The sequence below is a fragment of the Ascaphus truei genome, chromosome 12, assembly GCF_040206685.1.
Source record: "Ascaphus truei isolate aAscTru1 chromosome 12, aAscTru1.hap1, whole genome shotgun sequence".
Lineage (NCBI taxonomy): Eukaryota > Metazoa > Chordata > Amphibia > Anura > Ascaphidae > Ascaphus > Ascaphus truei.
In genome coordinates, this window is record NC_134494.1 from 25,350,623 (window position 1) to 25,422,711 (window position 72,089).

Consider the following 72,089-nt stretch of genomic DNA (forward strand, 5'->3'; position numbering starts at 1 on the left):
GACTGCTCTAGAGAGAGGGACCCTGTCACTCAGGAGTTGCAGTTGGAGCAGGGGAGCTGTGAGGGAAGGAAGGGTGCGGGGAGCGAGTGCAGCTCCTGCGGCCCTATAGGTACCCACACCCCAGGTAGGCCCCAACCCGCCACTAGGGTAGTGGGTAATTGCTGAGGGAGGCCCAAGATAGGGACGCTGCCTTAATGTTAGAGTGCTGCCTTGTCAGAGTCACGGCTGTCAGTGCTGTGAGGTCTGACAGGCAGGCACCTTGTTGCGCAGCACGTTGGCTGCCAGCATCCAGTGAGCTACAGCTTGCTGCTGTAGGCGCTGGGACTCGTAGGTATTAGTGAGGCTGAGGGGACTGGGAGAGTTAGGGGAGTGGGACAGGTCATTAACCCCTGTAGGCCCCTAGGAGTTTCCCCAAAGCCACTACAGGTTGCTGTGCTATAGGGATGGTCTATAGTATAGTGCGTGCCACTTAGATAGATAGGGACACAGCGGCTGCTGCTGTTCCTGTGAAGCGGTTCGGACCCACGTTGGGGTCCACAGAGACTATTCCAGAGTGGGACCGCCCTGGCGGTCCGCGTGCTAGGAGTTCGGTTGGAGGATCAGAAGGAGTCATCGCCCGACTGATCCTTTGTGAAGTGTTGCTGACCCGAGCACCGGAGTGCTCGGCAGGTACCAACAGTCATAAGTGCACCACCGGGCCCTTAGCGTAAATAGTGACTGCGCAGTCACCCATTGACTCTCTGCAAGAGTGCGGGACATTGGGTGGGGTTCTTTGGACACTGGGTGGGATCACCTGGTGTTGGGGAAGCGTCCTGCGAGACGTCGCGGTTAGTGTCTCCTCGTGAGAGGGACACAGGTCATTAAGAATGTGATGAGTTGTGATGCATGTTAGTAAAGTCATTAGTTAACATACATGCTGTCTACGTGGTTATTGTGTATTGTCCTGCGAGGAACCACTCCCCCTCTGGTGGGAGCCATCGCAGGTGGAGGCGCTGCATCGTTGTAAGTGAACACCCCTAGTATAATTGCCCCAGGTTCCCCGTGGCGGAAGCTCAGTCCTCCTGTGAGCCAACAGGTAACGCACCACACCCCGAGTAACACTGAATGTTCCTTGCACCCTCACACGATATCTGCGATTGGGGGGGGGGAACCCGTTACACATACTTGGGTTGCAGGGGCACCAGAAACTAGTGTCCTTCCCAAATTGTCAATCCCACCCAAGTATGAGGCAGAGCGCTAGCCTGTGAATTGTTGGTGCACTTTAGTTGGGGTACCTTCCGGGCACTCCAGTACCCGGTGTGGCCGACTAGCAATGAGAATCCGCTGATCCAGCGTCGTCGTCCGCCTCTGCGTTGGGTGAACTCCGGTGAATCTCCAGTAGGAGGGTCTCAATTTTAAGAGTCTCTTGATAGCACCGTGGTGGTCAGGTCCCAGACCACAGGCCTCAATCGCCACGCATCATATCCACTGTGTCCCTGACACTAGACAGTAAGTGGGGAAGCGTCCTTATCTAGGGGCCTTCCCTGAAGCAACCACAAGCTTACAGGCATACCCCGCATTAACGTACACAATGGGTCCAGAACATGTATGTAAAGCGAAAATGTACTTAAAGTGAAGCACTACCTTTTTTCCACTTATCGATGCATGTACCCTACTGCAATCGTCATATACGTGCATAACTGATGTAAATAACACATTTGTAACAGGCTCTATACTCTCCCCGCTTGCGCACAGCTTCGGTACAGGTAGGGAGCCGGTATTGCTGTTCAGGACGTGCTGACAGGCGTATGCGTGAGCTGCCGTTTGCCTATTGGGCGATATGTACTTACTCGCGAGTGTACTTAAAGTGAGTGTCCTTAAACCGGGGTATGCCTGTACTTTGATTGGGGCCTATCTGCCACTGACACACAGACCCTACCTTCCCATTCCTGGTCCTGGCTCCAACTGCCTCCTTCACCCTCCTAGTGCTCCAAATGTATCAACTCTCTTCAGGAACTTGCTGCAGCCCTATTGGCTAACCTTGTCTATGTGATTGGGCGCCCCAGGGGATCCTGGAAAACGTAGTTCCCCTGTGGAGTAATATCTAAGATGGCCACCGCTCTATTGCTGGGACTGCACATGCGCAAGGTTCCACTTCATTTTCAAGATGGTGGCACCCTGTACCGGCACCCGAGCTCCCGGCGACCCTGTCGCCCCATCTAGCAACCGCAAACCCCACAAAGCTCCCCACACTGGCGCACATCTCCCGTTTCCCTGCGGGCCCCTACGACGGCACCCACACGCTCCGCTGAACCGCTGCAGCTCTCCAGACCGCATGTAAGGGGAACGGGGGTGGGGGGAATATCTGGCTACATCCTCCCCCTGGTGAAAACCCCAACGTCCCAGCTTGGCAACAACATATATCAGGACTTACACAATAAAAATGCATAATAATATATACAACTTAACACATTTTTAACTTTAAACAATATTATACATCTCCACAAACATGTTTATAACGGAGGCTATTTTACTCTTAGCTGGCTGCTGATAATCATAATGGGGTGCCCCTAGCGAATCGTATGCCACTCTAGTGGGGGGGCGTCTTACTCTCTGGCTCCTGCGAGTCTCATCTTCAGGGTTTCCCGCTTGGGAGAGTCTATCATAGTCCTTGGGCCTGGTCCCATCTCTATGGAGCAATTCCGTCTCGGAAAAGTCTCTTTGAAGTTCAGGCTTAGTGGATCAAGTGGACAGCTTGTTGATTCACTGGTGATGGTGTTTGAGGCACAGGCCCATCACCCGGTGCTCCTTCGGGAGGTGCCCACAAGTCTCCATTGGAGTTGGCGTAGGTGTCCTCCAACGGATCTTGTGTAGATTTGGTTGCTGAAGCGGGAGACTCTGCGGTGTCTTCTGACTCAGGGGCAGTTACTGTTGTCTCTGTTTCACAGTCATTGTCTCCCACTTGTGGGATGGGCAGCAAGTAGTTTCTGTGCCAAATCTTTACCCAGCCATCCTGGTCTCGTATACAATAGACCGGGAGCCCTAGCAATTGAGATTCTACCTCAAAGACCACGTCGCGCCAGCGATCGGCCAGCTTGTGTTTACCGGGGATCCCTAAATTGTGTAGGAGAACAGCATCTCCAGGACGAAGTTCCCAATATCGGACCTTGTGGTCATACCATCACTTGTTGCTGGCGTTTAGATAGGCTGAAGCCTTCTCCGCTAGCTGATAGGCACGGTGCAGGCTATCCTGTAGTCGTTTTACATATTGATAGTGAGCCGTATTGGGTATCCCATCATTAGATACCCTGAGACGGATGTCTACAGGCAGATGTGCCTCTCGACCGAACATCATGAAGTACGGTGTGTACCCTGTAGATTCATGCCTGGTGCAGTTGTATGCATACACCAGAGCTTTGACATGCTTTCTCCATTCGCCCTTTTCATAGCTCTTTAGGGTGCCTAGCATGTCCAGCCATGTCCGGTTGAACCTCTCTGGGAGCGCGTCTCCCTCTGGATGATACGGAGTAGTTCGAGACTTCTGAATATTTAATAGCTTGAACAGCCCGTTGATGACCTTGCTCTCGAAGTCCCTTCCCTGGTCGGAATGCATCCGAATCGGTAGACTGTAATGTATGAAGTACTTCTCCCACAGTACTTTGGCAACTGTGAGAGCCTTCTGGTCCTTTGCCAGGAACGCTTGCGAGTATTGCGATCTTGAACAAAAAGAGACAGAGCCCCAAGGAGAGCACTCATACACTAGTAGGTCACAGGTACAAATGAAAATAAGTGTATGCTGGGTGAAATAATGAAATAATTAAAACACTTTAATAGGAGTGATTACTCAAATGAAAGGAGAACGCTGTAAGGTCAGAATGGTGACTCAGTGGGAGCCAATGTGACAGCGAATATTAAAACTGATCGGATGCACTATGTGATAGCCAAATACCTGTCCTTAGTAAGAAGGAAGGTACAGGTAAGTATATCGGCTAAAATATTATTAGCAAGTGTCTAATTTCCTACTGCAAAAACCTGCGATCCGTCAAGCCACTGGGGAGTACTAGTATAGTTATAGTGGCCCCCTCCCAGGTGGAGTGGTTGATCTGTGGTGGTGGACTTAATGTGCCATAGGTGTGTACTTAAATGGTCTGGAGTGTGGTTCAGTCTAGGTGCGACTAGACCACAGTCCCAATGTGACCAATGGTCAAATACTAATACACAAAGTATCAGCTCATACAGACTTAAGTGACACAAACAGCTAGTCTTGATAGGATAGACTTAATAGTCAGACTGTTAGTGTGATCTGTAATGTCTGCTGAGCGCACCTAGAGTATGGTGCTGGCCCAACCACACACAGCCCTGGATGAAAGGACTCTTAGTGGGAGCAGGTAGGTAGGATCATAAGCTGGTATCACAGTGCACAAGTAGTGCCTGTGTAAACATGGCGTCCAGAACAGTGGACGCTACAAAATGTAGCCGATCGTGCAATAAGCCCCTGGTACTCACACTTAATAGCGGTGCACCATCAGGCTGTTGCCGGGTCCCTGCCTAGTCAGACAGTAGGACCAGTAAATATTAATATAGTTAAAATCAGTATCCTGCATAGTGCATATAACTAGCATATAAATAGCATATAACTAGCTCCACATAGAGAGCTGTTGGCTGTTGACAAAAAGTCCATGCAGACAAGGTCCATGGGACCAGAACTTTTCAAATGGCACATTGGGGCTGCATTAGCGGGCAGAGTTTTCCTCTGAATAGACCTCAAACACTTCCGGCAATGCCGTTCTATAGACTCCCACATCTTAGGCCAGAAGAATCGATCCCTCACCAACCCAAAGGTCTTATCCACACCCCGATGTCCGTGATCGTCGTGCAGGGATGGTAGTACATGATACTGCATGCTTGTCACGGTAGGACCAGCTTATTACAACTTTTAATTACCGGGATCATTGATTGAGCAAGCAGAGAGATAAAAATAAATTGCGTTTATTCACATAATGAACGCACACAACTATGTTACACAAAAATACAGTAAAAAGACACACTTACTTTAGAAAACTGGGATAACAAAACTAATCTTTCCTAATTGCAAACACACAGCAAAATATTCCAGGCCACTTTTCATTCCTCTGGCCTCTGGCTGTTGAATTCTGGTCACTTATCCTCTGAGAAATGTAGACGATTTACTCAGAGCTGGAACTTCTCCAATGGGACTGAATCTCAGGTGAATCACACAAGGTGGAACTGATGGAACTCTTAGATGGAACTCTTAGATGGAACTCTTAGAACCGAAAAATCAGACCTGTGTCAGGGCTTTTCAAATCTCTGGTGTCCAGGTCCCAGAAAACCTGCAGCCCAATCAAAAAACCTTAGCAACCGCATAACGACCAATCTAAAACACTCATACAGGGTTTCCCACCCCTGAGCCTTTTCCCCGGGCAGGTGAAATAGCCCCCTCTGCCCCTCATATTCCATGTTATAATTATGTTATAATTGTTTAATTTTAATAAATGCTCTCAATTTGTAAACCATAGCATATCCCTGGGTAACACACTATTGCAGTGTTTTTTGCCTTTCTTTGTCTTTCTTTTCTGAGGTTTTTCCAGCACAAAGAAAAGAACTGTTGCACAAGAATCAGCGTCCATTCTTTCCTCAGCGCCATAGGAGGTTGTCATCCACACAGACTGCATATCTGGTTGGGAGATACCAGATCAACCTTTCAGGCTGCTTAAAGACTACCTTATCCACTAAGTATCACAGGTCCAATTTATTATTGTTTGCACTAGCGCTATTTACACTTATTTTTTCACCATCATATACAGGTCAGCAATATCTATACATATTAAACTATTCCCGTTTAATAAAAGATGTGGTGTCCTGTCTGCTGCATGCAAAAAGTTATGAGTTCCTATTCTGGTGTCATGCATGGAGTGAGTGTAAATATTCCTCTACAAATCACTAGCCTCATTCCTGGCACACATTAGAAACATACTTTTAAACACTGCAAATCTGCTCAGCTTCATAACCTTAGCGTGAGCACCTTCCTGAACCCCTACTCTAGGCTCAGGATACCTGGGCATGTCCAGTATGGGGGTACCTCTGCTATACTGGGGAGCCCCATGCTATACTAAGGACTCTGTGTATACCTACAGATATCTTTTAACCCCTTCATACCCATTTACCTTGTCTGGAAGATGCTGCAGCAGGGACTCTGGCAGTGAGTCGTAAGAGCGTTTTCAGGGTACAAGGTTGGCAGACTAATGCGCTTAGCAGTATCAGAGGATTTCACTCAATCTCCGTATACAACTTTTGGAGTATCCCATAACCCGGAACCCCGCTACATAGACGCATTCTGCAAAGACTTTCTCCGCCAAACCCACCCTGAAACTTACAGCCTAGAAATCTCCCGATCCCAGCATCCCCGGAGAGGAAATAAAATCACATCATTCTTTAATGTCGCAAAATCAGTATACAGTTGCAGTGATACATTTTTGACATCTGGGTCCCAGAGCTGACACTCTAAGACCCTAACACACGGGTCAGGGTTAACTAAGTGGGCCTGAACTTTATTATAAGCCCAGTTAACCCCTTCCCTGCCACAATGCTTCAGGACAGAATCAGCTCTCGACGGTCAGGATGATTATAGTAGAGGACGATCCGGTAGACAAGACCATACTCTATTTGGAATTTATCCCATTCTCTCATGAGGATTGCAACAGTATCTTAGGGGGCACTTTTCACCAAGGAGGGGTTATTCTGGTGTAGGGCCTCGCATATAGCGTTACCCATGGATCATGTATCTGAGCCATTACTATCTCCTTCCACTTCATGATAGTGTTCAGAAGGATTTCTAAGTTGTCTGGGTGGCAGTAAGCTGCGGGGAGCGCCTGGGGTCGGCATCCCAACGAATCTGCTAGTCTCAATTCGGAAAACGCAACTTTGTCTTCCACAATTGCAGCAGTAGAGCACATTACCCGCATCCCAGATCCAGGGATTTCTTCCCAGGGGCCATAATCATGCGTCATACTCAGTCCAGGTCTCCTGGATAGAGCATCGGCTCCTATGTTTAGAGGCCCTGGCTTGTATATCAAGGTAAATTGATAATTAGAGAGAGCCACTAACCACCTGCGGCCGGTGGTGTCCAGTTTGGCTGATGTTAGGATATATGTCAACGGGTTGTTGTCCGTTCTCACCTCAAAGGAAACTCTGTATAGGTAGTCGTGGAGTTTCTCGACTACTGCCCACTTGAGAGCGAGGAACTCTAATTTGTGAACCGGGTAGTTCTGCTCGCTGGGAGTCAAGCTTCGACTCACGTACGCCACTGGGCAAAGGCCAGCCAGATACTTCTGTGTAATACAGATCCCAATCCGTTGAAACTGGCATCTACATGCAGGATATATGGCTTCTCCGGATCTGCGTAAGCCAGGACCGGGGCTTCCGTCAGGCTTTTCTTGAGTCTTGTGAAGGCTTTTTCGCAGGCAGATGTCCACTTGTCGCCAAAGGGTGTTCGTGGAGAAGCGGCCTTCACCCGAGGTTCCTCTGGGTAGATCTTTAGTAGGTTGTTGGGGACCTTGGCCTTACTAGAATACCCTTCTACGAAGCGCCAGTAGTACCCACAGAACCCCTGGAAGCATCTTAGCTCCATTACGTTGTCTGGTCTCGGCCAGTTCACCACGGCTTCGACCTTGGCGGGGTCAGTAGCCACTCCGTCAGCGGACACTATGTGTCCCACGTAGGAGCATGATGGCCGACAGAACCGGCACTTGTCTAGAGACAACTTCAGGCCTTCTTGGCCCAGATTACCCAACACCTTCAGGAGACGTTCCTCATGTTATTCAAGGGTTCTCCCAAACACGATGATGTCAAGGTATACTAGACACTCACGAGGATTCATATCCCCAATGTCTTCTCCATTAGCCGCTGGAAGGTCGCTGGGGCACCACAGATGCCTTGGGGCATCCGGGTAAACTGATAGCAGCCGAGGGGGCAGACAAACGCCGTCTTCTCCTGGTCTTCGGAGCTCATGGGTACCTGGTAGTACCCAGATCTCAGGTCCAGCACGCTGAACCACTGGCTTCCTGTCAGTGCGTTGAGTATCTCCTCTATCCTCGGCAGAGTATACTGGTCAAGTACGGTACGCCTGTTCAGGGTCCGGTAGTCTACACACAGGCGAACGGATCAATTTTTCTTGCATACCACCGCAATCGGAGAAGCGTGGGGGCTAAGAGATTCGGTCACTATGCCCGCTGTCTCCATCTCCTTCAGGATGTTTCTCACGTCCTCCACATCTCTGGGAGCGATGCATCTGGAATGCTCCCGGAATGGCATGGTGTCATTCAGCCGGATCATAGGTTGGGCGATTTGGCTGCAACCCACGTCCATCTCGCTAGTGGAGAACACCTCCCGGCGTTCCTCCAGCTTGGAGCTTAGCCGTCTCTTCCAGTCTTCTGACAGGGTCGATTCTCTGAAATCAAACAGCAATTAGGTAGGCTCTCCTTGAACAGTAGCGGTGTTCACACTAGCCAGAGTTTCTACAGGGGTCACCGGGTATATCTGACCCAGCTTTTGATCGACGTAAATGGGTATGGGGTAAGGAGAGATGTTATGGATGTTCACCGTAACTCTTTGGAATTGCAATTTTCTCTCAATTTTCTTATCTCTAGGACTATCTTGTATCCCAGCTGAACTTCTTCGGGAGTAGACTCCAGGGAGAAGTGCCAGTCGGCTTCATCACGGCCCCAATAGCAGGTTGTGGCTCTCATGTGCCTCACTCCCCCTGGTGGAGTCTCGATCAACCCCTTCTCTTGACTGAAGAGTTCCCCATGCTCTTCCTGCGCAGCAACACGATAGCACTCATCTTTGAATACCAGATGGATCGGTAGCGAGGATAGGGGTAATTCACCCGCCTCCTGAAGATAAGCCCGGATCATGGCACGCACCACATCGGCGTTGGTCCCCAATATGATTGGCGGAGCTTGGGTGTTCCCGTGGCTCAGGACAGACCATGGCCTCCACCTCCATGGGATGAGTCTTATTGGTATTTAGAGAGAAAAAAGAACAATGTTCTATAAATCGGTGCTACCAATATATCATAAAAAGTTCCAATATGTATATGTTGAAACAATGTGGATCTTGCTTGAGGAAAGGATACTCATAATATCAAATGTATCTGGTACATGTTAGCAAGAAATGCTCAAAGTATGGGAGGATAAAGGAATAAATGTCCTGGTTGATAATGCAGGTAGTGACTGTTGAATGCAGCCCTTAACTGGTTCTCTTCCGAGTAGGACACCCTCCCTAGAGCTACAATTGCCCAGCACAACAAATAATACTGAATGTCCAGCACTGTAGAACAAACTGTAATCACAGCTGTATGAATAATTGAGTTATAGTACTCACGGTGAGTGGTAATCCTTTCTCATAGGCGTGCTTCACGTAATGAACAAACTGCAGGAGATCCAATGCGGAGGAAAAAACAAAGCACAGCCGCAAGCAGGAACAGGTAACAAGGAGGGCTACAATACTGGGGCTTAGTTTAAAAACAATTTAATGAAAAAGACAGCATGGCATACAGAAGTTAGAGCACTCTAACGCGTTTCACGCCTGTTTGGCGCTTCGTTAGAGTGCTCTACCTTCTGTATGCCATGCTGTCTTTTTCATTAAATTGTTTTTAAACTAAGCTCCAGTATTGTAGCCCTCCTTTTTACCTGTTCCTGCTTGCTTCTTATTGGTATTTAGTTGCGGTATATTTAACCGAACTTGTACCACACCGTCGGTAGGGTAGTCCTCGTTACTAAGACCCCACAGCTTCATCTTCTCCGCCGACTGCAGGGGCAGATGCTTCAGTTGTTGGTCATAGAAAGGCCGATAAATAATGGTCACCTGTGACCCAGTATCCAACAACGCAGAGGAGTATATGCCTTCCACTAGGACCCATATAATTGCGGCAGACCCCACGCGACTGTAGACGTCCAGTTGAGAGGCTTCATTGGGGCTAGGCACAGGACCGCTTTCAGTGGTTGTAGATGGCGTCTCGGTCGGTTGTGCCGTGAGGGTCATAACCCTTGGGTTGGATCTTTTTGGCTGTGGACAATTTTTTTGGTGAAATGACCCGGCTGGCCACAATAAAAGCAGCGGTTATCGTGGTTGGTGTCAAGGCCGGAATGAGGAGCCGAACTCCTAGGCGCCCGGGTGGTGGGGACAGACGTCATTAGAGGAGAGGTGTCTTGAACACTTTCTCTTTAAGCTACTGAACTAATGTCCCTTTGTACTCGGCTGATCTTCAATTCCGGAACACAGACTTGTCTGCCGGTTTGGATCTTGTGAGGTGTAATCAGCATAAGACACACTGTATCCCTAACCTCCCACCCAATACCCACAGGAGGGACTATACCAGTCCTGCATCTTGCTGAGATGCTGCGACTAGTCACCTTCATCTGCTGGAACCGGCTGGTGACGGTTATCCATCTAACTGCTTTTAAACTTCCTACCCTTGTGAGTGCCACTTGTACGCTATTTTCAAATGAATTATTATTGCGCCAAGGAGCGCGCACTCTTTTCTCTCTTTAGTTTCATTTCTGGATGTGGTTTCGTCCTCTTGAAAGCTGCCAGTCTCCTGTAACGTAAGGTCTATTAGGACAGGGTTATTTAAACTCATCTTCAATCTGGATTTAATCCTTTGAACTCTGGGACACTATCTTGGATTCATAATTTTTCAAGATTATTTTCTGTGTTTTTGTTCACTGATATTGAATATATATATTCTGTGTTGCTATAATATTATTATTATCATCTGCACTATAGCACTAGTTTTTGGGCACAGATTTTCTAACTATTTCACATTCACGTTGGTTTAATATACTTTGGCGCTGTCAGAATTTCTGTTATATATTTATTTGTACTTCTCACTTTAATAACAATCCTCTTACCATGCACGAGAAAAAAATAATAGTATAATGTCCAAAGATGGGCACACCAGCTGATACTTAATATTGTAGTGTCCTCTGTGTACAAGTATATGCAATGAGACTGCACAATAATAAACAGTCCATACAATAAGACACCCACCAATACTTGCTATTTTTTTTATTTTTAAACCATTGATCGGAATAAACCTAACTATTTCATATATCACTTCTCTCCCACGGGGACTCAAAGCGCGTCACAATTACAGTATAGTGTGCAGTACGCAGCACACAGGAATTATTACCGATACAGCCCCTGCCCAGGTGAGCTTACAATCAGGTCGGGCGTGATGGCGGTGTGGTCGGTGCCACCACGCTCTCTCCCACAACCAATAAACTGCCTGGGGAGAACGCGGTGCCTCTTTAACTCTCTTACCATCATTATGGCTCCACGACGTCAAATGGGGGGATGCCACGGCACCACGTGATGTGCCGTTGTGCCATTTGACGTTACAGAGCCATATTGACATGACCACAAAGGGGGCGATGTTGGGAGGAGATGCTGCCAGCTGCCGCCGGAGAAGGTAAGAGCCGAGGCCTCGCACATGTCACTGCACGAGCCCCCCAAATATCCCAGCCGGCCTTCCATACAATCTATGTTTTTGGTGCATGAGAGACAGGGAGATAAAGCCCCCATTTCCCGTTTCAGAAATATGTGAGACTTTGTAGCCGTGCGGGATGTAATACACGTACACTGGCGACACAGTTTATTACACTGCGGCCAGATCCGCAAGCCGGGAGATTTTCCGGCTTGCTAGTGGCCGCCCCTCGGCGTGCCGCGCGTCATAGACGCGCGGTCACGCGTCTTCGGGAGCGTGCGCCCCCTGCACGCGCGTCCAGGGGCTCCCCGAGGGAGCCCTGGTGTCCCGCGATCGCGGGACAGCGGCAGGGGGTTCCGGGGGACCCGGCGGACCCAGCAGCGGTAGGGAGAGCGCCCCGATCGGAGGGCGCTCTTCCGCTGCTTCGGCGCGCGCCCGTCACTCTCGGGCGCGCGCCAGGCTACTGCTGCGGCACAGAACGGGCAAATGCTCGAATAAACTGTGCCGCAGCAGTACATAAGCAAAGGATGTGAGTGCGGACATATGTCGTTTATAGAATAGCGATTAAAGCAGCATTTCCTTTTAAATCCTGTTGATTTTTTTTTAACGCAGTTGTGTTTTTCATGCTTTATCCCTTTTTTTAATAAGTGTATGTGTTACGCTTCCTTTGGTTGCTATAGCAACAATTTAGGAAGCCAGAGCACTTCATCTTTTGAAGTAGGCCGGCTATATTGTGTGCAGAATCTTTGCCGATCGCTACCTGGAGAACAAATCGATCAGCAGCTTAGAAGATAAATGCCACTTTGTTTATGGTTTTTAAACACAAACAGAGCTCAGTGCATCATCCAATGGCAAAAATACACAGTGAAATACCTATATATCTCTTGAATAAAAGGGTCATTTAGTTTAACACTTTGGCCAAAGCATTGTAAGCCTGTGAGCCCCTCCAAGGCATGACCATAATTCACAGGTCCTAACACAGATTACAATTCTTAATAACCTGTACAATACTAGGAGGAATGATCATAATTGATCTGTCATAATCAGCTGCATTGAAACCCTTTGGGTTCCCCGATAGTGATGTCTGGTCTCTATATTAGACTGGCCTTTAACTTTTGCAAGAGATATAACAAGCAACTCCGTCCTCTCCTATTGGTTGTTATATTTATTTTTTTCCTCTGCATCTCTATTAAGTTTCACTCTTGGAATAAATACAGGACGTTCACTCCACTAGATGGAGTTATGTTTTAATGAATCTAATTTTATGTTCTCAGCACAGTATATTGTGTATGATCATATTGTTTATATATTGTATTTTGAATAAATGTTTTCTTTGTTTTTAACTTCATTCAATAGCTTATTAACAACTGCTGTGCTATTCACTGCTCCTCTGTGGTTGGCTGAACTGGATCGTTGTTTAGCCTATCACAGGTGACTAGTGGGTATTTAATTTCAATGCCTGCTTAGTTCCAACAATCCCTGAGGAAGTAGCATGTCGGCTACGAAACGCGTAGGATTTTAGCAGTATATTTTATTATATTTGTTGACCTCTGAAGCCCCACCATTGCCTTTGTGCTGCCTGCTTGGTAAGGAACTATTCCCTAGCACCGATCACTACTTGCAGTGGCGCACACATGGTGACGTCATCACCCAGCTCCATCACTACCGGCGTAAGTCCTGATGTGTGGGACCTTCTGATCTATGCTCCAGCACCCGTGTGTATGCCGCTCTACAAGGACCCCCCTCCGTTTTGATGCAAAGAAGCTGAGGAAGTGTGGGAACCCATTCGGTACTACCAAGGGGGTGTTCCAGAGTGACTCTTTATCATACTGTGCTACGCTACTCAAGACACAGTAAACGGGACTAGTACCACTACTTACAAGACCTCCTGTGGAACCATACGAGGTGCTATCTATCTGAAGGAGGTGATTTCTTCCTGTCTGTACCTTGAAGGTGTTCGAGACATCCACGCTTCCATCTACACTTGGGCCTGCTGTGTGGTAACTCATGTCTTGTAACATGATATGCTTTTACCATTTGATCTGATGTACGCAGATTTATGACCCTTTTTTACACAATATATAATTAATTTTACTACACTATGAGCGTTGTGCGATGTTTTGTCTTTTTTTCCAACCCCTGCCCCTGGAAACCCGGTAGGAACCCTGGGTTACCGAACAGGGGCGTAAGTCTAGATGGAGTTGACATAACCTTATACTTCTTTTTTTGCCAGCTGCCAGATTTTCATGGTAAACCTGATTATCGCCGGCTCACACTGTCTCCCAAGCCTAACCCCAGAGCTCGACCATAGCAAAGAAGGCAGACTCACTGAGCTTTTAAGTGAGCTCTCCAAATCCACCCAGGCATAAGCCCCTCTCACGGAGTGCCAGTATACCATGTCTCAAATGAGAGGCTATATAATATTTTAGAATATTTGGTACTGCCAACCGCCTCCTTCCTTAGACTCCAACATAATTGACCTGGCTATTCTCGGTTGTTTATGTTTCCAAATAAATTGCATAATTCGATTTTGAATTTCTTTTATATTTCTGTGTGGGACAGATACTAGAAGTGTCTGGAAATAATACAGAATTCTGGGCAGGATATTCATCTTAGCCGCGGTTATACGCCCTAACCATGAGATACAATGAGAGTTCCAAGCTTGTAGGTATTTTCTCATCTTTGAGAAAAGCTCAGGATATTTATATAGCGAGTTGTAGTCTCTAGTAAGGTGTATCCCCAGGTATTTTAGATGGGTCTTTTTCCACTTGCAGTCAAAGTGCCATTTAAGGACCTCAACCCCCATTTACGTTAACGTTAAATTTAGTGCTTCTGACTTTCCTACATTGACTTTATACCATGACAGATCCCCAAACCCACGGAGAGCGGATTCGGGAGAAATGTCAAAGGGTTAGATATAGTAGGAATAATTTCCGCAAAGAGTGATATTTTGTAATATCTTTTATTTTAATTCCTTGTATATTTGGGGAACTTTTGATTGTAGCCACAAGGAGTTCAATTGTCAAGGCAAAAAGAAGAGGGGAGAGGGGGCACCCCTGTCTTGTCCCATTCTTAATTGTTATTAGATTCCTCTCCCCCTATGGAATCTTCAAAGTGGCTGTTGGTGTCTGATAGAGGGCACGGACCCCTTGTAAAAAAAAAAAGCCCCGAAAATCCAAATGCCTCCAACGTTTTATCTAGGAAATCCCATCTTATCCTATCAAACACCTTCTCCGCATCCAGGCTCAACACTGCTTTCACTTTGGATTTATATATCTGTACAATCACGTTAATAATTTTCCTTGTGTTATCCGACGCCTGATGTTCACTCACAAACCCCACTTGGTCATAATGGATTAATCTAGGAAGTATTGGGTTCAACCTGTTAGCCAGAATTTTATTATAAATTTTCAGATCTGTATTAAGCAATGAAATTGGCCTGTAGCTACCACAACATAGAGGGTCCTTACCCTCTTTAGGGATTGCCACTATATTGGCTTTCGTCATCTGTGGGGGGTTGGGGGAGGATTAGTTTTCCGCTAAGAAAATCGTTAAATAAATCCAATAAGCATGGTCCTAGAATTCCTATAAAAATTTTATAGTACAGATTTGAGCAACCATCTGGGCCAGGCACCTTTGACGGCTTCAATGAGATAACCGCCCTTACTTGCTCTATCTGGGTTATTTTTGCATTTAAAATTTTATGGTCTTCCTCTGTCAGTTTTGGGAGGTTGCAATCTCTAAGGTAATCCTTAATCTGAGTCGGTCCGGGATTTTAGCATCTGGGGCCCGAGTTATCTAGGTCATAAAGGTCCGTATAGAATTTCGCAAATTTCTCTGCTATCTTAGAGGGGTTGCAAGTCACTTCTCATTTCAGTCTAATATCGGGAACCAAAGTTCTCCACCTGATCCCTCTCAGTTTATTTTCCGGTAAACGGTCTGCCTTGTCTCCCTTGTCATAATACGTCTGTATTCCACTAGTCCATTTAAGGGCTCTCTCTACATCTTCTAATTGCAACCTCTTAAGTTCTCCTCTTGCCCGACTCAGAATTGTATATATTTTTCGACGGGTTTTTTTTATATGAATATTCTAACTTTACAATTTTTTCTGTACATTTTTTTTGTTTCTCTATTTTTGTTCTCTTTCTGTGTGATGCTATTGAGAGGAGTTGTCCTCTGATCTTGGCCTTATGCGCCTCCCATAGTATTGCTCTTGATTCTACAGACCCATTATTAATATGGAGATAATTTTTAAGCGAATTTCCAGTTTGAGTACTAATCTCTGGGTAATTCAGTAGGAAGTCGTTCATCCTCCAATGTAATGATCAAGTCCTAGCAAATGGGGCATCAAACAAGATCGCCACCGGTGCGTGGTCTGACCACGTGGTAGGCCCTTTATCGGAATAGATCAATACCTCCAAGATGTTTTGGGGATACAAATATATTATCGATTCTGGAGTACGAATCGTGTGTGGGCGAATAAAAAGAATAATCCCTCTGTCCTTTATGTGAGCTATGCCAGGTATCCCACAATCCAAATTCTGTAAGTAGAAGTCTAAATTTCTTTGCTAAACTGTATGTCACTGCAGAGTGTGATTGCTCCGAATTAGTGGACTTGTCCATATCTGGATCTGGTACCATATTAAAGTCGCCTCCCAGGATCAGCAGCTGATCTTGGCTATCTCCTATAGATTCCAGTGTTTCCCTTAAAAAGTCAACATGTCTCTCGTTGGGCACGTAAATATTCACCAACGTAATCTGTTGGCCTGAGATGAGTCCATGAACCATGAGGGACCTCCTTCCTTGATCTCTACTAACCTCCAATTCCTGGAACGGGATATCTTGTTTTATCAACATCACAACCCTTTTTGCTAGTAAAAGACGAGTAACATTCTATTGATTATGTCCAACTGAAAGTATTTGGGGGCTCCTGGGTGGCAAAGTGTGTTTCTTGCAGAAAAACAATATCTGCTTTCAAATTCCTAAATTGTTTTAGGGCCAATCTGCACTTACCATTACTGTTAAGGCCTTTAACATTCAGGGATACTAACTTCAATGGCGTTTGACTAGTAATTTCCAATGTCGTATCTCACTCATGTGAAAGTTGTGAACGAAAAACTTTAATGGTTGTGGTGAACAGGTGGGGAGGGATATACATAAATATATACACACAAAAAAAAAAAAGGAAGACGAAGACGACCTTTCCCCCTCAGGAAACTTGGGTAACAACAAAAAACAAAAATTAAACTGTAAAGAAAGATGTGCAACAGCCACTCATCCCATTTTTGCGGCCAGACCCTACACGGCCTTGGCGCTACTGGGGGCGGCCTGACATCGGGCATACAGAGCTTCCACCCATCCTGTCTTCTATTCTCACTCCCCTGATCGCACCCTCACCAGAGCTTGCTTAGAGTATATATCAAGAAAAAGGCCAAGGCCCCCTCACCCATCGCCAGGGCCCTCAATCCGCTCGTTCACCGGTTTCATTTACCAGTCAGCAGACTGGCATCCAGGAAGTGGGCGGTAGACTCCAAATGGCAGATTAAACAGTCCCTACAATATATTATAAGGAATAAAAGGGGGAACGGGGAAACAAACATAGCTATAGATCCGGTACAGACTTCTCAGGGTCGCCGTGGATAGCCAGATTGTCGGTTAGGGAAATGGCCGTGGACTAGAGTCTTCCAAGGTTCTGGTGAATAGCAGGGGGACTCAGCGGGACTCCCGCAAGAGCGTAGTCGATCTTAGCTCTTCTCTGGGCTACCGACCCCTTGGCCGATCGATCGTCCTCTATGTTATCGTCCAGAGATCTTCGCTGCTGACCCGGTCCATCCCTGGGGGTCAGATTTAACGCCGATAGGAAGGATGCAGATTCCACAGGGTAACGGAGCGAGATGTCTGCCTTCATGGATGACTAAGGCGAAACGGGAAGGCCCATCGGTAGCGAATACCCTTTGCCAGGAGTACCGCAGTCACCGGTCGCAGCTCTCTCTGCCTATTTTCAACCTGGACAGGTCCTGCAAGATCTGGATAGGGTCCTTTTCTAATTAAATTGAGCCTCTATTTCTGCAGCCTTTTATTATCCCTTCCTTGGTTGCAGATTGATGAAGCCACAGAACCACTTCTTTTGGGGTCATCAAATCTCGGGCCCAAGGCTCTGTGAGCTCTATTCATCAAGAGGTCACCATCTTGGAGCTGGGGATGAATTGACAAAAACAAACCAACAGTCTCAAGATATGGCTGGAGGGCTTCCGCGGACACCGTCTCAGGGATATGACGAATTCCTAGATTCTGCCTTCGCTCCATGTTCTCCAGGTCACCCATACAGTCTCTCATAGCTCTTATCTCTTCGTTGAGACGCAGGACCTCATCGTCAGTATTTACCTGGTTTTCGAAGGAAACGTCCATCTTATTTTCCAGCTCCGTAGTAATTTAGCCAATAAAGAAACTTCTGCTTTAAATTCTTTTACAGCTCTAGCCAGAGATGACTGAAAACCCGCTTGCATTTCTTTGAACATGTTCTGGAGGTCCTGCTTTGTGATCACGGTCTCCCTCTGCCATACTATTCTCTCTCTGTGGCAGCTCTCACCTTTATTGCCTTTCCCGCTGTGCCTCTCTGCTGAATTTCTCAGAGTTGCCCTTCTCTCTGAGATGGCCCCCTCCCATGGTCCCGCAGCTTGCCTCTCTCCTTTGTCCGAGGTCGCCGACGCGCGCTCCCATGCACTCAGCTTAGCGCCATCTGTTTTTTTTCCTTTCAGCTGCTGCTGAGTGCCCGCGGCTGAAACAAGAGAGATCAGGTGTTCCCGGCTAGCCCCCCCCCGACTGCCATTTTGCCCCGCGGGACAAAATTATGTGCCGATCAGGGGGTTCATCGAAATATAGTGGCAGAGTGCACGGAGCTTCCCTAGCCTGCGTGCATCAGAGTTGACTACACGCGTGCGCCTCCGAAAAACAAATTTCTAAGGAGACCTCATCTCCTTCCAGAAATATGTTAAGCCTTTCAGTGGCCGTGCGGGATGTAATACACGTGAACAGCAAAGGCTGTGAATACGGATATATGTAGTTTATAGAATAGCAATTAAATTAAATCCTGGTTTTTTATTTTTTAAAGAAAACAGTTGTGTTTTTCATAATTTATGCTTTTTTTTTTTTTTAATAAGTGCATGGATTAAGCTTCCTTTGGTTGCCATCACAACTACAGTAATTAGGAAGCCACAGCACTTCCTGTTTTGATATAGGCCGGCCATATCGTGTGCAAAATCTTCACCAATCGCTCACTGGAGAACAGATCGATCAGCAGCTTAGATAAACGCATTACCGTAAAAAGCAAGGAACTGCTGCATTTATCAAAACAAAAACAGGCAAGCGGAAATGCCACTTTATGTACCCATTTTAAATTGTTGGTTTTTAATTAATCTATATCAGGGGTGCGCAAAGTTTTGATCCTGCACCCCGTGCCTGCCCACCTCCTGGCTCGCGTCCCACCTCCTGCTCGGGTCCAGCGTCAAATGACGTTGCGGGGTCATGTAAAGTCACGTTGCCATGGCAACGCGACGTCACGTGACCCAGCGGTGTTATTTGCCATCGGGTTACCATGGCGACGCGTCGCCGAAGACCAGGTAGGAGAAGCTGCAGAGGCTTCGCATGGTTCCCCGGCCTTTCATTTAAATGCCTTGGGGTAGTGTGCGGGACCTCTGTAGCTGCCACACCCCCCTTGGAAATTCTCCCACCCCTGCACTTTGCGCACCTCTGATCTATAGTACGTCTGTCCGGAAAGTGGGCCAAACACACAGCCCGGTGATGGGAGAATGGTAACTAAAATATCAAGGTAAAAATTACAACATTCCTGGAAAATACACAACAAGAGCTGTCCATCAGTGTTAACACCAGGGGTGGGCAAATCCAGTCCTCAAGATCCACCAACAAGTCAGGTTTTCAGGATATCCCTGCTTCAGCACAGATGGCTCCTAAAAACCTGATAGTGGCCATTGAGGACTGGAGTTGCCCACCCCTGGTGTAAATCTAAGAGGGAGCAAAAATGTAGGATAGACCATAACGATAACAAATTTATACATGATTACAGAGAAAATGTACCCTCTCCGCACTCAAGAGGGTCATGAATCGGGGACCTCTACCAAAATACTTATTAATGTTATTCATTTATATTTTGTTTCAAATTTTACGGCTTGTCGTTAATATTTTTTTCGTTTTAAGGGATTTGACCTTTCTTGTGGAAAAGAAGAACGAGCAACAGACTATGCTATAGAATCTCAGCTGCTGTTGAAATTACAATCAAACTACAATATTCATTTTACTTATGGGACTTACTGTTGTTCGAGGTTAGTCTTGGAGCTAGTAATGGCTTACTTGCTACACATATATGCTATAGAATAATTCAGGTAGAGCAGAATTTAGAGGTACAATTGTATTGGGGTTACAAGCCTAAATACTTAGGGATAGAACGCACGTTTTGAGAGGCACTTGCTCCCTTCAAATGCAGGTTGCGCCCAAAACCTTGTGTGACTGAATTCAATGCCAGCTAAAGTGTTGCTGGGATCCCGAAAGACGGTGGAGGAAGGAGGTGGGGGGGGGGAGGGTTGTGGTTGAACCTTCAAGAGACAGTTCTTGCGGGCGAACATGTGAGGAGAAATAGTGCGCTCTCCAATTATGTGACATGCAACAGAATATCCAAAGAAGTGTATCACGCAGTTCTGTCTACTAGAAAGAAAGAAAACACAAGAGCGGAGTCACATTTCTTTAATAAATAAGACATTGCAAGCTTGCACCTACAAAATTATTAGCGTCATACATTTAAAAAAAAAAAGTTCTTTCTGTACCGAGTTAAGTAATGAAATCACTATAATCTTTTTATCACAGGTAACGAGTGTACAGCATAGAAAAACACATTAGTTATGCGACAAAGTTAACAAGGAGTGAGTGTGTCTTAATTGACAGCCAATGGTTTATAAATCCATGTACCTCATGAACCTGGCGTATTTAGTTCATACTTTGGGAGAAATGTAGCATCATGTTATGTTGTAGGGAGGCAAAAAAAAATGTGTGTGATGTTTATTTATTATTTTCCCCATGTCGGAGGTGCAGGCTCCTCTGGCACCAAAATAATTACCACCACCGCAATGTCCTTTCGATAGAAAGGGGACCCTTGCAAGCTGCAATGCAGAATGGTACAATTGTAGGTTTTTATGAATTTAACTTATTATCGGAGGCTACAAAACACCTGTGTTGTATTGCTGTCTAAGCAAGCAGTGGCTCAAATGCAGATATAAATGCTGGGTTATCCTCAATCATCTCCAAACCACTCCACAAATGTCACTGTAAATGATTCCCTTTGCCACGGGTAATCGGATTTCCATGGATTCTGCAGTCTTCAATGCTTATTTCATCTTTATATCCTTTCTAAATGTAGGCCCCAAATCCTAAAATACCAGGGAACACTGCTGGATGCATGCAGAAGTATGGAAAAAATGCTGAAGGGATTCCAATCTTGCTACCGTGAGAGCAAAGTTAGAAAGCCCCTTTCAGGAAAGTAAGTGGTGGCTATTTCAAATCAAAAACAAATATTTTGTTTCCCGTAGCTAAAAAGCTACACAAGGATGTCACAATCATGTGTGTACAGGATATACTGTACATCTCTCACATAAATACCAATAAACGCGTGTGTGTGGGATATATACTGTACACACAAGATTGTGAAATCTTTCTGTAGTTACCTACCTTTGGGAAACAGGGATTTAAAATATTATTTATTGAACCGAGTAAACCAGAACGAGGCTTTAAAACACGTTAGAAGTAAAAAACAAAAATGATAATCGCATTTACTTCTAAACAAATATTTCCAAATAGCCTCTACAGGGAATAGAAATTAAACAGTACATTCAAGAGGGTGAAAAGTTTAATCAAATAAATAATTTTACAGTAGTATGTTCAACTCCTGGAGTGTTAGAGGGATCACTGCGGCATTCCAGTTTAACAGAGGAAAGGATCAATCAACACAATATTTTTCATTCATGATATAGTCTGTGAACTGCAACAAAATTCACTGACCTACGGTATTAACAGATTCAACTAACAATCTTAAAATGGTATCATTGTTCTATTTTTAGTAGCAGATTCAGTCCTGAAAAAATGTGGAACATTGAGATACCAGAATTACAACATATTGTTTAGATGTTATACTGTACATTTTCATGAGATTTTCAAGAGGTTTTAGAATAATGCTTATATTTGTCAAAACAATGTAGCTCTACCAAAAAGTCACATTTTAATCAGTATTTGTTTACTTGTACATCTAGTTTAAATGGTGTACATTTGTTTATCATTTTGGTACTCATTAGTTGTAATAATTGCAACGTATTTACATTAAATACAAGGAAACGAACATGTCTAATGTTACATGTCCATGCCCACAACATAATGATGTTCCATACAGAAGGATTCTGACAGTCACTAGGATTCATAACCCTCATGCCCAGCAAGTAGATTTCCTAGTGACTAATTGGAGTGGAGGCCACTATCACTCTATGGCTCCCAGCCAATATACTAGGAAACCATCTTCTAATGGGGGAGATTAGTCCCCTTCAGTTGAATAGAGCGGACCATCTTCACACTACTGAATAGGGCAGGGGTGCGCAAACTTTTGGCTACGCCCCAGTCTGCTCTCCCCCCCTGCTTGTGCCCCCCCTCCCCCTTACGTTGTCTCCGGTGTTTGACATCACATCATTTGGTGCTGCGTTGCCATTGCGACGTGTCGCCAGAAGACGCCGGAGACAAGGTAACATACAGAGGCCTTGCGCGCTCCCACAGCATTTCGTTTAAATGCCTTGGGGGAGAGCGCGGGGCCTCTAAGTGCCGCATCCCCGCAGAAAATATTATGCCCCCCCCCATTTTGCGCACCCCAGGAATAGGGGGCTAATTTTCTCTCCTCACACTTCATCCATTGAAGTCCCCACTCAGAAACATACAAAAGGAGTTTTAGTGAACTGTAGAGAAGCTGTAACCTGGCTGGTTATTCTCAATTTAACACCACAACAAACACTAAAGGACCAAACTCCATGCCAACACTGCCTAACATCCACACCCCGAAACCTTAATGGATCCAGCAGCACGGCTGGACCATACTGCACCCCCACAATGAGTAGCCACTTTACCTTTTGTTCCAACATTGCCCCTTATCCCCTCTAGATTGTAAGCTCTCAGGAGCAGGGCCCTCATTACCTTCTGTCCCTGTTTGCGCTGGTGTGTCCTTACTTGTATGTCATTCTGTTTACATAATCGAGGTCCCTCTGTACCCCGCTGTGTAATATGTTGGCACTTTACAAATAGAGGATAATATAAATGATATACTGCCTTCATCAGATGTTCATACCAAAGTGAGGAAAGATTGCATCATTGCAAAGTTACATTATCATGGCTATAAAAGAAAATGTAAAAAGAAAATGTACAATGCTGTCAATTTTAACTCCAGTTTAGATTAAGTAAAAATGAGAGAGAAAGTGAATCTACCAATTCTTGTAATTACCAAGAATCTTCTTGCACTGGCACTGCAATGAACATGAGAAACCGTCTTGGTAGACTTCAAATATAAATCTCCTAATGCACTTTGGGTCCCATTTAATATGGTGATAAGTTATTAACAACGTTTTGACATCTATGCAAGTTCATGGAAATGAGCATGTCTATTCACAACTCATTGAGTAAGGAGTTAAAGAAAGGAGGAAACGTACCTTCAGACATTTCGGTTTCTTCAAGTCTTCTATGGCAAACACAAATGGGCAACTACTCATCCCAGCTGGTAGGACAAGTACTTCTGGAGACCGCTATATAAAGGGGGTGTTACAAACCGTAGATTCATTATCTGCCGTCAAAGCTTTCTTAAATGGAAGCACAAAACATATTTATATGCAAATATAACACTCAAGGGAGGTAAGTGCGCTGCCATAGAAGACTTTAAGAAACCGAAATATCAGAAGGTAAATTTCTGCTTTTCTTTTACATCCTCTATGGCAGCCAAATACTAACAGGATATACAAGAGAAATTGGGAGGGAGTACTTTTTTTCCCAGTTGGAACAACTGCTTGAAGCACCCTCCGTCCAAATTACGCATTGGCAGAGGATTGAACACCTAAATTGGTAATGCTTTGCAAATGTGTGTAAAGATGATCAGGTTGCTGCCTTACAAACTTCCTGGGCAGACGCCCTAGTGGGAAGATGTTAAAGATGCAAAAGCGATAGAGAAAGCATCCCTGGCTATGGCTTTCGGATTGTGCCACATTGACACACATCTGTACTTTCTTGTTGACAGCTGATGCCATGAGAGCAACCTGCGATTGACCCCATTTCCATACTAACTGACCAGAAGACAGAACTAAATCAGAATTTTTGAGGGTTGAATGGAATGCATGCTGAGAGTTTGCTTTGTAATTTCTGTCTCCTGAAATGTAGGTGGTGATGCAGCATGGAACGTTTTTCTTCCGCCCAGTGTAGGATTCTGGAGGCTTCCAAGACAACCCTCGGACTCTTTGTGCCCCCTTGCCGGCTTATATATGCTACCACTGTAATGTTCGACAGAATTCTTAAAGTGGAACGTTTCATTGTGGTCTGAAGACCTTGTATGGCATAGAATAACACTCGAACTCCAATACATTGATCAGGCAGACTTCTTTCTTGACCTTGGACCTCCTTATTCTGACAAATAGCAAGAACTGCATGACTGCCCTCAAGAACTCCATTTTTATGGATGTTGAGACATACATTTCTTTTAGATTCAGAATTGCTCCGAATCCTCCCGATGTTGTCGGCACCAGAAACGGAACCGAATAAAAACATTCACCCCTCTGAGAAGGCGGAACTGGCTTAATTGCAGCATTGGCCAGCATATTTTTAACAGCCTGTTTTAAGGCTAGATTATTTTCTGGACTGTTTGAGAGATTTGATTCCATTAAAGCAAAACCCTGGAATCTTCAGGAACTCCAAGGAATACACGCGGGCAATAATATGCCGAACCCAGGAGTCTGCTGTTTGGATCTAGAAATCCGGCCAGTCGGCCACCGACCAGCATCATGTTCTGAACAGGGTCACCACCGTCTTTCGGGGACCTGGTTTCCGAATTGTTACCCTCTTAAACTGGTTGACCCGAACGACCCCAGCCCTGTTGTTGGTGCCAATCTCAATTCTGATGATAAAATCTGACCTGGTTTATAGGATCTTGTGTTCTAAAAATTTCTTCTTGGAGGTCTGACAAATTAGACGTAATCTTCTCTGCTGGGGTAAAAACAAATGACCCTTTCTTCCATTAATCTTTGAGATATTATCCAGCGGTTCTCCGAAGAGATAAGCTCCTTTATAAAAAGGTTAAGACACTAGCCTATTTTTGGATAAGGCCATGATTTAGTGCTCTTCTCACAGTTCATGTATATGCCAAAGATCTTGCAGCCAGCTGATCACCTATGGAAGCCTAACACAAAAAGTCGATTGAATCCTTAAGATACGAGAAGAATTTCTGCCTTGATATATATATATGTAAAATTAGATTTGAAGTGGGTATATCAAAATTCTGCCTGTTCCCAAAATACTTACTATTGTTTCAGAGTAATTCCGATAGAGTATTGTTTGCTTAAGACCCCCTCCCTTCTTCGCTCCATAGGATCTTTAAAAGCAGACATCCTGTAAGGGAATCGTCTTATTCCTCACCATCTTGGAGATGATTGTGTCCATCTTTGGCGGCATTACCCAGGTACTGTAGTCCTCTTTGCTGTAGGGGAACATTCTCAAATTTCCTAGTTATCGCTTATCTTTTATCAAACGATGCCCATTCCGTCTTTACTATGTCTTTAAAAGAACAGGGAACATGACATTCTAGACAATTTTTTAGGCCTGGTCTAGAACTCCAAGTTCCTCCCTGGTATCCTCCATGTTTAACATCATTCTCATTCTTAATACGCTGGTCTATGGTGTCCATTCTGAAAGACCCTACATCCCGCTTGAGCCTCCTCCAATAAGTAACCATCTTCGAGCTCTAAAACACTTACCTTTACTGAATAAAAAACACGATCAAACGGTCAGGCTGCAGATCAAATAAAGACGGATCTGGGCCTTTTTGAAGACCCCTGAGAGTGCACTTTATCGAAGGAATGCATGAGCAAAGTCTTCGTCCAATCAATAAAATTCGTTAACAGAGCAGAATTTTCCTCCTCAAACATCCTCTTAATGCAATCTGTGCAAAATCGTTTGGGGTATGTAGCTGAAAGCGTAACGTCGCAATCTGCACAATATGGGCTTCACAACCTGAGCCCCCTGCTGAGGCTGCTGTTTTCTAGTCCCCTGAAAATGCCATGACTGACATGCTGCCAACTATCTGCAAGAGAACAAATAAGCATGGGGGAAAACATGCTTTTTAAATACCTGGCGTCCAGAACCAGTTTCCTTCCCAGTGGGAGAGCCCCAGAAGTATACCGGAGATCAAACAGACCTTTTGGTGTCAAAAACGCACGCGCAGTCATGACGTTACCTCAGCAGCATGCTGCGTCATGACGTCACTGCTCCCCCGACTCCACAGAGATGATGCCTCCACACCGTCCAGAGTACCCCAGGAGGAAGATGCCTTGCAGCGCTGGAACCATGGCTGTATGCGGGTGATACATGCATTGCCACAGGGGCTAAAAAGTGGCCGGTCTTACGGTAAGCCAAGGGGGGGGAAGGCAGGGAATCCACTCCCTACTCCGATCAGGGCAGCATGAGAGTGGACCAGTAGAAATAACTGGAAGGGAACCAGCCGACGTCCTTCAGCTAAAGTAGGACAAGAATAACTTAGTTAGGGTGGGTAATGTCCCCTTAAATAATGGTCTCAAACAGTACTTGACCTACCAGCTAGGAGTTAACCATTTGTGTCTGCATAGACGACGTAGAAGAAACCAAAATATTGAATACAGCGAGAATCAGGGAGTCTTAAAAAGTAACCCATTAAGTCCCAGATGGATATAAAACACACAGCTGGTTCGTGTGGCAATAAAATAAGGAATCCTCATTGGTTAAAGAATTATAAGGAGTGTAGCTGAAGATCTGATGCTGGTTTCAAAGGAAGCCTAACCTGCTAGCACCAATTTACAGCTTTGTACAGGTACCACATGCATTCAGAATAAATAGACTATTTCTTCCATACCTGTACATTAAAGGAGCAATTCATGACGGAGAATGGGGGGGGGGGAGGGGTGGTGTTTGCGCGCGTATATACGCGCAAAACACCCACACACACACATATATATACACATACATACAAATATATTCAGTGCGTGTATATATGTATAATATTGAAGCAAGGGGTCTAAGGAGCTAAACCCCATTCATTTCAGCTCCAGGGATCCCTGCTTCCGGAGATACTTTTCTCCGAAGTAGGTGCTCTGGCTCAGGGCTTTAAAAGTTTAAAGCTCCCACGTCACAGGAGATTTCAAACTAGGATGGAGAGGGGGAGGGGAATGAAACAGATAACGAGCTAAATAGATGAGGAAACAAAGGGCTATGGAGGTACAATAGGGGCAAGTGCAAGTTTGACAAGCAGCGAGGCACCCATAGTAAATACAGATAATACTAGAAAACGTCTAAAGACTTAACCAAGTTGGCGCAGAACGGAAGGAGCAGATAAGATAATAGTACAGGCTGAAAAAAAACGTAAATACATGCTTGCTAATGCAAGAAGCCCGACAGATAAAATTGGGGAGCTTGAATTAATAGCTGCAAGGGAGCAGTATGATATCATAGGCATTACTGAAACATGGTGGGATGAAACTCATGACTGGGCAGTTAATTTAGAGGGTTATTCCCTTTTTCGGAAGGATCGAGCAAAGAGAAGAAGAGGCGGTGGAGTATGTTTATATGTTAAACCAGATCTAAAACCTATTATAAGGGAAGATGTTTATGAAGGGAATGATGAAAATGTAGAGACTTTGTGGATAGAAATTAGCAGTTGAGGTAAAAGTATAAAGAAAATGTTTGTCGGGATATGCTATAAACCACAAAATATCTGTGAGATTGAGGAAGCGAAAATAATTTTGCAAATGGAGAAGTCATCAAAACTAGGTCATATTTGCATAATGGGTGATTTTAATTATCCAAGCATAGACTGGGGCAATGTGATTAGCATTACAACAAAAGGAAACAGGTTTTTGGGGTGTTTAAAGACAATTATATGACCCAAATTATTGAGGAACCAACCAGGAGAGGGGCAATACTGGATTTGGTAATAACAAACAATGTTGAAGAAAATAGCTAATATTCAAGTCCTGGAACATTTGGGTAACAGTGATCATAACATGGTCTCATTTGAAATAAATTAAAAAACAGATTACTTGGGTTCAACAAAGACCTTAAACTTTAGAAAGGCAGCTTTTAATAAACTGAGGACTAATCTACAAGTAATACATTGGGATGATGATTTTGCAGGGAAAAATGTAGAAGATAAATGGGCAGTCTTTAAAACATTGTTAGAAAAGCACACTTAACAGTGTATAAACTTGGGTAATAAGTATAAAAGAAATAAGTAAAAACCAATGTGGCTAAATAAACAGGTAGGGGAGGAAATGGACAAGAAGAGGAAGGCGTTTAGATTCTTTAAGTCAGAAGGGACGGAGCCATCGTATCAGAATTATAAGGAATGTAATAAAAATTGCAAAAAAGCAATCAAATTAGCAAAAATGGATAATGAAAAAAGGATTGCAATAGAAAGATCAACCCTAAAAAGTTCTTTAAGTACCTTAATAACAAAAAAAATTAGAAAATAAAATATAGGACCCTTTTAGTGTGAGATGGGCAGGCAGATTATTGGAGATAAGGAAAAAGCAGAGGTATTAAACAAATGATTTGCCTCTGTGTTTATCAGGGAACAATCTATTTCAATTGTAGTGCTGCAGAAGGAAGTCACAACCTCCATATTAATGAACAATTGGTTAACTGAGGAAGAAGTTCATAGGCGGCTTGGAAAAATTAAAATAAATAAGGCACCTGCCCCGATGGCATACATCCAAGAGTTCTCAATGAGTTAAGCTCAGTAATAGCAAAACCATTACATTTAATATTCAAGGACTCCATTTCCACAGGCTCAGTACCACAAGATTGGCGTAAAGCAGATGTGGTGCCTATATTTAAAAAAGGGAGCTAGATCACAACCGGGGAATTATAGACCTGTAAGCCTGACTTCAATAGTGGGGAAACTACTTGAAGGTTTAATACGGGATAACATTCAAAAATACCTAATGGAAAACAAAATTATTAGTAATAGTCAGCATGGATTTATGAAGGATAGATCATGTCAAACTAACCTTATTTGTTTCTTTGAGGAGGTAAGTAGGAATTTAGACCAGGGTAGCGCAGTTGATGTGGTCTACTTTTTTTGCAAAGGCTTTTGATACGGTTCCACACAAGAGGTTGGTATACAAAATAAAGCAAATTGGACTCAGTAAAAATATATGCACCTGGATTTAAAACTGGTTGAAGGACAAATGAGGGTTGTCATAAATAGAACTTTTTCAGGTTGGGCTAAGGTCGTGAGTGGAGTACCTCAGGGATCGGTACTGGAACCCCTGCTTCTTAACTTGTTTATTAATGACCTTGAGGTTGGCATCGAGAGCAAAGTCTCCATCTTTGCTGATACTAAATTGTGTAAGGTAGTAGAATCAGAGCAGGATGTAATTTCTCTCCAGAAGGACTTGGAGAGACTGGAAGCTTGGGCAGGTAAATGGCAGATGAAGTTTAATACAGATAAATGTAAGGTTATGCATTTGGGAAGCAAGCATAAACAGGCGACTTACAAATTAAATGGGGATAAATTGGGGGAATCCTTGATGGAGAAGGATTTAGGAATGCTTGTAGACAGCAGGCTTAGCAATACAGGCAGTCCTCGTTTTACAACGCTTCGTTTTACAACGAATGGCTTATCCAAAGCTATGCAATGCATACCTATATTCATTTCTACAACGCCAAAACGTCTTATCCAACGCTCTTACGACGCTTTGCAACATTGTTTATGTGTATGTGTACACAATGTTGCAAAGCGTCGTAAGAGCATATATAATATTATATTATACTATATAATATTTTATTTATTATGTTATATTATATATATAATACAGTATATACACTATATAATTTATGTGTGTGCTGCATATCTTATTGTCTGCGTAAAATATTTGGTGTATTTTAGTGTTAAACATGCCTTCAGGAACGGAACCTTTCATTTAAACAGTGTTCCTATGGGAAAACGTGTTTCGCTTTACAACGTTTCGCTATCCAACGCCATTTTGAGTTGTGTTGGATAACTGAGGACTGCCTGTAGTGCCCAACGTCATGCAGTAGCTGCACAGGCAAACAAGATCTTATCTTGCATTAAACGGGCAATGGATGGAAGGGAAGTAAACATAATTATGACCATTTACAAAGCATTAGTATGTACTCCTTGAATATGGAGTACAATTTTGGGCACCACTCCTTAGAAAATACATTATGGAACTAGAGTGCAGAGAAGAGCCACCAAATTAATAAAGGGGATGGACAAACTCATTTATGAGGAGAGGCTAGCTAAATTAGATGTATTTACATTAGAAAAGAGGCATCTAAGAGGGGATATGATAACTATATACAAATATATTCTGAGAGAGTTCCATGAGATTTCAAATGAACTATTCATCCCAGTAGCAGTACAAAGGACCCGAGGCATCCCTTTAGGTTGGAGGAAAAGGAGATTTCACCAGCAACAAAGGAAAGGGTTCTTTACAGTAAGGGCAGCTACAATGTGGAATTCATTACCAATGGAGACTGAGATGACAGATATAATAGATTTGTTACAAAAAAAAGTTGGACATCTTTTTAGAAAGAAAAGGTATACAGGGATATACCAAATAAGTAAACATGGGAAGGATGTTGATCCAGGGAGTAATCCGATTTCCAATTCATGGATTCAGGAAGGAATTTATTTTCCCCTTATGAGATATCACTAGATGATATGACACTGGGGTTTTTTGTTTGCCTTCCTCTGGATCAATAAGTATAGATACAGGATAAAGTATCTGTTGTCTAAATTTAGCATAGGTTGAACTTGATGGACGTACAGTATGTCTTTTTTCAACCTCATCTACTGTGTAACATGGGCCAATAGGAAGCCGCACTGATTACATCATGGCTTCCTATTGGTCCACAGGGCTCAAAATCTTTCAAAAAGATGACATAATGAACCCGGGTAGCCGAGAGTGGCTACCGGCACCTACTTCGGAGGTAAGAATCTCCGGAAACAGGGGGTCCCCGAAGCTGAAAATAACAGGCTTAAGCTCTGGAGACCCCTTGCTTAAATGCTATAAAGAAAGATAAAACCCGCCAGCTTGGATTGCCGCTTTAACTTGTACCACTATACGGTTTTAGAATTGTACGAGTTGCATAGTTGTGGGGCTTTTGCATTGTGAAGAGCTGCAGCATTCACAATGAGAAAGCTGTAGAAACAACTATTTGATTTTGTGACCATTCCAACAATTCTTAACATGCCTTAAAGGCTCAATCTTATGTAAACTTACATGAGCGATAAAATATCAGGCTTTTAACATCAACCAATGAACCAGATGAAGGTGACCCGGGGTTTTCAGATGTGCTTCAGGGAACCAAGGATCTAGAACAATGCTAAAGGGTTTAAAATTATAGGGGGGCGCAGCATCAGGCTGCGAAATGAAGTCACACTTAAACACCATGTTTGCTATGCACCGAGACTTCCTTGGTTTCAAAGCAATAGTGCTCATTTCATATTATTACAGGTTATGGTTATTGCTTCAGTTAATCTAGACCAGAGGTGGGCAAATCCAGTCCTAAAGGGCCACCAACAGGTCAGGTTTTCAGGATATCCCTGCTTCAGCACAGGTGGCTCAATCAGTGGCTCGGTCGAAGACTGAGCGACCCTGTGCTGAAGCAGGGATATCGTGAAAACCTGACCTGTTTTGTAGCCTTTTAGGACTGGAGTTGCCCACCGCTGGTCTAGACACATACCATGAGAACTCCAATAGGTCTTCATGTTATGATAAAAAAATCATTCTATACAACCTAATAAAAAGGCACCGCTGTAGTATTAAGGGAATTCCAACAGCAAACTCTACACCAGAGAGCATGCGAGGGCCTGTGAAGCAACCCAAGATAGACTAGCCTGCACCAAGGACGATAGAAAGCAAAGGCCTCCAATATGCTGTTAGGCTATGCGCCCACAATTTAATTCTAGTGACTGGAGTTGAAGCCTTCCTGAGCAAGGGGAAGGCTACTTCATAGCATTGAAAAAGGGGTAAAGGTACTGGGGGGGGGAGAAATCACGGTTCACTACCAATACTAAAATAAAACAGACCATTTCACAGAACATGTATGCGCTCTCGCTCATATATTACCCATGTCAAAAGCAGCACAAAACCTACATACTTCATCTCTGAACAAAGCAAGATGTGCAACAGAACTAAAACAATGATTCAATAACCGTGTGGTGCCACAGCTCGTCCATTTGCGCCTGTGGTGATATATTGAAATCGGCAGCAGTGCCAATAAGAAGGGCCCAGATGCACTAACGAGTGCCAAGATTTAGCACACCTCAGCTCCCATTTATATGAGAGAGTAAAGGTGGGCTATAGCTTAGCACCCTTTTGTGGATTTGGGCCTAAGAGGAAAAACAGCTGAAGTATCAAGGATTAATACAAAAGGTTGATAACAGTAGCACTGTGCTGATTACTAGCCAAAAGAAAACTAGAAAATTGCATTTTCAGCTAAGTACACAGCCAAAAAGACACAATTATAAGAGCATTACAGACCAAATCATCAAACGCTCAGATTTTAGTCTTGTAATCCCCATGTAAAGATCTGTAAAATAATTGGTGATCTGTATACATTTTAGAAAGTGTATATTACATATACACACACACAACACTAAAGGCGAGAATGTCTTTTAAAACGAATCTAATTTTCTTATTGAAGAAAAAAAACAAAAGTGGAACAGTAGGTTTGCAAAAACAGACATGGCACTCCGTATTCCTTAGTACAGAAAACCCTTTGATCACTTAACAGAACTCCTAAAAAGACTGCTAGCATGGAAACACAACAATACCAATGGCAAAATTACCGGGCGTTAATCAACATGAATGTCATGTTCCTCCATTCAACAAATTAAAATAAAAAGCCAATAAAAGCACATATCCAATAATAAATTAAGACACAAACCCCTGCTTTCTCTACACTGCAATCAGCATTCAATGCCCTAGCTTCTTCCACCTGGGTATTAACTGCCAAGGATTTATTTCAAAAGTATTATTAAAAAGAATAAAGCTTATGCTTCTTCACCTTATTACTGTTCTTTGATGTCACTGCCAAACTGAATGTACTTTTACGGTGAAATACCATTTCGATTGTTCGCACTTCAGCGCAGTGACTTTCTCACAATGTTTATTTTTACATTTGATGCACCTGTCCCCACTATGTATTGTATTTCCCAGTATTCGGTCCTGTAGCTCATAGCTATGAAGCACTATATAAAAGTATACACACACAGCACACAATGCTGTACCATATAAAGCAGGCACAATGGATTTCTGCCCTGAAGATGCAGTGCTATTATTTTACTACCGGGGACATATGGTAATAATGTTTATCCATAACACAGCCAGTGATTTAACACTTCTACTAGAAGGAACATATGGTTGGCCAATGCACATCCAGGACCTCTCCTCCCTTACCATGCTGAGACACTTATTCATGTTAGTCTCACCAGTTCCAATAACGTACAATTGACTTAGTCTCAATCAATCAAGAGCCCCTTCATTGCTGAAGGCGGCCGTGACACATTGGAGAGCAATGGCAAACACCTCCAATACAAAGTGATCTAACATATTGTCTTTGATCTGGAACAAAACACGGATTTCACCAGCTGTGGGATTGGCATCTGCATCTATCCCCCTTTACCCCTTACCAAAATGCCTCAACAATGTGTGTAAGAAGCTAATGGTTTGGCCTGTAAGTCAACAAAAAAAGGGGGAAAAAAAAATCTTTTAATTTATTCTTATTTGGCCAAGCAACTGTGGTCTTGTGGTCAATAAAAAAATGTTTTTGTTTATTTTAAAGTAGATAGTTCTTGGAGTAGAAAACCCGCGATACGAGCGGAAGTGGTGATCCAACTCAAATCCTGAGATTAAAGGGCGGGGGAGATGAGAAAATGTCACTCATTCAAACTTTTGCTTTAGTTTCTTCTGGAAGATGGCTGGCAGGATGGAGAGGATGGCAAGGACCATGAGAATGATTACCGAGTTCCAGGACACCGCCTCCCCTGCCGTGGTGAGCTGGTACAGTGTTGTCCCCGCTTTGATGGCTACAAATGAGGGAGGTGCCACGCCTGCGTGAAATACAAAAAGTGAGAAGGCGTCAGTCTTCACGGCAACATTAGCGTATGAAAATGAACATGATGATTCGGTATAATCTCTTCCTTGCTATCTGACTTTATCTTTCAAACCGCATAATCCTAGTTCACTTGGAGTTTATTATTTTTAAATCATATAATAGAATTAACAGTATACACACATTTATACTTGGATTGTAAGTTCTTCGGGACGGGGGCTCCTTTTCCTATGATTACATGTCTGAAGCACTTATTCCCACTGTGTTATATTATTATGTCATGTGTATTATTGCCGTAAAGCTCTATGTACCTGGATGGCGATATAGATATATACACACACACACATCAAATAAATGTCTACGGTGACTGCTGCTCCCACTCTGTGGAACAGTCTGCCTCGTACAGTTAGATAGCCCCGCTCTGTGCAAATCTATAACAACAGGCTCTAAACCTACCTGTTAAGCCAGGCATTTAATTAATGAACCACAATCTGTCCGGCATTAATAATAATAATGAGAAGGAGCGGCTCAGTGAGTAAAGACACTGACTGGCACGGAGTTTGAAGCAGGCTGAGCCTGGTTCAATTCCCGGTGTCCTTGTGACCTTGGGCAAGTCACTTTATCTCCCTGTGCCTCAGGCACCAAATACATAGATTGTAAGCTCCACAGGGGTACTTGTGCCTGCAAAATGTCTCTGTAAAGCGCTACGTAAAACTAGCAGCGCTATACAAGAACATGCTATTATTATTTATTATAATGTGTGTGCGTGGCGTATTACATGTACTGGCATTTGCCATCAGTGAATGGAGCAGCTAAGTAATTGCATACAGAATGAATAGTTACATCTTTTTACAAATGCACTGCACATATAAACTAGCACAAACTCTGAGGCTCTGCATGACGAAGTAACAAGATCAAGTGGCGGCGCGATGTATGTTACTACTTCTTGGTACAGAACAGTCATTTTGCACCTCTCAAATATTTCTACTTACATATAAAAAAAAAAAGACAAAATGAATGCATCCCTCCCCACCAAGGGCAGGTTTTCAGGATGTCCCAGCTTCAGCACAGGTGTCTCAGAGGCTCAGTCTTCCACTGAGTTGAAGACTAAGCCACCTGAGCTGAAGGAGGCTCAGTCAAAGACTAAGCCTCTGATTGAGCCATCTGTGCTGAAGCAGGGATATCCAGAAAACCTGACCTGTTGGGGGGGGACTTGAGCACCCCTGCTGTAAACCACTAGAATAAATTAAGAACGATCAATTCTGTTATTGCATTTGCAAGCCACTAGATGGCGCACCACCATGAACATTGTTTAGGAAATCTCACCTAGAAATGTTCCCAAGAAGAAGACTTTGAGTGGAACGTTTATTATAGGAGACGTGATGTTGATGAACCAATTTGGAAGAAACGGAGTTATTCTTAGAAATATGATATAATTAATCAGATGTTCTCTGTGCCGTTCAACCTGGAAAACACAAAACACACAATGCCACATTCTGGATCTAAAAGTAGAGAAAGACAGATACATTTTCCCCTTTTAGGGAAGTACAGAGCTGTACACTTTAAAAATTCTATTAAGATACAGGAATATAACAATACAGATGGGACAGGTGCATCAAGACAGATGTAACATTGGGAGAAAGGAGTCCTCGTTTCCAAGAGCTTACAATCCAAATCGGAACAGGAAGAGTACATTTCTGTGGCTTGACAAGTGTGTACAAGAGAAAACTTAGAGAGTAGGGAGTAGTGGTCATCCAGAACTATTTAAATGCCTAGTCGAATAGGTGAGATTTAAGAGGGAGTGGCGGCTCAGTGAGTAAAGACAGTGGCTCTGTAATTAATGACACTGAGAATTGAACCAGGTTCCCTGGATTCAAACTCTGTCAGCTCCTTGTGACCTTGGGAGAGTCACCATCTCTCCCTGTGCCTCAGGCACCAAAAACAGATTGTAAGCTCATCTGGGCAGGGACTGTGTCTGTAAAAATTCCTATGCTCTGCGTACCGCGCGCCATACTGTAATTTTGACACACTTTGATTCCCATTGGGAGAGAAGTGCTAGATGAAATAAAGTTATAATTAAGATGGGTTTCGAAGTTAGAGAGAAAAGCTGCTCGGCGGACATTGAGATGGAGGTGGTTCCAGAGGTAGGGGGCAGCACTGCGCCACGGCTTGCAATAACGTAGCTTGAACTGTAGCTGTGAGAGCAACAGTAGTGTGACATAGGGGTAGAAAGAAGACAGGCATGAGCAGAGTTTATAGAGGGAATAGTGAGAGATTAAAGCAGAGATATAGGGAGGGGCAGAGGAGTGGAGCCTTGAAAGAAAGCCATTTTATTTCAACTCCATTCACTAGAAGTTCAGATGCAAAACTGCAGGAGAGACACAGGGTGATAGTTAGATGGGTTAGTGGAGTCAAGGGTGTTCTTGTGGATTCGTCTCATAATGGCATGTTTAAAAGTGGGGGAACGGGAAGAGCTGAAATGTGAGCGAATGCATGGACCAGAGCGGGTCTATATTCAATGTGGCTGATTGGGGCATTTGTGGCCAAAATGACCCATTGAAGTCAAAAGGGAATTTCAGCCGAAAACAGTCCGATCTGCGTGTTGGCAGATCTAGAATAAGCCCCATAGTCTGACATATCGCTGGCAATTTTCTCTTCTGTTTCCATCACATTTCTAAATTCCCCTAGTAAAAAATGATGTTGCTGGGAAGTGGAAATGTTTAAACCCATCAGAGATATAGTGGATCCAATCCACATACATTGCAGACCTCATTAGCACGGAGACCATTCCCTTTAACATTGTGTGTTGCTGTTATTTTACCTGCTGTGACCATTTCACGGCTTTCTCGGTCAGATATCTGTAGACAACTGGTCGCCCAACTAGATATGAAAGCATGTAACAGAACGAGGCCCCGAGTCCAGAGCACTGGAAATGCAAGAACAAGAAGAAGCATTGTCAACAAAAAAAGAGGAAAGACTGATGAAATGGTCTCTTCCAATCAACACGAACACTGTGCTGCTACCCACTTAATCTGCTCGGTGGGGAGCCACTTTAACAGTCGCTTGTATTAAATCTTCTGGATAGCCCAATGTTCACAGCAAGGGAGCTTGTGCAGTTAGAAAAGGAGGGGGGGGAATGCACTTTGTATAAAATGTTTAATCTTCACTTTGGTTGCCATTCAGCAAGAATGTGGCATGGCCACAGCGGGAAACGTAAAGGGGCAGTTTCACATAGGACCAAATTAAACGAACAGTGATATGTTTAATAGATTAAAGCAGCAATCCCCCGAAGAACAATTTTTTTTTTAGCTGAACTGGGGGTCCATTGGAGCAGATCGGTGGACACCAGACCTCCAGAGACAGACCCTCCTGTTCCTAAGATGTGTAGCTTTTTTGGTGTCTGTTTTCACACAAAAACAATATATGGCTGCGGGGTCACGAATATAAAAATTCACGTCTACCAATGACGTGCCATCTCTTTATTAGCGACCCTGATCCGGGGACCTTTTTGTGTCCACGGGGGCAAGTACAGCTCACGTAACTAAAAAGAACAATTACAGAATAATTGGCGGGCTGCTTTACAGCTATGGGACTGGTGACTTGTTTTAAAGATAGAGGACAAGTAAAAGTATTTGTAAATGTTAGGGAATTTTTTGTAATGTTTTCCCATACAGAGAACTAAAATGACGGTGTGTTTTTCAGACATTGTGTTTGTTTCACCTCCGTGATTTATTCACAACCCTGGCATGTGAAATAGCCAACTTATAACACAGGGACAGCTTAAAGAAGATAAGGGCAGCAACCCCCATCCTAAACATCTGGTCACAAAGTTTACACTTGTAAAACATAAATCAGTGGGTAAATATAACGATTGTATTAAGGTGTCAGTAACCTAGTTTCACACTGTTAAACATGTCACAGTCATTAGTTCCATTGGTCCTAGAGACTGCACTTTCATATGTCTTTCTTGTCTAAGGATACAAATGAGAACATAACGGCCTCAATCAAGTTAAAAAACAAATACAAAAAGGGAGGGCAATACCTGGCTAAAAATGTACTTACCAAGCATACCAAAAACAGTGCCAGAGGGAATGGATAGAGAAACCCAGACAGGATGCTAAGAAAGATGGATCCTGGGATAGCAAAGGTTTGTAGGCTGAGGGATTCATCAGTTAAGGATTTGATCTAGGAAGCATCTACAACATTGTATGTATCAGTAGGTTATGAATACAGAGACATTATCACATCTTTCTTGCGTAATAAAGAAAAAGAAGCCTTCATATGAACGTGGTCATGTTTAATCGACAATCATAAACTTACAGTAAAATGGACAGCATTTGTGTTTAATATAAAATTGTATACATTGAAAATTATTTCTTATTCAACTGCAGTCTTAAACATGAAAGCTGCAGTTCAAGATGCCATTTGTTTTAAAATATATATGTTTTTCCCCATTCAACATGTGCATCACTACAATCTGCACACTGACAAGTGACTAGCTAATCTGCAGAGCGATCCCTTCTCCCGTAATCAACCGCTTTGCTCGGGGCTATTTAATTCAGTTCTTGCACAGCATTGTGGGCAATGTAGTTCCTGGAATATGATTGACTGGGCAGTTACTAGTTACAATTGGTTCACTGCTAGAGAGAGGACGGTCTCAAGAGCCAGAGCCTGTCAGAAGGGGGCTGTCACTTTGGAAAAGCTTCCTACATTAGAAACATTAAAAATGTCTTTAAAACATTGTTGTTGTTTTTTAATTTGAAATGCTACAAGTATTTTCTCATAGTACAGAACGGATTTATTAAAAAAACACACGTAGGATATTGCTTGAACTGCAGCTTTAATGAAGTAGTGTATTGTGTGTGTGTGTGTGTGTGTGTGTGTGTGTGTGTGTGTGTGTGTGTGCGCCGCATATTTAGTTTAATCCAACATTTGTTTTGTGCTTCGAACCAGTTAAATTTGATATCTATTGTATGCATTAGCAGCAGTCTCCCTCCACAAGCTGACATTGCTTTTATACGGGTGGCTACATCATTTCCTTCTCACATCCTATACACACTTTGCACTAAACCCACAGAGCATTAGTGGAATCAGAGAACAATAGCAGGAAAAGCCAATTTGGTGACGCAGGCTAAAGATGTTGTTTAGAGCCAGAAGTAGCATTAGTAAGGGATATCTGCCGATTAATGTGTCTCTCTGACTTGATACAAAGTAGTGTGGTGTACTGGTCCGTATGGCCATTTACAATTTCTTACAATTGTCATCATGAGCTATAACAAATTCCTTTATAAACACAGCAAACTAGGGGAGTGGATACAATGCGGTGATATCTCCCATTACCCAAGCCATAATAGTTCAAGTGCTCTGTTAACATGTTAGTTTAACACCACTCAACAAGAAAAGTCTTTGACGAAGAATACATTTTATTTTTAGAACACCAACAAAATAGACAGCATGCTACACGTCAAACTGTGAAATAGACAACCCCCTTGAAATATACATGCAATATGACTGAAATCAGGCACTCATCTAATCCCAAACTAATAACCAAGGACTGTCAAGCCTTTTATGCGAATATTTACGATGATAAAAAAAAAGTTACACTTAAAGAATTCCGCCAGTTGTCTTAGTTTGGTCATTAAGTCGGCTAATCAACTCTTACAAGACCATGTTGGGTCAGAAGATCTCTAGAGGAATTACTTCTAGTTATTAAGAACTTAAGATCAAAGGCACCAGGCCCCAATGGTTTCTTTATTATGAAAATCTCTCTTGTATTCTTGTACCTCAACTGTTAGTGTAGTTCAACTCTGTTGACAGGTTCCCCTTTCCCAAGCAATATGCTACAAACACCCATCACCTTATCCATAAAGAGGGCAAAGAACCCAACAAGAGGTGCCAGCTATAGACCCATATATCGTTGATAAAGGTTGACGTAAATATTATTTTCTACAATTTTGGGGAACAAGCTGAACTCGGTCCTCCTCTCCCTCATACACACAGATCAAGTTGGATTTGTTCCAGGCAGACAAGCAGCGAACAATACATTTAATAGCTCTAGCAACCAAAAATTAGACGCCCTCAATGAACCTAGGATTGGATGCTGAAACAGCGTTTGATCAAGTGGATTGGACATATATGCGCACATTACAGGCCTTTGGTGGAAACTTACCAAGAGCAGAATTTCGATTTCAAGCACCAACCCTTCGCCATCAATTAATTAGAGTCCATATAACCTATGACTATGGCACGCTTTACTGGGCAAATTATTCTAAAATCCTTAAAACTCTTAGAGATGATATTAAAACATGCTCTGACTACAACATTTCATTCGATTAGCAAGATACAATGAATAAAAATGAATCTATCACCGCATTTACTATATCTTCCAGACTCGGCCTATCCCAATCAGAACTAAAAATTCTGGCCCTTCAATCCCCGATTTAACAAAATAAAATCAAAATACATTTGGTAAATAGACACAGAATCAGCAGACACATCCTTATGATCCCTAATCGAGCAGGGGGGAGGGGGGAAAGGGGGTGTCTGGCCCTATCCTGCATGATCTGATATCGTAGGGCAGCTCAAGTGGACCCATTGGTTTAATGGCACTCAGACCCAGAACTTAGACGCTGGGTGGCCCTAGAGGGCTCCTGGATCCACACTGTGGAGTTTAACAAATTAATCTGACTACCTCACTCAGTAAGAGCATGTGCAAACCGTGGTTGCACATACCCTGAAAGTTTGGGACTCAATCAGAATCTCTCACTACCACAAATTCCCGAATTACTCACTTCTTGCATAAACCGTACTTTTTACTGGGACTAAAAGAGGAGAGCCATTAATAGCTGAGGGAAGCTAGGAATCACAGACAACGATCTAGGCCCCGACTTGAAACCTAAACCATTTCAGTATTTTAATATATATTTTTTTATATATATACATATATACATATATATATATATACACACATAAACACACAGGGGGGGGACACAGTGGACAGGAGGGGGGACACAGTGGACAGGAGGGGGGGACGGCACAGTGGACAGGAGGGGGGGACGGCACAGTGGACAGGAGGGGGGGACGGCACAGTGGACAGGAGGGGGGGACGGCACAGTGGACCGGAGGGGGGGACGGCACAGTGGACCGGAGGGGGGGACGGCACAGTGGACCGGAGGGGGGGGGGGGACACAGTGGACCGGAGGGGGGGGGGGACACAGTGGACCGGAGGGGGGGGGGGACACAGTGGACAAGAGTGGGGACGACGACAGTGGACAGGAGGGGGGGACAGTGGACAGGAGGGGGGGACAGTGGACAGGAGGGGGGGACAGTGGACAGGAGGGGGGGACAGGAGGGGGGGACAGTGGACAGGAGGGGGGGACAGTGGACAGGAGGGGGGGGACAGTGGACAGGAGGGGGGGGACAGTGGACAGGAGGGGGGGGACAGTGGACAGGAGGGGGGGGACAGTGGACAGGAGGGGGGGGACAGTGGACAGGAGGGGGGGGACAGTGGACAGGAGGGGGGGGACAGTGGACAGGAGGGGGGGGACAGTGGACAGGAGGGGGGGGACAGTGGACAGGAGGGGGGGGACAGTGGACAGGAGGGGGGGGACAGTGGACAGGAGGGGGGGACAGTGGACAGGAGGGGGGGACAGTGGACAGGAGGGGGGGACAGTGGACAGGAGGGGGGGACAGTGGACAGGAGGGGGGGACAGTGGACAGGAGGGGGGGACAGTGGACAGGAGGGGGGGGACAGTGGACAGGAGGGGGGGGACAGTGGACAGGAGGGGGGGGACAGTGGACAGGAGGGGGGGGACAGTGGACAGGAGGGGGGGGACAGTGGACAGGAGGGGGGGGACAGTGGACAGGAGGGGGGGGACAGTGGACAGGAGGGGGGGGACAGTGGACAGGAGGGGGGGGACAGTGGACAGGAGGGGGGGGACAGTGGACAGGAGGGGGGGGACAGTGGACAGGAGGGGGGGGACAGGGGACAGGAGGGGGGGGGACAGGGGACAGGAGGGGGGGGACAGGGGACAGGAGGGGGGGGACAGTGGACAGGAGGGGGGGGACAGTGGACAGGAGGGGGGGGACAGTGGACAGGAGGGGGGGGACAGTGGACAGGAGGGGGGGGACAGTGGACAGGAGGGGGGGGACAGTGGACAGGAGGGGGGGGACAGTGGACAGGAGGGGGGGGACAGTGGACAGGAGGGGGGGGACAGTGGACAGGAGGGGGGGGACAGTGGACAGGAGGGGGGGGACAGTGGACAGGAGGGGGGGGACAGTGGACAGGAGGGGGGGGACAGTGGACAGGAGGGGGGGACAGTGGACAGGAGGGGGGGGGACAGTGGACAGGAGGGGGGGGACAGTGGACAGGAGGGGGGGACAGTGGACAGGAGGGGGGGACAGTGGACAGGAGGGGGGGACAGTGGACAGGAGGGGGGGACAGTGGACAGGAGGGGGGGACAGTGGACAGGAGGGGGGACAGTGGACAGGAGGGGGGGACAGTGGACAGGGGGACAGTGGACAGGAGGGGGGGACAGGAGGGGGGGACAGTGGACAGGAGGGGGGGACAGTGGACAGGAGGGGGGGACAGTGGACAGGAGGGGGGGACAGTGGACAGGAGGGGGGGGACAGTGGACAGGAGGGGGGGGACAGTGGACAGGAGGGGGGGGACAGTGGACAGGAGGGGGGGGGACAGTGGACAGGAGGGGGGGGACAGTGGACAGGAGGGGGGGACAGTGGACAGGAGGGGGGGACAGTGGACAGGAGGGGGGGGACAGTGGACAGGAGGGGGGGACAGTGGACAGGAGGGGGGGACAGTGGACAGGAGGGGGGACAGTGGACAGGAGGGGGGACAGTGGACCGGAGGGGGGGACGACACAGTGGACCGGAGGGGGGGACGACACAGTGGACCGGAGGGGGGGACGACACAGTGGACAGGAGTGGGGACGACGACAGTGGACAGGAGTGGGGACGACGACAGTGGACAGGAGTGGGGGACAGTGGACAGGAGGGGGGGACAGTGGACAGGAGGGGGGGAGCTCAGCTCAGCGGCGCCCTTCTCGGGCGCAGGCCCCGCCCCCCCCGCAGATCCGTACGGCGCCTTTCTCGGGCGCAGGCCCCGCCCCCCGCAGTTCCGTGCCGCACCGTACGGGTGAGGGGTGAGGGGTGAGTGGTGGTGGGCTGCCCACTCCCGGCCGTCCGATCCGCCCCCTCCCGGCCGTCCGATCCGCCCCCTCCCGGCCGGCCGTTCGTTCCGCCCCCTCCCGGCCGGCCGTTCGTTCCGCCCCCTCCCGGCCGGCCGTTCGTTCCGCCCCCTCCCGGCCGGCCGTTCGTTCCGCCCCCTCCCGGCCGGCCGTTCGTTCCGCCCCCTCCCGGCCGGCCGTTCGTTCCGCCCCCTCCCGGCCGGCCGTTCGTTCCGCCCCCTCCCGGCCGGCCGTTCGTTCCGCCCCCTCCCGGCCGGCCGTTCGTTCCGCCCCCTCCCGGCCGGCCGTTCGTTCCGCCCCCTCCCGGCCGGCCGTTCGTTCCGCCCCCTCCCGGCCGGCCGTTCGTTCCGCCCCCTCCCGGCCGGCCGTTCGTTCCGCCCCCTCCCGGCCGGCCGTTCGTTCCGCCCCCTCCCGGCCGGCCGTTCCACCCCCTCCCGGCCGGCCGTTCGTTCCGCCCCCTCCCGGCCGTTCGTTCCGCCCCCTCCCGGCCGTTCGTTCCGCCCCCTCCCGGCCGTCCTTTCCGCCCCCTCCCGGCCGTCCTTTCCGCCCCCGGCCGGGCGTCCGTTCCGCCCCCTGCCGGCCGTCCGTTCCGCCCCCTGCCGGCCGTCCGTTCCGCCCCCTGCCGGCCGTCCGTTCCGCCCCCTCCCGGCCGTCCGTTCCGCCCCCTCCCGGCCGTCCGTTCCGCCCCCTCCCGGCCGTCCGTTCCGCCCCCTCCCGGCCGTCCGTTCCGCCCCCTCCCGGCCGTCCGTTCCGCCCCCTCCCGGCCGTCCGTTCCGCCCCCTCCCGGCCGTCCGTTCCGCCCCCTCCCGGCCGTCCGTTCCGCCCCCTCCCGGCCGTCCGTTCCGCCCCCTCCCGGCCGTCCGTTCCGCCCCCTCCCGGCCGTCCGTTCCGCCCCCTCCCGGCCGTCCGTTCCGCCCCCTCCCGGCCGTCCGTTCCGCCCCCTCCCGGCCGTCCGTTCCGCCGCTTGGTCCCGGCCGGAGGCACAGGGGTGAGGGAGGGGAGGCGGTGTGTGTGTGGTGCTGTGTGGAGGGGAGGCTGGAGGCGCAGGGGTGTGAGGCGGCGGTTTGGTCGGGAGGTGGTGTGTGTGTGTGGTCGTGTGTGTGCGGCAGTTGAGGCTAGGCACTCGGCACCGCGAGAGAGGAAGGGGGTCCTTCCGGACGCCGCCATCTTAGGCACTCGGTGCCGCGAGGCAGCTGCAGGCTGCCTGGCCACTGTCTGTCCCCCCGCCGGGGAGGGAGGGGAGTGAGCGAAGGTGAGTGAGCGCCGGGGAGGGAGGTGAGTGAGCGCCGGGGAGGGAGGTGAGTGTGATGTGGGGGGAGAGGACAGAGAGAGAGAGAGTGTGTGTGTGTGTGTGGCCGAGGGGGAAGAGAGTGGCAGTTGGGTGACGTCAGACCCACCAATCTGATTGGCCAGAGGCTGAGGACAAATCAGATTCCCCGCAGCTAGTACCAACCTTTCGATTTTATATATTAAGATATATAAAGCAAATGATAATTTAATAACAGACAGTTTTGAGAGCACCCAAAAAAAAATGTAAATGTAATTTGTAAATATTTATGTTCAATTAAATTGTTTTTGATCATCTAAATAGGATTAACCCTTCACATTCTGTACTTGTATGTGCTACATCTCCTTCGGGGTTAGTCTATAGAATATTTTAAATGCTGATGGAAAACAGAAGTAGAACTGTGAATGAATCGCCACTGAGCAGTGATAAAAGAAAAATCATGATGGGTATTGATTTGCACCGAGGTACTTTCAAAAAAAGGATACAAAATATAGGTTGTAAAATAGGCCACTAATACTTCCACATAGAAAGTGTCCTTGTATTTGGAAAGGACTTTTCCCAACGCCTTGGCGTCATCCATGTCTCGAGGGACTCTTATCTTCTCCCTTTCTTCTCTATGGAAAGTGAAGAATACAAATAGACAAGAAAGCAAACAGGTCAAACGTGATATACAGGATGTGTTCACAGACAAGGCACATTTGCCGCTTTTGTCATGTTTAGCTTAAAACAAAGAAGATTATGATGTACAGTTCATGGTCACAGGGTACATCCAGTTAAATTACCCCAAATCACACATGCTTCCCTGTTTGACTAGCATTTTTACGATGTTGACCATCTACGCTTTGCTCTGGACCACTATAACAGGTGTTTATTCTGACAAGTGGCTCCCATGTTGGGATACATGGCATAACAGGTCAGCAGCTGCAATCATTTGACAGCATTTGTAATATATTTTAGGGGCTTTATTCTTTAAGAGGAAGTATCTTTGGGGACCTGACCGTGTATCTTAAATGTTGTATTGCGACATTACAAAAACATTGTTTTCAGGAACATAAACAGCAGCTTTAATATATTAAAACTGTTCTTTTATATTGCATCTCAGCCATCCACCCCAGTGTGCATCTGCGTTGCCCCAAAGGTGCACAGGAATATGGGGCTCCCCAAGAACTGCACCCCTCTGCAAAGGACCAGCGTGCTAAGGGTTAACATTTGCTTGTTCTTTGTGGAACGTCAACCCCACCCACTGTAATGTTAATGAGCCGTGAGGACATAGAGCTTTTGTTCACAGCTGCATTGCATCTCAGCCACCCACCCCAGTGTGCATCTGCGTTGCCCCAAAGGCGCACAGCCTTTGGCGCAGCTGAAGGGCAGCCAAAGGGTGTGAGCCGTTTGCTTTTGTCTGATGATGTTAAAGCTGCTCTATTTCAATCTGAAACTCACAAATTCCTTTATCCCCTGTATCCAGTTTTCCAAGTCTATCCGTCCGTGATTTGACTGTATAGCTCTGTTCTTTTAATGTAACCATGTATTTTTTTATAACTCTGTGCCCAGGACATACTTGGAAACGAGAAGTAACGCTCAATGTATTACTTCCTGGTTAAACATTTTTATAAATAAATAAATATATATGAGGTACAACTTTTTTTTTTTTTTTTTACTGTGCATCCTTTTTGCCAAGATACTTACTCACTAAGCTGTGGAAAATGTGTGTACACCAGGAACATCACAAAGGCAGCAGACAGAAATATGGACACCAAAATAAGAAGGGATGTGCGAGCTGAGCCGGCTTCTGTATGAGCTTTTCCTAAAAAACATACGTTAAAATGTGGACAATGAGAGCAACGCCAAACTGCGGTATACTCTAGTCTAGCACTGTGCTCAACTGAAAACTAGGTATGTGATAATTAACCAATAACAAAACACTCCTTTCGCTTGGCTTGGCATAAACCTTTTACACAGTAATATGCACTGCATGCACAGATCTCATGCATGGGTTGGCTCCAACAACTACTGCCAGGGTTACAGAGAACTTCACACTCCACCTCTTTCAACTTATATTTTACATTACAAAACATTTAACATTTTCTTTTTTACACCCCATTTCAGAAGAACTTGATGGTGTAAGCGTAATCTTGCCCATAGGAGACTCAAGTATGATGTGAACACAAAGGCATCCCATTACATGAGAAATCCTCTTAGCACATAGGAAATACGCACTGCATCACAAAACATATGATGAACCGTATAATCTTAGCTGAAAGTTTTTGATGGTTGTCTGCTCAGAGCAGGATATATGTTGATGGGGCACTTACTACATAACTGCTGAATTCGGCAACTAGATAGGCCAGCACATTAGGGGGCATGTAAAACAAAATGTGAAGTGCATACCCTACACTAATAGAGGTGTGTGTTTGTGAATGTGCGGTGTTACCGGTCCTGTCACTTCCATCTTGAAAAGAAAGGCACCAAAAAAGGTCAAATGAATACCCAAGGGTTTGTTATTATTGTGAAGATGGGTTTCTTGTCAAGAACAAGAAACACTTGTTAAACTGGTGGGGAGAACAGGAAACCGTTGTACTTGCAGCAAATAACTGTACACCTTCCATAGCAGGTATAGAGTGTGTTTGTCAGTACTGACTCTTTGCCTACAAACAAGGTCTTAGGCTAAGGCCACAGTGTGCTCGCGCGCGACATGGTGCTTGGTGGCGCTCGTTCCCGGGATCAGTGTGACCATGTGGACTACTGGCAACTCGCGATGGTGGCGTGACGGGCGTGCGGCCATGACATCACACAGCTTTTTCGCCCTCATTGGCTGAACCGCCGCCGTGACATGGCCAATGCTCGGCCGCCGCACCAAGTGACAAAATTATAGCCTTTTGACAAAGGCGATCGCGCATTGTGCTGAAGCGCGAAGGCAGCTACTGGGGCATACCTTGTGTGCACCGCAAACGCCGTCACCGGGGACAAAACCTTAGTAATTCACATCTTTGTTAAATAAGCTCTCTACAGACACTGTTAGTTCCTCATATCCTGAAGAACAAATACTAAATATATTCTGGAAAACCTATTGCACTTGCATAAAATTATACACTTATAATGTGTAGCTCTATGAACAATACTATATTGGAAGCATGTCAATTTCAACTCATGCCTATCATACCAGTGTAATTAGAATGAAAGTTACTCAGCAGACAATAGGGAATGTTTCTCCATAGTTATATATTTCACAATCGAATTTCCTAAAGCAGAATGTGACAAATGGGCGACAGGATTCATTGGGATATTGTCTCTATTCAAGAGACACTGCTCCTCGGACAAAACCTGAGCAGTTGATCATACAGTACATGCTACCCTAAGCCCCAGCACGCTCTGGGTTGCTTTGAAAAGAGTATTGAGTATGACTGCCCTAGACAGTGTACACTAATTCGCTGACTCTTCTAAGGCAAACTATTAGAACATAAGTAGCCAATTCCAGTCTTCAATGGCCCCCAAAAAGGTAAAGTTAAGGATGTCCTTGCTTCAGGACAGGTGGCCCAATCAGTGGTTCATTCAATGACTGAGCCATCAGTGCTGAAGCCGGGATATCCTTAAAACCGGACATGTATTAGGAGATGGCACACAGATAGCCAGTAAGCTCATATAAACCCCAAAAATTACCAATATATATATGTGTGTGTGTGTGTGTGTGTGTGTGTGTGTGTGTGTGTGTGTGTGTGTGTGTGTGTGTGTGTGTGTGTCAAAAGGTGTGCTACTGAGCGTGGCACTGTATACTACAAAAAAACAAAACACAAAGGGAGCCAAGAGCTACTTCCAATATGACAAAAATACACACACACACACACAGTATGTATCTTGAAAAAAAAAGGGTCATTTAGTTTAACACTTTGGCCAAAGCATTATAAGCCTGCGAGCCACTTCAAGGCATGACCAGATATCGCAGGTCCTAACACTAACTGATTAAAATTCTTAAGGAACAAAAAGAAGACAGAGAGCGCACGCCCCATAGTGTATTATTGTACATTTAATTAAAGGGGGGATGGAGGAGGGATTAAAAACACTCAAAGTAGATGTATAAAACAAGCAATTTGTGATAAAAATCACCGAGGCAAGCACCGTCCCGTGTTACGTTGGCAGTCCAACAGGAAATCTTCAGATGATTCACCAGATAGCGTTCATCCTCTCAAAACAATCAATAAAGTCCTCCACGAAATGTGGCATATGAGTAAGGCCTTGGTAAGACACCAGCGACGCTCCGGCCGTAAAGCGTGCACGTGACGACGTAATGTCGTGGTGTACGTCCCTGACGCGTTTCGTCACAATACTGCAACTTTATCAAAGGGAACGGTGCTTGCCTCGGTGGTGATTTTTATCACAAATTGCTTGTTTTATACATCTACTTTGTGAGTGTTTTTAATCCCTCTTCCATCCCCCCTTTAATTAAATGTCAATAATACACAATGGGGCGTGCGCTCTCTGTCTTCTTTTTGTTCCTTTACATTCTACATTGGAATTGGTTATTCCATCTGAGAGCAGCCGTGGACCCCTGGACTTTGTACATTTTGTTCTGATTTACCCATCAGGACTCATTCTAGGGTTTGGACATTTGCACTTGGACTTTTTTATTTTTTGTTTAATATTGTGTATGCATGAATATTTTCAATTCATGCATTTAGAGTGCATTTTATAGTTTGTTTGATATTATAATATATTATTTGAATTATTTCTTTCACATTCATACAGGATTGTTAGCATTTTTTGGAAGTATTATTTCTTATAATTATTTGTATATTGCACATATTATAATCATATTATTATTCACTAGTTTCACTAGTGGCGCTACTTATTTTTTCTTTTGTGATTAAAATTCTTATTTAACTGTATAATTACAGGAAGAATGATCTGCATTGGATCTGTCACAACCAGCTGCGTGAAAAGACCTGTATTTATGGAAAGTGGGGAGGGGCGAGCTTAAAACCTGGGGAGGAGAGGCCACTAACCTCCAAAACAGCTGAAACCAGCTGGACAAAGTTATTATTATGTGTTAGGAGATGGCATTAGGACAGCTTCCTTATTGAATCTGAATTGAAAACATATTGCAAGTCAGATGCTGCTATTTTAGGGTTCTGTTTCTGTGAAACTCCTGGCAGTACATGGGTCAGGAAACTGATGATCCGAGATGTCAACACACCAAGTAACTAAATTTAGACATGCCAAGTTAGTGGCACGGCTTCTTTAATGCTGTGACGTGTTAAATTAAGTTTGTACTTTGAGCCAGAATGCATTTCTGGAATGTTTTGGTCGTAACGCCCAACATATAGTAATTTTAGAGAGGACAAGTCACTTGAATATACAATTGAATGAGCCGGTACAGCAGCACAGATCAACTACTACTACTAAACATTATCATCTTTTGCAAAGCAATACAAACATACATACATTTGCAAGGGTATTAATACCACAACTACAAGACTGCAGCTGTGAAGAATGCATACACTGGGTTGACTGAGAAAATCCAGCCTTCTTCCATAACCCTGCAGCACTAAAATACAAGTTTTGCAAGAATTTGAAAGATGAAATCTCGGCTTTTTAAAATGGACATTTTCTTCCAAATATTAATGTCTCTAAATTATTAAATCAGTGTTCAGGATTCACATCATTCAATGGTGCCCTCAGCTATAAACAATGCATTTGGACAATGTACTGTACTTCTTTTGGAAGGTTTATAAAGTTTTTGCATAATTCTAATACAAAATAGGATAGCCCATAAGAAGTATCATTATTCAAACACATTGAATTTGCCCCTTTAGATAATCAAAGGCAATCCTAGTGTTTGCGTAACTCTTTTTGATTACATCTGCATGCCTGTGGGAAAGGTAGACGAGAGATAGATGGAGATATTTTTGTTGATCACGCGTGGATTATCTGTAAAAAGACAGGAGCCAGTGATGGATTTTTCAGCACCCAACAATTACTTAATGGGAGAGGTGAGGTGCACAAATGACTCAGAAACTTCATTAGGACATAATGCAAATACGTTACTTTCCAGTTGAAGGCCCGAGGTGAAGCCGAGGGACTTTAATCCAGCCAGGGCATTATTGGCCAGTAATGCCCTGTTCTGAGGGGATTATTACTATTGTAGGCTAAATGCAGGCTTATTTAAAAAATAATAGACACTTTTGTATAGTTAAATAGATTTTTTTATTAAAATAAAATGGTAAATACATGAAACCACCTCTATATACGGTTACACTACAGATATCTATATCCACACACTGCCGCCCCCTCTGTGTGTGTACACACTCACACACTGGAGCTCTAGACACACAACAAAGCACCTCCCCTACACACACAACAAAGCACCACACACACACACACACACACACACACACACACACACACACACACACACACACACACACACACACAGCACCTCTACACACACAAGCACACACACACAAGCTCTATAAACACACACACACAGAAATACAACAGCACAGCACACACACTGCTGCTGCTACACCCATAAACACTGCTACTGACACAAAAACTGCAGCCACAAACTGCAAACAGCCACTTATTTGCAGACTCTCTCCTCCCCCCCAATTCAACTGAATCTGCTCAGAAAATCTCAGTCAGCTCAGGAGGGGGAGGAGTCAACCCGTGGCTGATACTAACTGACCAATCCCTTGCCCTGTCTCAGAGCTGTTACTTCCTTCTGACCAATTCCCTGCCCTGTCTCAGCTGTTCTGAAAGCTGATTGGCTGGAAATAAACACATTGAAAACTACACTTTGCAAGCTGCTAAAATTCCGGCCATTACTGATTGGATAATGCCCGGAATTTTAACCAATCAGAGAGCAGGGTTTTCAATAATGCCCGGAATTTTACTGCTTTAGCCTATAATGCGTGATAAGTAATGTATTTTAAAATGGAAGGATATAAGACTTTAAATCATTTTTGCAACATACAACACGACAATAGTGCATTTATAACCTGGAGTTCCACAACCGAGCCGTCACACCGCGGCAGTGCCCCCCGTGCCCGAGCCGTTGGGTGTCCGAGCCGTTACACCACGGACAGGGGCCCCTGGTGCCCGAGCCGTTACACCGCGGACAGGGGCCCCCTGTGCCTGAGCCGTTACACCGCGGACAGGGGCCCGCTGTGCCCGAGCCGTTACACCGCGGACAGGGGCCCCCGGTGCCCGAGCCGTTACACCGCGGACAGGGGCCCTCGGTGTCCGAGCCGTTACACTGCAGACAGGGGCCCCCGGTGCCCAACAAGTTACACTGCGACAGTGCACCCGGTGCCCAAGCCGTTACACCACCGACATGACCCCCGAGCCGTTACACCGCGGACAGAACCCCCGGGGCCCGAGCCATTACACTGCGGTAGTGCCCCCGGTGCTCGAGCCGTTACACCGCGTACAGGACCCCATGTGCCCGAGTCGTTACACCGCGGTAGTGCCCCCGGTGCCCGAGCCGTTACACCGCGTACAGGACCCCCTGTGCCCGAGCCGTTACACCGTTGATAGGAGCCCCGGTGCCCGAGCCGTTACACCGCGTACAGGACCCCCTGTGCCCGAGTCGTTACACCGCGGTAGTGCCCCCGGTGCCCGAGCCGTTACACCGCAGACAGGACCCCCGGTGCCCGAGCCGTTACACTGCGGTAGTGCCCCCGGTGCTCGAGCCGTTACACCGCGTACAGGACCCCATGTGCCCGAGTCGTTACACCGCGGTAGTGCCCCCGGTGCCCGAGCCGTTACACCGCGTACAGGACCCCCTGTGCCCGAGCCGTTACACCGTTGATAGGAGCCCCGGTGCCCGAGCCGTTACACCGCGTACAGGACCCCCTGTGCCCGAGTCGTTACACCGCGGTAGTGCCCCCGGTGCCCGAGCCGTTACACCGCAGACAGGACCCCCGGTGCCCGAGCCGTTACACCGCGTACAGGACCCCCGGTGCCCGAGCCGTTACACCGCGTACAGGACCCCCTGTGCCCGAGCCGTTACACCGCGGTAGTGCCCCCCGGTGCCCGAGCCGTTACACCGCAGACAGGACCCCCGGTGCCCGAGCCGTTACACCGCGTACAGGACCCCCGGTGCCCGAGCCGTTACACCGCAGACAGGACCCCCGGTGCCCGAGCCGTTACACGTAGATAGGACCCCCGGTGCCCGAGCCGTTACACCGCAGACAGGACCCCCGGTGCCCGAGCCGTTACACCGCAGACAGGACCCCCGGTGCCCGAGCCGTTACACCGCAGACAGGACCCCCGGTGCCCGAGCCGTTACACCGCAGACAGGACCCCCGGTGCCCGAGCCGTTACACCGCAGACAGGACCCCCGGTGCCCGAGCCGTTACACCGCAGACAGGACCCCCGGTGCCCGAGCCGTTACACCGCAGTGCCCAACAAGTTACACCGCGACAGTGCCCCCGGTGCCCAAGCCGTTACACCGCAGACAGGACCCCCGGTGCCAGTGCCAGAGCCTTTACACCGCAGACAGGACCCCCGGTGCCCGAGCCTTTACACCGCAGACAGGACCCCCGGTGCCCAAGCCGTTACACCGCGGACAGAACCACCGGTGCCCGAGCCGTAACACCGCGGCAGTGCCCCCTGTGCACGAGCCGTTACAACGCGGCAGTGCCCCCGAGTCGTTACACCGCGGCAGTGCCCCCGAGCCGTTACACGGCGGCAGTGCCCCCGAGTCGTTACACCGCGGCAGTGCCCCCGAGCCGTTACACGGCGGCAGTGCCCCCGGTGCCCGAGCCGTTACACCGCGCGGTCTCCACTCACCGTGCATTACATCCTCCTCCTTCGGCCGGGTCTCCGGTCTCCCTGCCGCTGAGACGGTCACTCCTCCCGTCCGAGCCTTCGCCATGTCGGTGTGATCGCGAGCGGAGCCGGTTACTCCAACCGGCAAAGCCTTCAGCGCCCTGTCCCGCCGGCTACTGTACATCCGCCTGCACTGCGGTGCGCATGCGCACCATGGGGGGGGGGTGAGTGACAGGTCTGTCCGGAAGTCCGGGTCACATGTGGGCTGTAGCACTCTGTAGCGCTGCAGCGCAGCACAGCTCTATGGTTGTGTGGGCGCTCTGTGCGCTGCAGCACAGCTCTATGGTTGTGTGTGGGCGCTCTGTGCGCGGCAGCACAGCTCTATGGTCGCTCTGTGCGCGGCAGCACAGCTCTATGGTCGTGTGTGGGCTAGTCATGTGCAGCACTGATATTGAGTTTAAGTTCCCACACATGCTGACCAAAGTGTAGGAGGGAGATGCCCTGATTCTGAAAGGGGTATCATTATTTTGCTGTCTCCCAAACAATATTCCCTCATCCCAATGCAAATCAACGGAAGTCTTACAGATGTATCTACAGTATGTTTAATTTTATTTATACAACCCTCCAACGTTGCACAGAAACACAGGGACCACTGCAAAACTAGACAAGAGTTCCCAGCACTCCAATAAGAAAAAGGTAAAAAATACATGAGATGAATAGCAAAAATAGAAATAATTTAGTAGTGCTTGACTGAAGATAACTAAATGACAACCCATTGTATAAATCTCATTAGGTCAAAGACAAAAAAATAGCTTTATGCATGTCTGTACACTCATGAATGATAGGAAAAGACACCCGATATATATATATATATATATATATATATATATATATATATATATATATTATTATTATTATTATTATTATTATTATTATTATTTTTTTTTTTTTTTTTTTCAAAAACAGATAGTTGATACCCTTCTGTGGCTAATGAAATGCTTTTATTTGTGTGAGCTTTCGAGATACACTGATCTCTTCTTCGGACGATGTTACAATTGATTCAGCCAAAAAACTTTCTTGAAACAAAGCATCTGTGGGTGAAGGCTATCCCTCCCCCCTGTGCAGTTGTGATTTATGACCTAAGGTGTTAAATGGTCCCTGAATGCTTGTGATGTGAGAGAGAGAGAGAGAGAGAGTGTGTGTGTGTATCTTAACAAAGCGCCTACAGCGCTTTACAAAAAGATGTGTGTGAAGGGGGAGTGTATAGCAATGGATTGGGTAGGTGTTGAAGTGTAAGAGGGTGTTGTATATATACTGTACATATAAAATCAAAAGAGAATAGACGATACCGTTCTGTGGCTAACAAAATGCTTTTATTTGTGCGAGCTTTCGAGATACGCTGATCTCTTCTTCCGGCAGTGTTACAATAGATAAAGCAAGAGAGTTTTTTTACTTAAAAACTGTGCATCCTGGAATGTATCTGTGACTGAAGCCTATCCCTCCCCCCTGTGCAGTATGCAATTTATGACTTAAGGAATTAAATGGTCCCTGAATGTTAGTGATGTAAGAGTGTGTGTGTGTAAATATCAATTTATAAAGCGCCCACAGTGTATACAGCATATACAGAACAGTGTATATATATACAGTTGTGTGAAAAAGAAAGTACAGCATCTTTGAATTCTATGGTTTTACATATCAGGACATAATAACATCTGTTCCTTAGCAGGTCTTAAAATTAGGTAAATGCAACCTCAGATGAACAACACATGACATATTACACTGTGTCATGATTTATTTAACAAAAATAAGTGGGGGAGGGTCCCCCATCTTGATGCCTGTTCCCACCTGTAAAGTACACATGGTACTTCCCTGCTATCAAGGAAATGCTCCCAGCAATAAACAGCAAAAGGAAGGTATGAAATGCAGAGCAATTGTCCGTGTATCCTCAGATAGGTACCACTGAAGTTCCTGTACTGGTGTTGGATTGAGGTATTTCCAAGGTATTCCTATGGATGTCCCAAAACCTGTGCAGCTTATCACACACAAAAACATTTCTGTGTAATAGGTACAGCTGGTCTTTCAGGACCCAAAAACATGCAGTTTACTTGCTAAATAGGTACAGTTGAAGACAAAGTACGCTGCACTTACAATAAAATACAGAGGAAATTAAGTACAAACTGGGGGTAAGAACACCAAGTAAAGGAAACATTTGGCAAAATGGAGACCTGACCTCACAGAGCTTATCATGTAAGAGGTATATTTGGAGACTTACAGACACAAATCTTAGTCATTTTCATCCCAGATAAACCTGAAAGAGGCTTTTAAATGTTGCACAATATGTGCTCTCGGAAGTCTCTGTTAACGGGTTCGTTCTGCCAGTAATTGTGCACATCCAAATAGAGATGTTTGAATTTTGGTAACGAATTTGCAGAGCTTGGAAGAAAAGCGTCACTATTTTTTTTCTTCTTCAAATTGGAGTACTCAAAAATATGAAGATTAGCAAAATGTTGCAAATAGAACTTTAGCTTATAGGTGAAAATAAAACGGGAAAACAATGTGCTTATTTGCCAGAGTGGTACTTTAATTTGAACCCAACCTTTAACAGATATAAGCAGGACCTAAAGGCTTATTTTTTTACGCCACCTCATTACAAGCTCTCACTCCTATTCCTCAGTTGACCCAATAACAACCTTCACACGAGAGCTCACTCTTACCACTCATCAGTTGACCGATAAGCAACCTTCACACAAGATCACACTCTTACCACTCATCAGTTGACCCAATAACAACCTTCACATGAGAGCACACTCTTACCCCTCATCAGTTGAGCCAATAACAACTTTCACACGAGAGCACACTCTTACCACTCATCAGTTGACCCAATAACAACCTTCACACGAGAGCTCACTCTTACCCCTCATCAGTTGACCCAATAACAACCTTAACACAGAGCTCACTCTTACCACTCATCAGTTGACCCAATAACAACCTTCACACAGAGCTCACTCTTACCACTCATCAGTTGACCCAATAACAACCTTCACACGAGAGCTCACTCTTACCCCTCATCAGTTGACCCAATAACAACCTTCACACGAGAGCTCACTCTTACCACTCATCAGTTGACCCAATGACAACCTTCACACAGAGCTCACTCTTACCACTTATCAGTTGAACCACAGACCTTTTCATGAGAACATCCTCTCAAATTCATCGGTTCACGCCGTACACTTTAATAGTACAAATATGTAGCAAGAGCACACGCCAATTAGTCGATTGACCTCATGGAATTAGTAATAAAGAGGGATTTGAAATACTTTTAGATTGTAAGTTCCATGGAGCAATGCCCTTCTTACCTAATATACGAGTGTTTGTTAATGTTGTTATTTCGTTGTTATTTCATTGTTATTGTCTGCACACAAACTTCTACTTTACTGCAGACTTTGTTGGTGTATTATAAATAAATTATAATAATACCTTACAAGCCCTATAAATGCAATATTATTTGCGCATTAACAAAATGCGTCAAAGTCAAAGCAGTCAAATGCATAAAACGAGGGGGTTGTGGACCAATGCCATAAGAATGGAATTGCGTTGATATCAATGATTGATAATTAACACATTGCTGAGTTAGGTAACCAATATCCCCTTTTTTGAGTAAAATAAAACCCTAAAGAAAGGCGCCTAATTTTCAGGATTAGTAAATAACACTGATCAAAACCTAGTGAGCTCATCCGCCTGGTTCCAACGAACCACAAAAGCAGAAGTCACGTAAGACAAAATGTAGCAAGCAGTTTCACATGGCCTCTTTGTAGATCAAACATGAGAATATAAGACATATAGAAGCAAAAGTGTTTCTATCTTAATCCATTCATTCCTGAGAGACATTTCAGTGATGCAATATTTGAGCCAGTCTAAGCCTTTGTAAACATTTAAGCTGTCATCTCTCCGCATTAGCAGGAGCTTGTTTACTATCAAATAAGAATTTCCCCTAGGTGCCAACGGTTTGCTGTACTGTAGTGGCCTGAAGTGTATTGCCCTGAACACAATCACATGCAAACAGCGTGCAAAAACACTTATATTTCTAACTGAGACCTTACAGTGGATTCCACAAAAGCTGGGTCCCATACATGAAATGTAAGAAATAGGCATTATCACGCCTGAATTTTAATTCAGTACTATAAAACTAAGATTAGTTCCCCCTGTACGTTATAATTTGTTCAGTATGGAATTAAATAAAGAAAACGGGAACGTGGTCACTAATGTACGACAATGGGTTGTTAGACAATGTTTGACCTGTACCATGTCCCAATAAAAACTTTTTGTTGAAAAAAAAAAACTAAGATTAGTACGTAGCAAAGAAATCCTGACACCTGTTGCCCATGATGCGTTTCATGGTCTTTTGCTCTCACAAATTTCGGTAGCTCAACATGTAATTGAATGATCTTTCATGTCTTGTACCGCTATGAAGTTTCTGATCTGAAATCTGTAGTTTATTAAAGAAACAGGACAAGGAATGAAGATGCATATTCAAGTTGTGAAATGTAGAAATGACCACCAACTCAATTCTTTCTCTAAGGCCCCTGTCGTGTGGTTTTTGCCTTGTTGGGAAACATGCCATCTCTATTTGTATGAAGACATCTTCACAGCATATTAAACAGCTCATACAGAAGATCTAACTGAAGAATTCATTGAATGATGGGCGTAATGACCCAAGTTGACCTGCTTCTATGAAGAGGGCATTTGATGTTTTGTGCATGTCAATGACAAAGTATATATGGAGTATACCGGGGGCGCGCAAACTCTTGCAGCTGCGCCCTCCCCCCACCCCCTGCCTGCTGCCCCTGGTTCCCACGCCCCCCTGACCACATCACGTGACCCTGTGGCGTCATTTGATGCTGCGTTGCCATGGCAACGCACCTACAGCCATCTGAGCCTCTACAACCACTGCGCCCCCCTAGAAAAATCTCCCGCCCCCCAGTTTGCGCATCCCTGGAGTATACAATTGTCAGTGTATGGTCTTACCTACATTTTTCATCAAGTCCCTCTGACCATTAATACATTTTGATTCCTATCAAATGCATTCTTTGGGTACTTGTCATGGATTTACGAAAGAGTGTTTTCTTGTCAGGCAACATGAATTACATGGAGATAAAAGATGTCTAGTGGCGCATAAAAAAAAAAGGAGAAAATATGATATAAACAATAATATATATATGTATATACAGTCATGTGAAAAAGAAAGTACGCCCTCTTTGAATTCCATGGTTTTACATATCTGGACATAATAACAATCATCTGTTCCTTAGCAGGTCTTAAAATTAGGTAAATACAACCTCAGGTGAACAACAACACATGACATATTACATCGTGTCATGATTTATTTAACAAAAATAAAGCCAAAATGGAGAAGCCATGTGTGAAAAACTAAGTAAACCTTATGATTCAATAGCTTGTAGAACCACCTTTAGCAGCAATAACTTGAAGTCATCATTTTCTGTATGACTTTATCAGTCTCTCACATCGTTGTGGAGGAATTTTGTCCCACTCTTCTTTACAACATTACTTCAGTTCATTAAGGTTTGTGGGCATTTGTTTATGCACAGCTCTCTTAAGGTCCAGCCACGACATTTCAATTGGGTTGAGGTCTGGACTTTGACAGAGCCATTGCAAGACCTAGATTCTTTTATTTTTCAGCCATTCTGTTGTAGATTTGCTGGTGTACTTGGAATCATTGTCCTGTTTTATGACCCAATTTCGGCCAAGCTTTAGCTGTCGGACAGATGGCCTCACATTTGACTCTAGAAAACATTGGTATACAGAGGAGTTCATAGTCGACTCAATGACTGCAAGGTTCCCAGGTCTTGTGGCTGCCAAACAAGCCCAAATCATCACCCCTCCACCACCGTGCTTGACAGTTGGTAGAAGGTGTTTGTGCTGATATGCTGTGTTTGGTTTCCGCCAAACGTGGCGCTGTGCATTATGGCCAAACATCTCCACTTTGGTCTCGTCTGTCCAAAGGACATTGTTCCAGAAGTCTTGTGGTTTGTTCAGATGGAACTTTGCAAACCTAAGCCGTGCTGCCATGTTCTTTTTAGAGAAAAGAGGCTTTCTCCTGGCAACCCTTCCAAACAAACCATACCTGTTCAGTCTTTTTCTAATTGTACTGTCATGAACTTTAACATTTAACATGCTAACTGAGGCCTGTAGAGTCTGAGATGTAACTCTTGGGTATTTTGCAATTTCTCTGAGCATTGCACGGTCTGACCTTGGGTGAATTTGCTGGGACGTCCACTCCTGGGAAGATTGGCAACTGTCTTGAATGTTTTCCACTTTTGAATAATCTTTCTCACTGTAAAATTATAGACTTTAAATTGTTTGTAAATGGCCTTATAACCCTTCCCAGATTGATGGGCAGCAACAATTGTTTCTCTAAGATCATTGCTGATGTCTTTCCTCTTTGGCATTGTGTTAACACACACCTGAATGCTCCAGAACAGCAAACTGCTAAAACTTCGGCTTTTATAGAGGTGGTCACACTTGCTGATGATCAATTAGTCAAGGGCATTTGATTAGCAGAACCTGTCTGCTACTTAGCATCTTAATTCCTATGGAAGCAGTATGGGTGTACTTAGTTTTTCACACATAGCTTCTCCATTTTGGCTTTATTTTTGTTAAATAAATCATGACACGGTGTAATATGTCATGTGTTGTTGTTCATCTGAGGTGTGTATTTACCTAATTTGTAGACCTGCAATGGAACAGGTGATTGTTATTATGTCCTGATATGTAAAACCATGGAATTCAAAGAGGGTGTACTTTCTTTTTCACATGACTGTATATATATGATACCATCACTGTCTCTGGATGCTGGAATAGGGCAGCTATGGGACTTTCCAGCGCACAGAGAGTTAATCTCCCTAGAGAAGCCAGCAGCAGCTGCAAACTAATTGAGCAGGCTGACCTCCTGATTGCACATGGAGTTTTAAAAGTCAGGAAGTGTCTACACACAGAGATAGACTGCTGTTCCCAGAGAAGGGGGACAGAGAAGAGTTCTCCCCAGCAAGGAAAGCTGGCACAGTCCCCTAGACCCATTGGACGGTGGTCGCGGAGTCTGCTGGGACTGCCTGGGTTGTTAATTTCAGGAGGAGGAAGGAAGGATGCAAGACCGGGCTGAAGCGGGATGTCCTGTACTTAACATTGGACTTACAGAGGATTGATTCTCTGAGCTCTCGTGGGGCTTAGCTCCCGTAGGAAGGAAGGACACGAGACCATTCTGAAGCGGGACGTCTGTTCCATAACCTTGGAGTAACAGATAAGAGAAACACTTTATTGCTGTGTTGAGAGACTGTATATGTTCAGCTATAATAGTAGCTGTTTGGGGTAGTTACCAGTTTAGCTGTCCACCCAGTTAGTAAGGGCTGAAGCTGCATGTATAGTTAGTCTCCTAAGAGGAGTAGGTGGTTATTTTATGATTTTGTTTAGACTTAAAGGGACGGTGGGCGTGCATTATTTATCTCTGTAAATAAACCCCATATAGATAAATACTGTGTATCCTGCCTTCACCTGGGACTAAAAGAGACTGCAACGTGGTGTGGGCACCACAATATATATAGAATATCATTTTGTCCCAAAACAGTCTCTACTCATCTCCTCCTTAAATCCCTCTCCTGGCTTTCTATAAAGATTCGGATCACCCACAAAGTTCCCCTCACCTTCAAGGTTCTCCATTCATCTGCTCCTTCCTGCATATCAGCTTTGATCTCTCGTTATGCCCCTGCTCATCGCCTGCGTTCTACCCACAACTGTCTCCTTTCATCCCCTTTCACCTTTACTGCTCTCTCGCATTAAACCTTTTTCCCTCATTGCCCTCCCACTCAGTATACGCCAAGCACCTTCTCTCCCCACCTTTAAGACAAACATTAAAACTCACTGTCACAGGAGACCAACCTTTTAATACCGGGATCAATATCACCAGACAGGACAAAGAAGTTGAATAAACAGGGTTTATTCTGGCAAGCTAGTAGACAGAAGAAAACACACAAATACAAGATACAATACCAACGGGGGATCTGGGGAGCAGACTCTAGCCTCGAGTATGTGCAGGGGCCTGCTTCAGTAGGCTTACCCTGTCCGCTTCACGTCCTGGTTCCTCAGTGTGCTATTCCCACAATAGCAAGTTTGAAAACCCCACCACTCGGGTCTACGTCAAACTCCCAAGATGTTCTAGTACTCTGTTCGGCAGCGCTCCTAACATAGGCCTCGGTGGCTATCTTTACTATGGAGAAGGATCCGGCGACCAACCAGAGCACGGATTGAGATGGTGCAACCAATCCCCAGCCAGGGGCTCGCCAGGCAACACCAGTCAGAGGAGGGGGCGTGCTAAGGTGATCAAGATTGCCCCGTGATGACGGGGCTTCTGGCGAGTGGGAAATTCGAACTGGCCAATATGAACCACGCCTATAAGCTCTGTGTCGGCAACGGCTTCCCCTGGCTAGCCCTATACCTCCCACTGGATAGGCACCACAGTGTCTGCGGGGAACAAAGGCTCTCCCCGCTGAGCCCATCCCCAGACCTAATGGTCAGCCCTTCCCCACTCACCAAATATCTTTAACACCTCCCAGCCTTTGTCTCAATACTGCATTTTTATGCAGCAACTTGCCGAGTCGAATCATAGAGTCTGCCGCCATAGAGATGAATATACATACCTTCAATACTGGCTTGCTAGCTGGTGGAAAATACAGTGTTACTGGGAATAAAGTGCTTGGATATAATATTGTAAGGGAGTCAAGGAGTTAAACTCCCTTTACAGTGCAGGAAACTGCACTGGTGTTGGGTTTCATGCATGTGATGTGTGAAACTCCTGATTGAGCAGGGTGTAAAAGGCAGGAAATAGCTGCTTTTCAGGGTCCCTGTTGGAGTCTGTTGAGGAGCACAGACAACAGAGCTCCCGCCCGCAAGGATCCAGGCTTGTTGACCAGAGGGTTTTGCCTGGCAACAGTGGGGAACCAAAAGCCCCACATAGCAGAGAAGCCTGCCCGGATAGGGCAAAAGACTCACTTGGAGCATCAGGACTTTACCGCCTGCATCTTAAGTGCCTTGAGAAATCGGAGACGCCGGACCAGAACACACAGATAAGACTTTCTATATAATTCCCTGGTCTTGGTACTATTATCTTTATATGTTTTGGGGCTGGTAACCAACTTAGCTGGCGGCCCAGTTAGAAAGGGCCGGTGTAATGTTTATTTAGTCTCCTAACGTGGAGTAGGTGTTTATTTTATGATTTGTGTTTTGTCTTAAAAGGGCAGTAGCCCCAATGTTTTAGTTGTTTTATGGAGAATAAAACAACTTAAATATTATGGTCATAAATATACATCTCCCGGTCCCTTTTTCCTCCCCAATATAAACATAAATATCCCCCTCCCCGAACACACAGTTATGAGGTTCTTTTTCATAAGGGGTCAAAACACATCAATTGTATCCACCATGCAAGCACACATAGGCGGCCAAAAACACACGGGTTTAGGGGTAGCTAGCTGGGCTTCACCTTTATTATGTGAGACCAACTACCCATACCGTCACACTCACCTCTTAAATTAAGCTCTCCAATAGCCTAGACCCATGGTTTCTGTCACACACCCACAGTCACTCCTACCAATGACTGCCAATGACCGCACTTATTCCCTCACCTGCTGTCTCTGTAAATTTCCCATCATTCCATTTAGATTGTAAGCTCTCCGGGGCAGGGATTTCCTCTCCTATTATCTGAACTTATTTGTTGCATTTATTGTACTTTATTTCGCTGAACTGTATTGTCTCTTGTTAAGCGCTAAGTACAGCTGTGGGCGCTATATAAATAAAGATATACATATGTAAAAATGTGAGTGCAAGAAGTAGATTCTGGTCAATCGCCTTATGTAGACTGGTTTTCAGTGAAGGTCGGCCAACGATGTGCAGGGAAGAAAAATGCTATATTCATAGTGCAATATTGTTTTATTTAACAACATTTAAAAAGATATTAAAAACTTACATCTTATAAAAAAAATAAAATCAGCATAAAACAGATCCTTTCTCTCTCTTCATAGGTATTTCGTTGTGGAACTGTGAGATAGAAGGACACGGTTCCAAGCTCCATCTCACACGTGCAGTGTTCCGTTCCCAGAATCCTGTGCACGCAAGACGGAGCCTGGAACCACGCTGAACTGACAGCAAGGAATAGTGCTGTTTAATTAATATTTAGACATCTTCATCTGTTGTCTAAGTATATGCAATTAGTTTAGCTTTTATTTCTCTAAATTCATTGTTTGTTCTTCAATGATTACACCACACTGTTTATATTATTGGGCGAAGGAGGAACATTTTTCTTTTTTTTTTTGGTTACAAACAACAAGTCTATGATTTAAATTGGATATTGTAAAAAAAAAACAAGTATCAAGTAGGTTCTATGATTTGAGAATATGTATATAAAATGGATAAGAGGTGTACCTTTTAATGTCTAAATGTGGGATGTAATGATAAAACTCAACGTGGCACAGTTATAAGAACAAGAAAAAAGCGCAAAACGCAAATGGTGAAGTAAGTCAAAATAAATTATTTAGTAATTAAAGGGTGAGTATTCTGCGTACATCAGATATAAAAAACATATGCATTTGCGTGTATTTTTTAAATTTTTTATATTCCCAAGTCTGAGGTTTACATACTGTATACTGTATGCTTGCCTTCAGATAGCTATATATTTGGCTATATATTTAATTCATTTTGTATGTTTCTATTTGTAGCTGTCATGTTGTGTGTGAGTGAAAAACTCACAGGCCTGTCTGTGATTGAGGAACAGCTCGACATGTAGATGAAAAGATGTGTATTCCTAATTGAGTGTCTTGAGGGTGCATGTGTGGATGGATTGGTGAGTGTAACTAATTTGATGCACAACTTTTTTTATACTTCAACATTTTTTAATTAAGATATGTCCTTGGCAAAAGGCTCTCATCAACACATACCTTACTATTGTGACAATCTTGGTTAAAATTAGTTTGCTCTCCTATGGACAGACATTGACCAAAGAAAAAAATGTTTTAATATTTTTCAAGACAACACTGGTTTGCAAACCCTGGACCTCACCAAAAACACCAAGTTGCAGTGTGACTTCAGAAGTAGAAGATGATGTCCTCCTGCTTATAAAATTGCATATGCGGAAGAAAAGAAGAGAAACAACAAAGTAACAATATAGTAGAAAATTATCTCCACGGTGATCTCTTCAGTATACTTGATGCAAGAGCGTATTTTCAAATCGTGATAAACCTTATATTAGGTCATTCAATTGGATACTTCTCCGCTATCTGTATAATGGATTAGCAATTCCTAAGCTGTTCTGTTATGTTATTAATAGCGTGTGAGATGTACAATATGCTTCCCAAACATATTCTGGGTAAGTGCTTATTTGATTATGTTATCACAACAATTGTATCTTCAGATGTATCTTTCTAAGTTCTATATACAATATCCAATAGATGATAACTGTTTGCTGAAATTGGTCGTATTGCAGTAGCTTGATAGAGCTAAAAAATATATTAGGGAGAGGGAGTGACTCAGCGAGTAACGACACTGACTGGCACTGAGAGTTTGAAGCAGGGGAACCTGGTTCAATTTCCGGTGTCGGCTCCTTGTGACCTTGGGCAAGTCACCTAATCTCCCCAGGCACCAAAAACATCAATTGTGAGCTCCACGGGGCAGGGACCTGTGCCTGCAAAATGTCTCTGTACAGCGCTACATAAAACTATCAGCGCTATACAAGAACATGCTATTATTATTATTATATGGAAAAAATTATATTTAATAAAAGACTGTAGAATAAAGAAAATATAAAATGAGTTACACTCACAGCCATCTAATTGTTATTGCGCTTCCGAAACAACTTGATCTGCCGAAAAGCCTTTTAAATCTCCCTTCTTTGTGACCTGCCCTCGGTCGACGTTCGTGGGAGCTGCTCTGTCCAGTTTGTTACGATCCTGCTACCTCGCGTCTCCCGTTCCTCCTAAGAAAGTTAAAGCAGCAAATTGTGTGAAACATCTAAGTGCAGAATAACAGATCTTCAAGAAAGCGAACACCGAGAACGAGACGGCCACCAAGGTCAGCGTTGAAATTTCGAGGGAAATTGTTGCTGCTGGAAAAAGTTATACAGAGGGTGACTTTATAAAGAAATGCATGTTGATTGATGTTTCTGGGTTATGTCCAGAAAAGAGGGGAACGTTTGAGAATGTCAGTCTATCACGCATGACTGTACAGAGGAGGATAGCGGACATTTAAACCAATCTTACTGATCAGTTGAAGCAGAAAGCCAGTGAATTCCGCTTTACTCTCTAGCAATGGACGAAAGTACAGATTTGAAGGACACGGCTCATCTACTTCTTATTTTTATTCGAGGTGTTGATAGAAACTTCAAAATGACTGAAGAGCTTGTTGGTATGTGCTCCATGACAGGCCGGACAACTGGAAAAGAAATGTCCACTGAAGTAATAAAGTGCGTGGATGATAAGTTGGGAATAGGTTTTGCAAACTTGGTGGCCATTTGTACTGATGGTGCACCGGCAATGTGCGGAAAACATGTTGGAGCGGTTACTCTTATTGAACAATTTATCAGTAGACAAATAACCAAACATCACTGTATAATTGTGACGGTGCTCGTCTCAAATCAGGAGGCTGACCCGGAGGGCTGAGGCAGGGATGCAAATAAACCGACCACAACCCAGCGACAGAGCCTGTAAGAGTATCCATAGTCAGTAAGGAAGCAGGGGTCAGGGCAGAGTAGCAAAGTCCAGGGGACAGGCAGAGGTCAGGGCTGGCGGCAGAGGTGCAAAGTCGAGGAGGCAAGTGGAGGTCAGGGCAGGTGGAAGGCAGCGAGGTCGGGGTCACGGTCCCGGGTCAGCAACAGGAATTCAAAACAGGCAAGAGGGTAAGGCGTAACTGCAAAGACCGACAGGAGCTGCAAACACACAGAACTTTGCTCGGCGACTCCCTGACCGTTCTGTTCTGACTGACAGATTAAATCTGTCAGTGGTGATATTGGATACCGAGGCTTGAGCCTCATTACTCCAAGTTCTCTTGTTGAGTGTATTGTCGCACTCTTTAGGAAGCTTCTTGATCTGTGTTACTTGCCACAGTTGAGTTGGTTTCACAGGTTCAGCGCTGTGATGGGTGGGCGACTCCCTATGGTAACTGCAGCCTTATAAAGCAGGCTGCCAGTACCCAAAATGGCCACAGAGAGCAGAAAGGGCAGGAGAGAGAGAAAACGTGGACCATAGTGAAAACCCGGCACGGATCAAGCAGAATCCTTACAATAATACATCTTCAGGTTCTGTGTAGCAAAGTTTTGAAGTTTGATTATGTAATGTCATTGGTAGTTTCTATTATTAGCTAGCTCCGTTTTAGGGGACTGAAACATAGGACGTTCCGAGCTTGTCTGGAAGAGGTAGACGCCAAGTGCAGCGACCTACTTTACCATACGGAAGTGAGGTGGTTGAGTCGAGAACGAGTGCTCCAGCGTTTAGTTGCTTTAAAAGAGGAAGTAGACAAATTCTTAGAACAAGAACCAAGACGATTTCCTGAGCTTGAAGATGAGTCCTGGTCCAGGAATCATGATATTTTCTTCTTTTGTGACGAAAAGAGGTGTAATACCTCTCATTAAGTTTGTGAGATGATTAGGAAATTATTTAGTTTGAATTAAAGTATTTTAAATGTAATGTTGTTTCAAGTAAACATGGTAAGTCAATGTATAATTTTGAATAATACATGTTGTTTTACCCATGCGGCCCGAATCTGTATTCCTTGGAGCATTTCGGCCCTTCTCACGTTACAAGTTGCGCAGGCCTGATATATAGTGTAACTAAGACATTTAAACTGCTACTTAAAGAATATGGTTTGTGGGATGCCTGGAGTAGCTCACATAAAGGACAGGGGGATTACTCTTTTTATTCACCTCCACACGATTCGTACTCCAGAATTGACAATATATTTGTATCCCTGGGTATTTTGGAGGTATTGGTCCACTCAGATATAGGTCCTATCACGTGGTCAGAGCACGCCCCAGTGGCGATCATGATCGATCCCCCGTTTGCTAGAACTCAATCATTTCATTGGAGGAGGAACGACTCATTACTGAACTACCCAGAGATTAGCTCACAAATTGGAGACTCACTCAAAAATGATTTTCATATCAACAATGGCTCTGTAGAATCAACATCAGTACTATGGGAGGCACATAAGGCCAAGATCAGATTCATCAGATTGTTTGCTACTGATGACAAATATTATCATTATTTGATATAGATAGAGATTGATAACAAGAACGTGGATCTAATCAGCCCTGGCCATCTCTGAGGTTTTTTTTATCTCCTCTGACATTTCCTTTTATTTGACCTTTTTACAAGTCATATACATTCCTGTTGCTTTTTCTGTATAATCCTATGCGAATATTACTACAATGTAGATATATTCACTACTAACATTTTGGTCTGTTCTGTTCTTTGTCCTCTGTTTTCTGTCTTTTGTATTTTTGTGTTTTTTGCCTAAATCATCAGTGTGATTACTATGTGCGCATAATCTGTGTTTATCAATTACAAGATTGATTTCAGTTGTCCCAATCAGTAGAGGAGGAGCTATATAACCTATCCCATTGTGTGTTACTGCATACTCCTTGAGAAAGCGCTGTAGAAGCGTGAAACTAGTGGGAGTGCTTTTCCCCTGTTTTGTTATATATTTTTGTTTTATGTAGTTTAATACATTTCTTTTATTTTTCATCCACCTGGTGAGTTGCTGAGTGCTTTTGCATAGTTTTTTGCACGGTCTTTTCGTCCAGCCCATCCTACGTTGATCTCCAAGATCAGAGGACAGCTGATCTCAATAACATCACACAGAAAGAGAATAAAAATAGAAAGAAAAAAAAATGAACAGAAAAAAATTGTAAAATTAGAACAATCACATTAAAAATAATTCATAGAGGAAAATTTATAAAATCCTGACCCAGGCAAGGAGGGAACTTAAGAGGGTGCAATTAGAAGATGCAGAGAAAGCCCTTAAGTGGACTAAGCAAACATATTATGATAAGTGAGATAAGGCGGATCACTTATTGGCAAATAAACTTAGAGGAATCAGGTCGAGAGCTTTGGTCCCTGCTATTAGGTTAAAAGGAGGAGAAGTGACTTACAACCCCTCTAAGATAGCAGAGGAATTTGCTCAATTTTATACGGATCGCTATGATCTCGACAATTCAACTCCGAATGCTAAAGCCCCCGACCCGACCCAGATTGAGGACTATCTGAGAGATTGTAACCTCCCAAAACTGTTAGAGGAAGACCACAAAACTTTAAATGCAATAATAACCGGATATAATTAGTAAGGGCGGTTAGCACATTGAGGCCATCAAAGGCACCGGGCCCAGATGGTTTCTCTAATTTGTACTATAAAGATTTTATAGGAATCCTAGGGCCGTGACTTATTCAATGATTCTCAGCAGAAAACAAATCCCCCCCACAGATGACGAAAGCCAATATAGTGGTGATCCCTAAAGAGGGAAAGGACCCCTTATGTTGTGGTTGCTACAGACCAATCTCATTGCTTAATACGGATCTAAAAGGTTGGACCCAATACTTCCTAGATTAATCCATTATGACCAGGTAGCTTTTGTTGATGGAATGCCAGGCGTCGGATAACACAAGGAAAATGATTAATGTGATAGATCAGATATATAAATCTAAGACGAAAGCAGTGCTGTTGAACCTGGATGCGGAGGTGTTTGATAGGACAAAATGGGATTTTCTAGATAAGACGATGGAGGCATTTGGATTTTTTTTTACAAAGGGCCCGGGCCATCTACAGGACACCAACAGCCACTCTGAAGATCCCATAGGGGGGGGGAGAGGAATCTGATAACAATTAAGAACGGGACTAGACAGGGGTGCCCTTCTCTCTCCTCTTATTTTTGCCTTGAAAATCGAACCCCTCGCGGCTACAATCAGAGCTTCCCCAAATATACAAGGGCTTAATATAAAAGATGAGTGTTAAAAATTATCACTTTTTGCGGACAATATTATCCTTACTATAGCTAACCCATTGACATCTCTCCTGCATTTACAATCCGCTCTCCGGAGGTTTGGGGAATTGTCTGGGTATAAAGTTAATGTGGGGAAATCGGAAGAGCTAAATTTAACGTTAATGGAAAAGGAGGTCGAGGTTCTTAAACGACGTTTTGACTATATGTGGAAAAAGACCAATCTGAAGTATTTGGGGATATATCTTACTAGGGTCTATAACTCATTATATAAATATAACTATTCCAAATGTTTTTCTAATATTATAAAGGATCTACAAGCTTGGAATTCTCATTGCATCTCCTGGATAGGGCGTATAACCGCGGTTAAGATGAATATCCTCCCCAGACTTCTTTATTATTTCCAAACATTACCAATATCTGTCCCACATGCAAGTATAAAAGAAATCCAAAATCGAATTATGCAATTTATTTGGAAACATAAACAACCGAGGATAGCCAGGTCAATTTTGCTGGAGTGTAAAGAAGGAGAGGGTCAAGCAGTTCCAAATATTCTAAAATATTATATATTTCCTATTTCATTCGGTTCCATCGACATCGGGAGGCCCATGAGGTTTGCGCTGACTATCTTCACACTCCCTATTTCATTCGGTTCCATCGACATCGGGAGGCCCATGAGGTTTGCGCTGACTATCTTCACACTCCCTATTTCATTCGGTTCCATCGACATCGGGAGGCCCATGAGGTTTGCGCTGACTATCTTCACACTCCCTATTTCATTCGGTTCCATCGACATCGGGAGGCCCATGAGGTTTGCGCTGACTATCTTCACACTTAGCTTAGGCGTTGCAGCACTTTCTCCGCCACAAATCATAGGGAGCGCCCCAGTTCAAACAACCTCCAAAATATTATATAGCCTCTCATTTGAAACAAATGGTTTACTGGCACTCCCCTGGAGGGACCTATGCTTGCGGGGATTTGGAAAGCTCACTTAAATACCCGGTTGGCCTGCCTACTTTGCTGTGGTCGAGCTCCAGGACTGGGCTTGGGAGACAGCCTGAGCCGGCGGTAATCGGGTTTACTCCGATAATCTTGCAGTTGGCAATAAAAGAAATATAAGTGTGAGGAATCCGTTCCTGGGTTTGGCGGGAGCTCACTCTTGCAGAGCTGGTGAGCTCTCAGACAAACCTTCCCTTGGATTTGCTAGCACTATCACCTGTGCTTGCAATCACTGCAGCTCTGTCTCTCTGCTTTGGCATTGGAGGAATTCCCACACACCCCTGTCTTGGGATTGGCTATCTGCCCTTCTTATACTGGCCCTCTCCCTTGCCTTGTTCCTGAGACCTGCTGCATTCTCCCCTTGCAGAGTCCTTATCATGGGCCACTCCCGCTCCTCGCGCAGAGGCCATTCCCGCGCTTCAGCTGCTACGCTGAAGCGGTGTGTACCTGACTCCCTGTTGCCGAACTCCAGCATGGACATCGACTACTCTGACGTCCCCAACTCTGACCCCGGCTTGCCCATGGATTTCCCTGCCTTCTCCAACCCTGAACCGGCTCCGAATGACTACGAACTGCGCAATCCAGAACCGGCTTCGGTTGTCTAAGGTCGTTGTATTCACATCCCCACCTCAGCCCCGCGGTCCGGTTCCGGTTTGTGGCGAGCACGTCCGTTACAATAAGGTTATGTCAACTCCATCTAGATTTACGCCCCTGTTCGGTAATCCAGGGTTTTTGCCGGGTTTTCAGGTCGTTTGAGGAATTGATGAGAAAATACGGTTTACCTCTGACGGAGACGTTCAAATATATGCAGGTCCGACATTTTGTGCGCCAGGGTTTCTATGAGGAGGAATTCCCTAAATACACACGGTTCGGAGATTTATGCAAAACAAAAAAATACCAAAAAGGCCTGATTTGATCTCTGTTCCAAGGTTTTAATCCCCCAAAAGGATACCCCACCCCATAAATATATGGACCAGTTGGCTCTGGATGTCCAGATTTAAATAACAAGAGAGGGCTGGGAAGATACATCGGAGAATGCGGGTAAAACCTCTATATGCACAGTTACAAAAGAGAATATTTATAAAATTTTGCTACGCTGGTATTACACTTCCAAAAGGTTAAAGCAAATGTTTCCGGGGGCTACCGATAGATGTTAGAGGGGATGTGGACAGATAGGGGATTTAGCACATACATTGTGGTTCAGCCCAGTAATGAGGACATATTGAAGGACTGTTTTGAAATTAATAGAAGATGTGACGGGAATCAAAGTTCCGCTAGGCCCAATTTTAATCATTTTGGCCACACCTATGGAAAATGTGAATCATTACACAGCTAAACTAATTTTCCATATACTAATGGCGGCTAGGTGCGCGGTAGAAGCAGCGTGAAAAAAAGACACTGCCCTCCAGAAGAAAGGTTATTAAAAGGGTTAACGACGTACAATTAATGGAGAGACTCACCTCATTCTTGAATCACACCACAAGGATTTTTGATAGGTAAGGTCCCAATAGGATAGAGCAGCGGTGCGCAAAGTGGGGGGCACGACCCCCAGGGGGGGCGGGAGATTGTGCTGGGGGGGCGCGGGCAGTTGCAGAGGCCCCGCGCTCTTCCCCCAGGCATTTAAATTAAATGCCGGGGGATCGCGTGAGGCCTCTGCAACTGTTTACTTACCGGGATTCAGCAGTCTGTGTTGCGTCGCCATGGCACCATGTGACCTGACGTCACACGCCCACGCAGCGTCATCTGACGCGGATAAAGGTAGGCAGGGGGGCGCGAGAGCCGGGGGCAGAGAGACAGGGGGGCGCAGCACAAAAAGTTTGCGCTCCCCTGGGATAGAGGAACTGGGAGTGATGAGGGTCGGATATGTCATTTATAAAATGATATAAAATGTTGTATGAT

At 45.1% G+C, this 72,089-nt stretch overlaps 1 protein-coding gene across 1 annotated transcript; it reads right to left on the minus strand.

Annotated features, from left to right (window-relative positions):
- Positions 1-20,227: 20,227 nt before the first annotated feature.
- Positions 20,228-53,381, minus strand: TMEM41B (transmembrane protein 41B). Its single transcript, XM_075567068.1, has 7 exons — positions 53,171-53,381; positions 46,070-46,187; positions 44,869-44,997; positions 37,955-38,048; positions 36,714-36,818; positions 35,219-35,357; positions 20,228-33,890 (listed from the first exon to the last, which is right to left on the minus strand). The coding sequence occupies exons 1-7, from the start codon at positions 53,331-53,333 to the stop codon at positions 33,721-33,723; spliced, it is 918 nt and encodes a 305-aa protein (XP_075423183.1). The 5' UTR covers positions 53,334-53,381; the 3' UTR covers positions 20,228-33,720.
- Positions 53,382-72,089: the final 18,708 nt, after the last annotated feature.

Excerpts from the sequence above, each read along its gene's own strand:
- TMEM41B (XM_075567068.1), bottom strand. The coding sequence starts at position 53,333 with ATGTACAGTAGCCGGCGGGACAGGGCGCTGAAGGCTTTGCCGGTTGGA. Across the intron at positions 38,049-44,868 it reads TATTTTACAACCTATATTTT|CCTACAAACCTTTGCTATCC; the intron begins GTATCCTTTTTT and ends TGAATCCCTCAG. Across the intron at positions 33,891-35,218 it reads CTTCTTGGGAACATTTCTAG|GCGTGGCACCTCCCTCATTT; the intron begins GTGAGATTTCCT and ends TATTTCACGCAG.